Below are 71,382 nucleotides of genomic sequence, written 5' to 3'. Positions count from 1 at the left end.
TAGGCAGAATAACAGCACTCACTGAGCACAAACAAGAGACCACCACACAGAACAATCCCACCCAGACGGCAACAAAGAAAATGCAGTATCCCAGGTGAGCATTAGCTGAACGATAGGGAGAAGGCAAGAATGAAACATACACACATACACACACAAAACAGTGATAAGAAAGGGAGGTGGGAAAACACTCAACTCAAAAAGTATAAGATGACATCACAGAATCCACAGATGGATGTAATGACCCTGCATATCAATGGACTGAACCTCAGCCATTAAAAGGCAGAGGTCAGCAGACTGGCTGAGAAAACATAAGCTGTCAATCTGCTGTATACAGGAGACACACCTAGAGTTACAGACAAAAAGAGGCTGAAAATCAAAGGGTTCAGAAAAATATACCAATGAAATGGCAATTCAGAAAAGGCAGGAGTTGCAATCCTAATCTCAGACAAAATTGATCACAAGGTGCAAGTCATAACAAGAAATAAGCGGGGGCACTATACAATGCCCAAGGCAACAGTAGACCAAGAACCAGTTAGCATAATAAATATATACTCACCAAACGAGAGACCCATGAAAGTCATCAATCAAAGACTCCAAAAGATGAACAAAGAAACTACAGGCTCAACAATTAGAGCAGGTGACTTTAATACACCACTCCCCCAGAAAGTTAGATCACAGGGAAACAAGCTTCACAAGGAGGCAACACATCAAAACATTACAATTAGACCACTGGATCTGATAGATATTTTAAGAGCTCTCCACCCACATGCAAGACAAATCCACATTCTTTTCAAGCCCACATGGCACGTACTCAAAGATAGCCCAGATGTTGGAACACAACTTGAACGTGTGTGAATTCAAGCACGTTGACATCATACAGTCATCTTCCTCTGACGACTATGCCATAAGGCTGGAAATCAACTAAAGGATCATTAAGATAAAATGGGCGAAAAATTGGAAGATTAATAACTCTCTATTGCAAAAGAAGTGGGTACTGGCCCAGGTCAGAGATGAACTTAGGAAGTGTCGAGACACCAACAAGAATGAGAATATGGCATACCAAAACCTTTGGGACACAGAAAAGTCACTTAGTTGTCAGAGGAAGATTGATACGAACACAGGCACACAGGACAAAGGAAGAGAGACTTAGGACTGCTATGCTGACACAAAACTTACAGCAATTAGAGCAGAGTCAACAGCACAATCCTACTAAGAGCAAAAGAAAAGAAATAATAAAGAGCAGGACTGAGATTCATGAGAGGGAAAACAAAAAAATTTGGGGAAAATTAATACAGCTAGGGGGAGGGAGGGATTCATGCAGCTAAAAGCTGGCACACCTACCCAATGAGCGGAAAGGACAAATGTCAATAGCAAGCATGAGCGACAAAACAAAGGCCACTACAGTGGACCCTAATGAAATCAAGAGGATAATTACACAGTACTACAAAGGCCTTGCTCCAATAGATTCAACAACTTGGGACACACGGACAAATACTAGGAAAAACAATCCCTCCCTAGACTACTGCAGGTGGATGTCAAGAATAGAAGAAATAGACAAGTTATCAAGGGATTGCCAACAAAACAATCACCCAGGCCAGATGGCTTCAAGGAGAATTCTACCAAGCATTCAGGAAAGAAGTGACACCAATCCTACACAACTGTTCCAGAACAGAGAAAAACACAGCAAACGCCTGCACCCTTTTAATGCAGCTAGTATAACTCTGACACCGAAACCGGGAAAGAATCCCACAAGAATTCAGAATTACAGACAAATATCCCCAATGAACATAAATTCAAAAATCCTGGGGGGGAAAGCACTGGTCAGGGAGGAGATGAGCCAGTCAGGGTACTGTGTAGCAACGATAAAACGCACAACTTTCCTCTGGTTCTTCAATACTTCCTCACCCCCAACCCCCAATATCATACTCCCAAATCTGCCTTACACATGCGGCTAGACCAGAGGATGTACACTGGTGCAGATAAGAGATGAAATAAAAGGAATCGAGAGCAGATGATCCCTTCAGGACGAGTGGTGAGAGTGGTGATAGCAGGAGGGTAGATGGAAGGTGGGATTTAAAAAGGGTGGGGTGGACGATATCAAGGATCTGTATATAAACTCCACCCTGGGGAATAGACAACAGAAAAGTGGGTGAAGGGACACGTCGCACAGTGTAAGACATGACAAAATAATAATGATTTATCAATTTTCAAGGTTTCATGACGGAGAGGTTTGCGAGGAGGGTTGGAAAAGAGGAGCTGATACCAAGGGCTCAAGTCGACACCAAATATTTTGAGAATGATGAAGGCAACCAATATACAAATGTGCTTGACACAATGGACGTATATATGGATTGTGATAAGAGTTGTACAGAGACCCCAATAAAATGATTTTTTTAAACACAGGCCAATAGATTATAAACGTATATGAAACAAATAATTCATCAGGACAAAGTGGGAGTTATACCAGGGACTCAGGGATAAAAGACTATTAGAATCATTCGCCACACTGACATGAAAATTATAAGAACCACATCATAATATCAATAGATGCGGAAAAGGCATTTGACAACATCCAACACCAATTCCTGTTTAAAACACTCAAGAAGATAGGAATGGAAGGGAAAAAATCTCAATACAATACAAGCTTTATAGGACAAACCAACAGCCAACGTGCTAGTCAATGGAGAAAAGACTAAAACAATCTCACTGAAAAAGGGGGCCAGACAAGGATGCCCTCTGTCCCCATTCTTATCTAACAATGTACTGCAGGTCCTACCTGACAAGATAAGGCAGAAGAAAGACATCAAATATAATTACCTGTGGAAGGGAGAGGTAAAAATATCATTGTTCACAGATGATATGATTTTATATATGGAAAATCCCAAAAGATGCACAAGGGGAGTATTGGAAGCAATAGAAGGATATGGCAGAGTGGCAGGATACAGGATCAACAAACAGAAGTCTACTGGATTCTATACATACCAAAGAAGACCATGGAAGTAAGGATAAAAAAAGGTAGCATCCCTTGCAATAGCCAAGAACAAATTGAAATATCTAGTATATACCTGACTTCAAAAGCAAAATATTTGTACGAGGAAAACTGCAGGACACTATCACAAGAAACCAAGAGTGGCCTCAACAAGTGGAAGAATATCCCATGTTTGTGGATCAGAAGACTGAATATAGTAAAGATGTCAGGTCTGCCAAGATATAAGTTCACTACTATTCCAATACAAATACCATCGTCTTTCTGCAAAGAATTGGAAAAACTGATGACCAACTTCATGTGGAGAGGGAAGAAGCCCAGAATTAGCAGAGAACTTCTGAAGAAGAAAGATACATTGTGACGGCTTGCTTTACCAGACTTTAGCACCTTTTATAGAGCCACAGAGGTCAAAATAGGATGGTATGGCTATAATGACAGATACTCGGAACAATTAGAAAGAACTGAAACACGTTTGTCTTCATTGATCTTATCTGGGAGGGAGACACCCACTGATATGGTTTTTAGCTCTTTGATGTCTGATAACTGGTCCCTTCTGCACCTTGGGGTCAGACAGGCTGGTTTGCTTCTTCCATGTGGGCTTTGATGCTTCTCAGCTAGATGGCAACTTGTTTATCTTTGCCTTTTGCCTTCTTGACTTCTGGGATTCTGCCACTACCCCTGAGAGATGTTGGTGCCCTTCCATGACTCCACTGACCGCCCGTCCATGAGACTCCGTACCCACCAGCCTGGGATCAACATATCTGCATTCTGCATCACCTTCCGGTGCATGGCGGGGCGCTGTGTGAGTCTGAAGATGGACTTAGAGACTAGTATATGACTTACAGATTACTATAGGACTTAGGGGTTAGTATAGGACTGAGGGACTAGTATGGGACTTAGGGGTTAATATAGGACTTACAGACTAGTATTGGACGTAGGGCTCAACAAAGGACTTATGGAATAGTATAGGACATAGGACTAGTACGGGACTTAGGTACTAGGATAGAACTTAGGGACTAGTATAAGATTTAGGACCCAATAGAGGACTGAGGCTCTGGTATAGGATTTAGGGACAAGTATAGGACTTAGGGACTAGTATGGGACTTAGGGACTATTATAGAACTTAAGGACTAGTATAGGACTGGACCCAATATAGCACTTAGGAACTAGTACGGTAATTAGGAACTAGTATGGGACTTATGACTGGTATAGGACTTAGTGACTAGTATGGGATTTAGGGACTATTACAGAACGTAGGGACTAGTATAGGACTTAGGACTCAATATAGGACTTATGGACTAGTATGAGAATTGAGGACAAATATAGGACGTAGGGACTGGTATAGGAATTAGGGACTAGTATATCACTTAAGGACTGCTATAGGATTTTGGGACTAGTATGGGACTTAGGGACTACTAGGACATAGGGCCTAGTATAGCACTTAGAGACATGAATTGGCCTGGCATAGAATACCTTCCTCGTTTATCATTAATTCTCAATAGGAAGTTCTTGCTGATACACAGAAAAGTTTCACTGGATGTGTTTCTCCATTCAACCTGATGTATTACAGGAAGATACATTTGATGAAAGATAGAACAATTGCCCAGAAAACTCAACAATGAGGTGGAAGAATGAAACCACGCAATCCACAATATTTAGCCCAGACACATTTACAGAATATTCACCTGTGAGAGTTGAGTGTTGTATCAACCTGGCTGGGTCAGATGTTTCAGTAGTTTGCCAACTAAGGACTCCCTGAAGACGGGGTGCTTTTTGTTAGTTAGTTAGTTAGTTAGTTAGTTAGTTAGTTAGTTAGTTAGTTAGTTAGTTAGTTAGTTAGTTAGTTTGAAATGAACTTGCTTATCAGAAAAAACTCCAAGTCCATATCAGTTTTACTATTCCCCCTTAAAAACTATTTTTTTAGTCATTCACAACACTATGTAGATGGGTGTAAGGAGTCTGGAGAAAGAGATACATATATTATCTACATTAATACATATTTAATATATTAAAGAAACACATAGTATATATTTACACAACCCATCCCAAGAAATGAAAGCAACAAGATCCTGTTTATCATTCCATATACGTGGGTCTATCCGGGCCCCACCCTTCCTCAATATGCAGCGCCTTCCTCTTCTTGTTCCCACCCACATCCCTATGCCTCTAAGAGACATCAAAGTCGTCTCTTTTGGGGTACAAGCCACATTTCTTTTTCTTGGTCTTGCATGGTAATAATAGTGGTATTAAATGTGAATCTTTGTAAGATGGACTGAGTCTGCTAAGCCTGATTGTCTACTTGTGTCTGTGTCTTGAGGTGTTGAAGACGTGCTGTGGTTTGTAGATGGATGTATAGTATTCCACGGTATGAATACACTAGAGTTCATTCATCCATTCCTCTGTAGGAAGGGTGTTCATGTTATCATGGAAACTGCTGCAAGAAACATACGTGTGCATATGTATGCCAGAGAAGCTAAGTCCGCTGGGTATCAGTTTCCATAAATAGCATAAAAACAAGGTCAAAATTAGCCTTCACAGAAAGGACATGCCACAAACAATGGGAGCCTCTTCAGGAGGACAAGAACCACTCACATGCACCAAGCATGACCCAGGAAGCTCTCAGAAAAGGAAGAAGGAACTCAGCCTGTGGAAGCCAGAGCGCAGGGAGGGGTATAAAGGGCTGCTGGCACAAGAGACCCCATCACTCAACCTCTTCCCTCACTCTCTGATACTCTAAGGAAACCCATCCTCTCTCGACCCACCAGGATCATGGGCTGCTGTGGTTGCTCCGGAGGCTGTGGCTCCGGCAGTGGGGGCTGTGGCTCTGGCTGCGGAGGCTGTGGAGGCTCTGGCAGCTGTGGTGGCTGTGGAAGCTGTGGGGGTTCTGGCTCCAGCTGCTGTGTGCCCGTGTGCTGCTGCAAGCCCGTGTGCTGCTGCAAGCCCGTGTGCTGCTGTGTGCCTGCCTGCTCTTGCTCCAGCTGTGGCTCCTGTGGGGGCTGCAAGGGGGGATGTGGCTCCTGTGGGGGCTGCAAGGGAGGATGTGGCTCCTGTGGGGGCTGCAAAGGGGGCTGTGGCTCCTGTGGGGGCTGCAAGGGGGGCTGTGGCTCCTGTGGGGGCTGCAAAGGGGGCTGTGGCTCCTGTGGGGGCTACAAGGGAGGCTGTGGCTCCTGTGGGGGCTGCAAGGGGGGATGTGGCTCCTGTGGGGGCTGCAAGGGGGGATGTGGCTCCGGTGGGGGCTGCAAGGGGGGATGTGGCTCCAGCTGCTGTGTGCCCGTGTGCTGCTGCAAGCCCGTGTGCTGCTGTGTACCTGCCTGCTCTTGCTCCAGCTGTGACTCCTGTGGGGGCTGCAAGGGGGGATGTGGCTCAAGTGGGGGCTGCAAGGGAGGATGTGGCTCCAGTGACTGCTGCCAGTCTAGTTGCTGTAAGCCCTGCTGCTGCCAGACCAGCTGCTGCAAACCTTGCTGCTGCTCATCGGGCTGTGGGCAGTCCTGCTGCCAGTCCAGCTGTGGCAAGGCCAGCTGCTGTGGCCCCATTTGCTGTCAGTGCAAGATCTAAAGCTCTTGGTTCCATGTGCTCAGGAGCAGTCTGACTAAAGAACCCAGAGCCACATAGCTTGTTGTCTATCCACTGGGCATAGGGCACCTCAGCTCTGGGGTTCAGCGTCCTGAGACACCCACTCTTGAAAGAGACTAAGCGTGTCCTCCTCTGCTGTGACCCATCTTGGAACCAGCTCCTCACTCCCATTACTTCTCTATGGACTCACTTCTGCTGAGACTTAAGAACACTGCCCTTTAAGACGCCCAGAGAACTCACTGGATGAGGATGGTGCTCGGAAGACACCAAGCCTACTGCTCCCCTCCCCCACCTTCCTCTTCCTTCTTCCTCTTTTTCCTTTCTCCTTCCCCTCAGCACCTCTACCACCTGACATGCAGCGCTGTCTGGGCCCTGACACCCCACAGGGCCACCAAGCTCCCCAACACTTCTTCCCTTTCCTGGACCTTCTTCTCGAACAGCAGCTCGCTCTGATGGCCTGGCCTCCAACGTCCACTCTACACCCTGCAAAGCCTCTAAATAAACTTGCTCTAAAGAAACCGACAGCCTTGTTCTCACTCGGATTCTTTCCTCTCTGGGTTTCTGGGTTAAAACGCCGCTGTAGTTGATGTTCATTGGGACCTGATGGGGTTTCACGGTGTTAATACGGGACCATTTATGTAAACTTTTGCCTAAATGCACTTCTCAAGCTGGACTAGGGAAGGAATTCTGCTTCTGTCTAAAACCGTAGGAACAATCCTACGTCAGGCCTCATGGTCTGTAGGAGGGAGAATTGGGCAGTGGCCCTGCAGTAGAACAGTTGCAGACTGCATGCTTCAAAATGGTGTATCCTTAGAGATGACACTCGACCGTGAAAGCAGACATCCCCGTATGCTTTGATGAGCTGAAATGACAGTGTTGGTTTTCCCGACCGCCATGTCTACCACGAATCATCTCCACTTCTCAACACCTACATCGTCACCAACCCTTCCAACGTCTCGAGCTTCCTAACTCTCTATCTGGGAATCTACACTGCTTCTCTTCCTCTGTTCCACCCACACGTCCCTGGGAGAGACTGTGACTAGCCTAGCGCAAGCCTGGTGCCCGTCCCAGATCCACCAGCTGTCGCCAGAGGGCACAGCCACAGGAATACCTCCCTGGGGGCTCCCACGACAACCACCAAGATGTTGGTGATGAGCATTCTCAGAACTGAGAGGACTCTAGGAATTCAAAATCAGGTATATTCTTGCAAGGGTTACTGCAGAGTGCTTTCCCTTTACAAGTCCACGGTAAGACATCGAGCTCTGGGACCCTGAACCCATCATAGTGCTCCACGCAACACAAACATTCAAAGAAGAAAAGCCACCAATGGCAATCAACTCCTGCCAACAATAGTAAGAAGGGGAACACCTCCAACTCACATTAGAGGGAGCCAACGTTGACATCATAAGCTGACAAGGACATTACATGGGAACATTATGTCTGATCAACCTCTCTCTGAAAGAGAGAGGTTAGACCCGCTCCCAGAGTTGGTTGTCAACAGATTCAAGCAATGTATCAAGACCAAGTTTGGTTGATCCAGAAGATCGAAGTTCATCTACCCCTGGAAACCCAACCGGGGCAGTCCCGTCGGGTGGGTCAAGGGCGATGCACTGGCTTGCTAACCAGAAGGTTTGGGATTTCAACCTGCCCCGTGTCCTTGCTCAGGGAGACCGGGGATCAGCTCCGTCAGCATGTCAACCTAGACAATGCCGTGACATCATCCTACTCTGCTCCTGTGACTACAGTTTGCTTTCACAGGAGACAAATGGAGGGAGTTGTACAGTAATCTCAAAACTATTTCATTCTCTGAATAGCAATGAGAGCAGCTATTGCCTAATTTCATTTAACATTGTATGGGAATTCCTAGCGCCCTTCATAGGAAACAGAATAAGAAAATAATTTAAAAGGCTCCAAATAAAGAAACCAAACTACAATTCTTCAAAACTCGTTAACTGCTCATGTAGATGAGTCAAAATAATCTCCCAGTAAATTTGCAGAAGGCAACGATCAGCTCAGAAATATTGCCAGGTTTACCACTGTGGAGGCTGGCTACAACTGGACCTGAACCCTGCCACAGTCGAGGCCAGAGACACAGTCCTTCGGCCAGCCCAAGGGCTTTACTGCAACACAGCTTACCGCCACCTGATGACAGGGTTTAAAGCTCTCCAGCTCCACGGTCAGATCATCAGGCCTCAGCTCTATCCTTACTTTTATTTCCCTCTCTTTTCACATTACTCCACAGTCTCAGTGGGCTCAACTTTTTTTTCCCCTCTATTTATTTTCACATGAAACTGCCGGCTCCCAGCCCACTCCATTTTGCCTTTAGGAAATGATGACATCTCTCTGTGGTATGAATTTGGGGGAGCCAGCGCCACCAAATTAATCATGGGTTGAATAAGTACAATAGTGCGGTTGACATATATATATATATATATAATATATATATCATAGAGAGCATGAAAGATAAAAGAGATATTGCAATAATAGAGTCATATACATTTCATGGTAGCATGTTCACCTGAGCCCCAACTGAGGTCCACGTGGAGAGAGGGGAAGTGATGGAGAAGAAGGGGAAAGGAAACAGGGGAGGAGAGGGAGCTGAGGAGAGGTGAAGGGAAGAGCCGAGAGAGCAAGAGCTCTCTATTGCTAATCCACGCCTATATATATTTGGGAGCGTGCAAGCCCACTAATTACAGGTAAAGACATACCTCACAGGAAGGGGTTGCACTATAAGTTATTCAGCAATGAGAATGGTTGGTTTAGGCATATACACCCAATAGGAAGACGAGGGATTCGGAGTATACATGTGACAAGATGGGCAGATCCTATAGTCAGGATGGCAGCTGGATCTCCATAGGAGCCATTATCAGTAGGGTGTGAACCCCTCTTACAGGAGCGAAATCAATGACTGCAGATCTGTCCATTTCCCTTAACAGCAGGGAGTGGGGCCCACTGCAGTCTGGAAAATGTTCACCCTAAGGGAGGATGTCTGAAAGCATCTGACCTCCCCCACAGCTCTCCACACAGCTTGGGGATCTCCGCCCTCTGTGCAGAAAAACATGGCTGGAGAAATTCCGCCCATGTTCCTCTGCAAGAGAACTCATATCTACCATCCAAGGCCCTTTAATGCAGCCAGTGGAAAACCTACCCGGCATTTGGAGAGTTCCACGTAACATGGGGAACCTCTGCCCACCTTCCACAGTATGCCCACGTGCCTGAGAGGCGCCATCCCTGTTCTCCATGGTCCCATGTGGCTGAAAGAACGTCCTCCCGCCTGATGGAGAGCCTCACATGGCCCAACGCAGCTCGTCAAACAGGCTTCTATAATCCACACTGCTGTGAAAACCAGTGGCCGACTTATGTGGCATCCAGTCACCTAATGCAATTCCGACACCAAAAGGGGCACATGCAACTGCCCTCCATAGAACCCTGGTTGCAGCAGGCACCCCTGAACACCTTCGTAAGCACCATATGCCACCGTGGGCCACTCCAAACCGGCTACTTGTGAAATCATCCTGTGCAGCCCCATCTTCGTGGGTCCACAGATACGCAACCAGCATCCTGGACAGGACCATCCAGCTTGCCCTCCAAATAACAGAATACTCATTGGCTGGGAAAAGACTGAAACTGCGGAAGGATAAAGCAGTACCCAGAAACCACAGTGCTATTAGCTGCAGGCAGTTCAGAGAAGCATTCCTACGAGTCTCCCAAAGAGAAATCCCAGGCTTCTATTACTCAATGGAGAATGGTGCAAGGCTCCTCTAAAACAATACAATGTAAACAGCCTTCAGCCCCAGAAAGCTCCACGTTGTAAAACAAAACAAAAATGCAATGTTGGAAGAAGTCCTGAACCAAACAATGTACACAGAAGAAGCACACATTGACCTGCCACAGAAATAAATCTTCAGAATGCTGCTTGAAGTTATACAGGATAGGACGGAAACAATACAAGAAGAGGGTGATGTGATAGAGGAGATAAAGACTACACACCGAAGAGAAATATGAGACCCAAGGATGAGACAACAAAATGCAGTAGCAAATTCACAGGCTTTGCCCGCAGACTTGAGGAGGCCGAGAATTGCACCAGTGACCTAGAGCATAACCAGACAGACAGATCAACAAACAGCAAAGGAAGTCCAATAAGGTAACCCGAGAAATTCAAGAAAACTTGAGATCCTTGTCTGATGCTGTGAACAGGCACGACATTACAATAATGGGGCTACCGGAACAAGACACAATGAATAAGAAAGTCAGCAGCACAAAATACCATGGAACGTCTCAGAGGAACGCTCCCCCAGCTTAACGAATGAAAGCCAGGCAACCATTCAGGAGGCCAAAAGAATGCCAACTAGGCTCAATTCCAAGAAATCACCAAGGCATATAATAGCAAAATTATCCAACATTGAGCAAGAGGAAAAAATCATGAGAGCTACCAGGGGAAAACAAGCAGTAACCAATAAAGGTACCCAATAAAGAATGCTCAGACCTATCCGCACACGATGAAGAAGAGGAGAGAGTGGAGTTACAGATTCAAACTATTGAAGGAAAACACCACACACCCGAGAATACTCTATCCAGCCAAATAATCTATCGAAAAGAAGAGTCTTCCCAGACAAGGAAAAACTTAAAAAATACATTAAAGCAATCCAGCCCTATAAAGTACAATTAACAACCAGTATAGGCAGAATAACAGCACTCACTGAGCACAAACAAGAGACCACCACACAGAACAATCCCACCCAGACGGCAACAAAGAAAATGCAGTATCCCAGGTGAGCATTAGCTGAACGATAGGGAGAAGGCAAGAATGAAACATACACACATACACACACAAAACAGTGATAAGAAAGGGAGGTGGGAAAACACTCAACTCAAAAAGTATAAGATGACATCACAGAATCCACAGATGGATGTAATGACCCTGCATATCAATGGACTGAACCTCAGCCATTAAAAGGCAGAGGTCAGCAGACTGGCTGAGAAAACATAAGCTGTCAATCTGCTGTATACAGGAGACACACCTAGAGTTACAGACAAAAAGAGGCTGAAAATCAAAGGGTTCAGAAAAATATACCAATGAAATGGCAATTCAGAAAAGGCAGGAGTTGCAATCCTAATCTCAGACAAAATTGATCACAAGGTGCAAGTCATAACAAGAAATAAGCGGGGGCACTATACAATGCCCAAGGCAACAGTAGACCAAGAACCAGTTAGCATAATAAATATATACTCACCCAACGAGAGACCCATGAAAGTCATCAATCAAAGACTCCAAAAGATGAACAAAGAAACTACAGGCTCAACAATTAGAGCGGGTGACTTTAATACACCACTCCCCCAGAAAGTTAGATCACAGGGAAACAAGCTTCACAAGGAGGCAACACATCAAAACATTACAATTAGACCACTGGATCTGATAGATATTTTAAGAGCTCTCCACCCACATGCAAGACAAATCCACATTCTTTTCAAGCCCACATGGCACGTACTCAAAGATAGCCCAGATGTTGGAACACAACTTGAACGTGTGTGAATTCAAGCACGTTGACATCATACAGTCATCTTCCTCTGACGACTATGCCATAAGGCTGGAAATCAACTAAAGGATCATTAAGATAAAATGGGCGAAAAATTGGAAGATTAATAACTCTCTATTGCAAAAGAAGTGGGTACTGGCCCAGGTCAGAGATGAACTTAGGAAGTGTCGAGACACCAACGAGAATGAGAATATGGCATACCAAAACCTTTGGGACACAGAAAAGTCACTTAGTTGTCAGAGGAAGATTGATACGAACACAGGCACACAGGACAAAGGAAGAGAGACTTAGGACTGCTATGCTGACACAAAACTTACAGCAATTAGAGCAGAGTCAACAGCACAATCCTACTAAGAGCAAAAGAAAAGAAATAATAAAGAGCAGGACTGAGATTCATGAGAGGGCAAACAAAAAACTATGGGGGAAATTAATACAGCTAGGGGGAGGAGGGATCCATGCAGCTAAAAGCTGGCACACCTACCCAATGAGCGGAAAGGACAAATGTCAATAGCAAGCATGAGCGACAAAACAAAGGCCACTACAGTGGACCCTAATGAAATCAAGAGGATAATTACACAGTACTACAAAGGCCTTGCTCCAATAGATTCAACAACTTGGGACACACGGACAAATACTAGGAAAAACAATCCCTCCCTAGACTACTGCAGGTGGATGTCAAGAATAGAAGAAATAGACAAGTTATCAAGGGATTGCCAACAAAACAATCACCCAGGCCAGATGGCTTCAAGGAGAATTCTACCAAGCATTCAGGAAAGAAGTGACACCAATCCTACACAACTGTTCCAGAACAGAGAAAAACACAGCAAACGCCTGCACCCTTTTAATGCAGCTAGTATAACTCTGACAGCGAAACCGGGAAAGAATCCCACAAGAATTCAGAATTACAGACAAATATCCCCAATGAACATAAATTCAAAAATCCTGGGGGTGAAAGCACTGGTCAGGGAGGAGATGAGCCAGTCAGGGTACTGTGTAGCAACGATAAAACGCACAACTTTCCTCTGGTTCTTCAATGCTTCCTCCCCCATCCACCCACTATCATACTACCAATTCTGACACACAAATCCGGGTAGACCAGAGGATGTACACTGCTGCAGATAAGAGATGAAATAAAAGGAATCGAGAACACATGATCCCTTCAGGGCCAGTGGTGAGAGTGGTGATAGCAGGAGGGTAGATGGAAGGTGGGATAAGAAGGGGTGGTGGACAATTACAAGGATCTGTATATGACCCCACCCTGGGGAATAGACAACAGAAAAGTGGGTGAAGGGACACGTCGCACAGTGTAAGACATGACAAAATAATAATGATTTATCAATTTTCAAGGGTTCATGATGGAGGGGTTTGTAAAGAGGGAGGGAAAATGAGGACGTGATACCAAGGGCTCAAGTCGACACCAAATATTTTGAGAATGATGAAGGCAACCAATATACAAATGTGCTTGACACAATGCATGTATATACGGTTTGTCATAAGAGTTGTAAAGAGACCCCAATAAAATGATTTTTTTAAACACAGACCAATAGAATATAAACATATATGAAACAAATAATTCACCAGGACAAAGTGGAAGTCACACCTTGGAGGCAGGGATAAAAGACTATTAGGATCATTTGCCCACTTTACCCATTTAATGTATATTGCAATAGTTCCATGATATCAAGAGTTAAGATCTTGACGACAATCTGTTTTAGAACATTTTCTTTTCCCCCATACTCATTGTTATTTGTGTAATTTCTTTAATTTAGACACAAATATGCACAACCAAGCTTTCCCCAGTTCAACAACTCCTCTGTGTATAATCCTTTGCCACTGCGCATGCTCTTCATGTCGAACAAATATGGTTGTTCTCCCTCTCCAAATTGTTCCACCACTGTGGAAATGGACTCAGTGCCCCTAACGGAAACGTTTCCTCCTTCGCGCGTGGTAATCATGAGTCACGTGGGCTTTCTTTCTTTCAGCAGGTTACTCCATGTAATATACATACACGTTGACGTCCACTGTTGAACCGCTTCTAACAAGAGCTGTGTAGACACACTCACAATGCGCTCCAATGCTCCCTCGCCCCTACCACATCCACGGAATGTCCCCTAGTTCCGCGACCCGGATGCTCCTTCCCACCCTCCACCCCCAATGACCCACTGCATTTGTTAGTGTATCTGCACATCCTCTCCTCTGCGCTTCCTAAACTGGGGGCGCAACGGACACATGGAAAACTAAAGCCAAATGGACCTAAAGATGAAAACAACAATAAGATCAGATAAAAATGAGAGAAAAGCACAGCCACGGTCACGGCCATGACCTGGACCCTTCGACAAGAAAAGGAAACGCTGCTGAAATCGCTGCAGGGACTGGGGATGCGGGTGTCACGGCTGCGCACTTCCAACTTCACTGGCTGTGCTGCGTCCAAGCTCCCCAACATCCGAGGTGTCCACAAACCCCCTTCTCGAGCTCTCACCCTCATCCACCAGACCCAGAAGGAAACCCTCAGGAAAGTCGACAAGGGGAAGGAGGTCTAGGCCCTTGGTCAGCGACCCGAGAAACACACGCCAGGCACCGCCAGCTGGACCAGCACGAGGAGAGCAGGAGACCAGGACGCAGTCTCTACACCCACTGAGCAAGCACGCGGCCTAGGCCTGAACTGAGCGCGGAATAGAACACACTCACTGGAAGCATTAAGAGTAAGAAAGAATAAAAACACCAACAAGATTTTAAGCGCCAGACAAGAAAATTCTTCTGTGAATCACTTGAGACATATTTGAGCACAGACCAAATTCATGTTGGGTCAAAAGAGAGGTCTGGCCTAATTTTGATTTAAACTAGTTCAATTGCTCGATCCTATCAAGGACAATCGTACATACAAATGGCCACATCAATTTTAGAGCTTTCCCCGGCTCCCACCCCACATGGTGGAATCACCTTTCAAATGTGTTGTGAAATCACAATCAGTTCTAGTGCTCGCTCCCCACCTGTCTTCATTATCGACTCCCCCAGTCCACTTTCCCTCCCGCTCCCTAACACCCACACCCACCCACACCCCCACCGTGCATTCTCTAAATCCCATGTATCAGTTATTATCATTAGGCATCCACTCCTCCTGCGCTTCACAGCCGGGAGACCTAAAAGGAAACAAACCAGCAAACAAAAAATAACAATAAGATCGCTCGAAGGTGATAAGGATAAACTCATAATTGTCTGAAGACAAAAATCCACGTAATGTGTAAGAAGGAAAAAATCCCCTTCAATATTCCAAAAGCCAGAAAAGACAGTTCGGTCATGGAACCAGGAAGACATATTTGCACCCAGGACAAACTCAGGACGTGTCTGTGGGGGGTCAACTGGACACGTCTGGGTTTGACCCACCATAGCCAGGACGACAATGGTCTCTATCTGCTTCTTAAGAGCTGTGGGGAGAGGGCCAATACGAATTTCTGATGAGACAGACTCTAAGGTAAACTCCGGCATAGGTGACAAGGAAGACCGTTATATGACGATTAAGTATCTATTGCACACAGGACCTGGCCATTCCAAATATCTTTGCACGCAATGAAAGAGTCCCAGATGACAGCCATCCAACTTTCCCCGACCTGGAGAGAGAAACAGACAAGTCTACAATCACAGGAAGTGTGGTGGAAGACTGTATCAAGCCGAGATGTAGGCGAGGGTCGGGGTGGCATCCACCCTGTCAATCCGGTCACAACCTGATGATGCCTCTGAGGGGGTGTGGCCTTCTTATAAGGAGGACCCTGGAGCCCTCCCTCTCCGTCTTCTCTGGGCCTTTTTGCCATCTGGGATTCTGCTACTAATCCTGAGAGAACGTGGTGCCCTTCCATGACTCCACTGACCGTCCATCCATGCGACTTCGGACCCACCAGTTGGGATCAACTTACATGCATTCTGCATCACCTATCGGTGCATGGCAGGGGGCTGTGTGAGTCTGAAGAGGGACTTAGAGACTATTATATGACTTACCGATTACTATAGGACTTAGGGGTTAGTATAGGACTGAGGGACTAGTATAGGACTTAGGGGCTACTATGGGACTTAGGGGCTCGTATGGGACTAAGAGACTAGTATTGAATTTAGGGACTAATATATGACTTAGGGACTAGTATGGGACTTAAGGACTAGTATAGAATTTAGGAACTATAATAGGATTAAGGGACCAGTATGGGACTTAGGGAATATTATAGGACTTACGGACCAGTATGGGACTTAGGGCCCAGTATAAGATTTAGGGACTAGTATAGGACTTAAGGCCCTAAGAAATACTTAGAGACTGCGATAGGACTTAAGGTCTACTATAGCACTTAGGGGCTAGCATGGGACTTAGGGAATAGTATAGAACTTAGGGCCCAACATAGTACTTATACACTAGTATAGGACTTAGGGACTAGTATAGGACATAAGGATTAGTATAGGACTTAGTGACTAGTATGGGATAGGGACCTGTATGGGACTTAGGGACTAGTATAGAATTTAGAGACTAGTATAGGACTTAGGGTGCAATATAGGACTTAGGGTCTAGTATAGGACTTAGGAGTCAATATAGGTTTTATGGAAAAGTATAGGACTCAGGAGCTAGTATACGACTTAGGGACTAGTAGAGCACTTATGAACTAGTATCGGACTTAGGGGATGGTATCGGACTTAGGGGCTAGTATGGGACTTAGGAACTAATATAAATCTTGGGACATGAATAGGCCTGGCACAGAATAGCTTCTTCATCTCTCATTACTTCTAAAGAGGAAGTTCTTTCTGATACACAGAAATGTTTCACTGGATGTGTTTCTCCATTCAACCTGATGTATTACAGTAAGATACATTTGATGAGAGATAGAACAATTGCCCAGAAAACTCAACAATGAGGTCGAAGAATGAAACCACGCAATCCACAATATTTAGCCCAGACACATTTACAGAATATTCACCTGTGAGAGTTGAGTGTTGTATCAACCTGGCTGGGTCAGATGTTTCAGTAGTTTGCCAACTAAGGACTCCCTGAAGATATGGTGTTTTTTGTTTCTTTGTTAGAGGGTTGTTTGTTTGTTCGTTTGTTTGTTTGTTTGAGATGAACTTGCTTGTCAATAGAAACTCCAAGTCCATATCAGTTTTACTATAATTTTTTAGTTGTTCACAACACTACGTAGATGGAGTGCAAGGAGTCTGGAGAGAGAGATATAAATATATTATGTACAGCGATACATATTTATTACATATATGAAAGAAACACATAGTATATATTTACAGAGCCCATCCCAAGGAATGAAATCAACAAAAACCTGTTTATCATTCTATATATGTGGGTCTATACGGGCCCCAGCCTTCCTCAATATGCAGCCCCTTCCTCTTCTTGCTCCCACCCACGTCCCAATGCCTCTAAGAGACATCAAAGTCCTCTCTTTTGGGGTACAAGCCACATTTCTTTTTCTTGGTCTTGCATGGTAATAATAGTGGTATTAAATGTGAATCTGTGTAAGATGGACTGAGTCTGCTAAGCCTGATTGTCTACTTGTGTCTGTGTCTTGAGGTGTTGAAGAGGTGCTGTGGTTTGTAGATGGATGTATAGTATTCCACGGTATGAATACACTAGAGTTCATTCATCCATTCCTCTGTAGGAAGGGTGTTCATGTTATCATGGAAACTGCGACAAGAAACATACGTGTGCATATGCATGCCAGAGAAGCTAGATCCGCTGGATATAAGATTCCATGGATAGCATGCAAACAGGTTAAAATTAGCCCCACAGAAAGGACATGCCACAACCAATGGGAGCCTCTTCAGGAGGACAAGAACCACTCACATGCACCAAGCATGACCCAGGAAGCTCTCAGAACAGGAAGAAGGAACTCAGCCTGTGGAAGCCAGAGCGCAGGGAGGGGTATAAAGGGCTGCTGGCACAAGAGACCCCATCACTCATCCTCTTCCCTCACTCTCTGATACTCTAAGGAAACCCATCCTCTCTCGACACACCAGGATCATGGGCTGCTGTGGTTGCTCCGGAGGCTGTGGGGGCTGTGGCTCCGGCTGTGGCTCTGGCTGTGGAAGCTGTGGGGGCTGTGGCTCTGCCTGTGGTGGCTGTGGAGGCTGTGGGGGCTGTGGATCGAGCTGCTGTGTGCCCGTGTGCTGCTGCAAGCCCGTGTGCTGCTGCAAGCCCGTGTGCTGCTGTGTGCCTGGCTGCTCTTGCTCCAGCTGTGGCTCCTGTGGGGGCTGCAAGGGGGGATGTGGCTCCTGTGGGGGTTGCAAGGGAGGCTGTGGCTCCTGTGGGGCCTGCAAGGGAGGATGTGGCTCGTGTGGGGGCTGCAAGGGAGGATGTGGCTCATGTGGGGGCTGCAAGGGAGGCTGTGGCTCCTGTGGATGCTGCCAGTCTACTTGCTGTAAGCCCTGCTGCTGCCAGACCAGCTGCTGCAAACCTTGCTGCAGCTCCTCGGGCTGTGGGCAGTCGTGCTGCCAGTCCACTTGCTGTAAGCCCTGCTGCTGCCAGACCAGCTGCTGCAAACCTTGCTGCAGCTCCTCGGGCTGTGGGCAGTCGTGCTGCCAGTCCACTTGCTGTAAGCCCTGCTGCTGCCAGACCAGCTGCTGCAAACCTTGCTGCAGCTCCTCGGGCTGTGGGCAGTCGTGCTGCCCGTCCACTTGCTGTAAGCCCTGCTGCTGCCAGACCAGCTGCTGCAAACCTTGCTGCTGCTCTTCGGGCTGTGGGCAGTCCTGCTGCCAGTCCAGCTGTGGCAAGGCCAGCTGCTGTGGCCCCATTTGCTGTCAGTGCAAGATCTAAAGCTCTTGGTTCCATGTGCTCAGGAGCAGTCTGACTAAAGAACCCAGAGCCACATAGCTTGTTGTCTATCCACTGGGCATAGGGCACCTCAGCTCTGATACTCAGCAGCTTAAGGCACCCACTCCTGAGAGAGACTAAGTGTCTCCGCCTCTGCTGTGACCCATCTTGGAACCAGCTCCTCACTCCCATTACTCCTCTATGGACTCACTTCTGCTGAGACTTAAGAACCCTGCCCTTAAAGACGCCCAGAGAACTCACTGGATGAGGATGGTGCTCGGAAGACACCAAGCCTACTGCTCCCCTCCCCCACCTTCCTCTTCCTTCTTCCTCTTTTTCCTTTCTCCTTCCCCTCAGCACCTCTCCCACCTGACATGCAGCGCTGTCAGGGCCCTGACACCCTACAGGGCCACCAAGCTCCCCAAACCCTTCTTCCCTTTCCTGGACATTCTTCTCGAACAGCAGCTCGCTCTGATGACCTGGCCTCCAACGTCCACTCTAGACCCTGCAAAGCTTCTAAATAAACTTGCTCTAAAGAAACCGACAGCCTTGTTCTCACTCGGATTCTTTCCTCTCTGGGTTTCTGGGTTAAAACGTCGCTGTAGTTGATGTTCATTGGGACCTGATGGGGTTTCACGGTGTTCATACGGGATCATTTATGTAAACGTTTGCCTAAATGCACTTCTCAAGCTGGACTAGGGAAGGAATTCTGCTTCTGTCTAAAACCGTAGGAACAATCCTAGTTCAGCCCTCATGGTCTGTAGGAGGGAGAATTGGGCAGTGGCCCTGCAGTAGAACAGTTGCAGACTGCTTGCTTGAAAATGATGTATCCTTAGAGATGACACTCGACCGTGAAAGCAGACATCCCCGTATGCTTTGATGAGCTGAAATGACAGTGTTGGTGTTCCCGACGGCCATGTCTACCACGAATCATCTCCACTTCTCAACACCTACAGCGTCACCAACCCTTCCAACGTCTCGAGCTTCCTAACTCTCTATCCGGGAATCTACTCTGCTTCTCTTCCTCTGTTCCACCCACACGTCCCTGGGAGAGACTGTGACTAGCCAAGCACAAGCCTGGTGTCCGTCCCAGATCCACCAGCTGTCGCCAGAGGGCACAGCCACAGGAATACCTCCCTGGGGGCTCCCACGACAACCAACATGTTGGTGATGAGCATTCTCAGAACTGAGAGGACTCTAGGAATCCAAAATCAGGTATATTCTTGAAAGGGTTACTGCAGAGGGCTTTCCCTTTACAAGTCCACAGTAAGACATCGGGCTCTGGGACCCTGAACCCATCATAGTGCTCCACTCAACACAAACATTCAAAGAAGAAAAGCCACCAATGTCAATCAACTCCTGCCAACAATAGTAAGAGGGGGAACACCTCCTACTCACATTAGAGGGAGCCAATGTTGACATCAAAAGTTTACCAGGACTGTGTTAGTCTGAGTTGACTAGAGAAGCAAATTCACACTTATATGTGTATAAGAAAGAGCTTAATATGAAAGAGTAATTATATATTAAGAAAACATCCAGTCCAGATCAAGTCCATATTCCGATATTAGCTCATATATCCAAGACCTGTCTAGAAATTCCTCTTCAGACTCGCGCAGCACAGGCAATGGTCCTGAATGCAGCAAGATCTCAGGCCAGTGGGTGGAAAGTCTAGTGGATCCAATGGTGGTGGAAGCATCCCAGCACTGGTGTGGGTCTCCACGTGCCTCCTCAAGCTACAGAGCTTTGAGTCCATCAACATAGCTCCACGTGGCTTTTCAGCAGGGAGATCAATCACAGAGAGTGTGGGTCTGGCCTCCAGTGAGCTATTTCTCTCCATAGCGCCTCCAATGTGGTCATCAAGCTGTGACCTGATTGACGGGCTAAACGCCACCCCTACACTCTTCGGAGTCTAAAGTTGACAACAGATTGTGTAATTGCGATGAGGGCATTACAAGGAAATGATTTGTAGGGCCACTCACTCTCTGAAACATAGATGAACCCCCACCACAAATTGCTAGCAAATCATTTCTTGCAATATATCAAGGAAAAGTTAGGTTAATTCAGAAGATGGAGGTTAGTCTACCATCAAAGCCCAATCTAGGCAGTTCACCATGGAGAAGTCCTGGTGGGTCATTGGTGACTCATTGGGCTGCTAGCCAGAAGGTCCGGATTTGAACCTGCCACGTGGCTTTCCTTGGGAGAGACCTGGGCATCAGCTCCCGGCAGCATGGTAGCCTAAAGAACGCCGTGCATCATTCCGCTCTCACACTGGGCTGTTCTGAGTCAAAAATAAGGGGCGCACTCCCTACTGTTTCCTGTGACAGGAGGAAAGGGGGCTGGGGAATTATCCAACAATATCAAGAACATTTCCATCTGACAAAAGGAATGTGAATGGCGATTGCCTCTGTCCATTTAACAATGTACGGGGCCTCCTCAGCAGGACAAAGCAGAACAAAAAAAGGAATAACAAGAAGGCTCAGAAAAAGAAACCACACTGCTATCCTTCAAAATGTAACCGTGCATGTCGAAGGGCAGCATAATCTGTGAGTAAATTTCCAGAAGTCAACAATGAGTTTAGAAATGTTGCCAGTCTTGCAGGCCAGGCTGATATACGTGTATGCCTACTTGTCTAAGAGAATTAAAAAATTTTTAAATAATATCAAATAATAAATTCTAATTTCTAAATAAAAATAAAAGCGAACACCTTTCCATCAAGAAACTTATGAAATACTGAGAAAAGTTAAAGACCTAAGTAAATGAAGATATATACTATATTCATGGATTGAAGAACCCAATTTTTATATAAAGATGGTACTTCTCTTCAAATTGATGTATATATTCTAAACATTGCCAGATAGATTCCAACAAGTCTTTCTGGTAATATTGACTAGCTGATTCTACAATTTATTTAGAAATACAAGGGAGGGCTTCAAAAATTTCATGGAAATGGAATTAAAATACAATGGACTTTTGTCCCATGAATTTCTTGAGCCCATCACACAAAGAGATAAGAAAACCAAGATTCTGTTGAGGAAGAAAAGGCTAACGAGAACCTTGTGTGTACCTGATTAATAGAAAAACAAAATAAAAGGCTGTTAATGAGTCGTTCTGATTCACAATGAGCCTACAGGACAGAGTAGAACTGCCCATTCTGAGGTTCCAGGTCTTCCAAGACCATAGACCCGCATGGGGCAGCCAGCCTCCTGGTTGACGGAATGACTGATCCATTTGAACTGCTGACCCTGAGCCAAGTAGCCCCACTGTGGCCCATGATACCGCCAGGTCTCTCATATATAGTCACACTGATTAAGACTATTGAGGATTAACACAGAGATACAGATCCACCTGCATAGAACGGAACAGATATGTGAGAAAACTGACCCGTAATACCTGGTCACTTTGCTGCAAAAGTGTCAATGGAAACCTTGGGCAACAATCCAGCAAACAACCCATTTTGTTGAAAACCCGGGGTGTTGGAGCAGCGACCCAAATCCCATCTGTACACAATGGGCCATCCCTCACAGAAGGGTCACAGGAGGGACATGTCCACCAGGGCACAGTATAGCTCTGATGAAACACACAATATTCCTCTGGTTCCTCGTCATGTGCACCCCCCAATATCATGAACTAATGTTGCCTTTCACTGTGGGCTAACAGGGAGCATGTGCACAGGTACAGATAAGAGATAAGAGCTCACCTCACCTGGAATACAGGAACAGGAATGAGAATAGCGATACCAGAAGGGTAGGGCGAAGGTGGGGAGAGAAGGGCGGGAAGGGAGAACGGATCGCAGTGATGGGCACAGAACCACACAGCCTCCCTCCAGGGAGACAAACCACAGAAACTGTGGGGAAGGGAGACAGTAGTTGGTGTAAGATATGAAGATGTTTATAATTTATCGAGGGATCATGGGGTTGGGCGGAGGGAAACAGGAGGAGCTGATACCAAGAGCTCAATAGAACGTAAATGTGTAGAAAATAATGATGGCAACATATGTACAAATACGCTTGATACACTGTTTCTGAATTGTTACAAGAGCTGTAAGAGTCCCCAATAAAATGATCTTTTAAGTAAAAAAAGAAAGAAAAAAAGAAAACCACGGGATATCACAATAAAAACACTTCTAATTTATATAGAACACCTGAACCTAGACTTCTCATTATACACAACCATCTCCTCCAAGTGGAGTGTACATCCGAACACAAAATGTTCTACGTAACAATCGAGCTGCTGGATGGTAAAATGAGAATAGGACCATGATTCTGGAATAAAAGTCAGACTTCTTATACAGAATGCAGTGTAACTCTCACCCTAAATGAAAAGACTCATAAATTAAATCTAATGAAACTAAGAATATCCATCAAAAGATACCACTGAGAGAATTAACAGACAAGTTACAGCATGGGTGACATTTGTAATGTATTTAACCAGCAAAAGACTCTTTAAATCAAGTCAGAAAAAGCACACTCAATGGAAAACTCAAACGCAACAAAAGGTGATCTATAAAGACCCATAATAAACATATAAAAGGTACTCAACCCCATTAGTCATCAGGGAAATGCAAGGCAGAGCCGTGACCCAGCCGCCTGTGTAACTGAAATCAAAATACCAAGTGTTTGGTCAAGAGGGGGTGCCACTGGAGGGAAGGTTCTTCAGGCAGGAGATACATTCTTGTGACCATCTCAGAGAACCTTGTGACCAAGACCCCATGTGCACTCTGTAATCCAGCCATCTATCTTCTGCATACAGCTTACAGAAACGTATGCACATGTGCACCCAAAGACAAATGTGACGATTGCAAGACTACTTATAAAGAGACTAGTAAGAAACCCGAAACTGGCGGGGAAGAGAGTGGAAGGCATAGTGGCACTGTGGATTAGGCAGCGGGTGCTAACCGAAAGGCCATTGGTTCCAAAACACCACACCGGCCACCTGCAGGGGAAAGAGGAGGCTGTGTGCATCAGAAAGACGTTCGGTCTGATCTGCTGTTGAAATCCCTTGTTATGAAAATACCTTGTTCAAATTCGCATCGTGTTTTACCAATGACTGTTGGGTGTGTGTGTGTGTGTGTGTGTGTGTGTGTGTGTGTTGCTATTAAATGCTTTATCTGAAGAAAGAAAAATAAAAGCTTGACAGTCTTAGAAACCTTCCAGTTGGGTCACCTGGGTGGCAGTGGGCTTGGTTTATATTGATACGCGTGTGTGTGTGTGTGTGTGTGTGTGTGTGTGTGTGTGTGTGTGTGAAGAGTAACTGGATGATCATTTCCATTGCTGTATAGTATCCAATTCTATGAATATACAAAGATGTATTGTTCTGTCACCGGTATGCAGTCAATGGTCTCTTCATCTATTTGAGGTAGGAAACCGTGAATTACCCATCACAGGATGAGCCCCTCTGTGTTGGGTGGCCCAGGTAAAGGGTTAGAAGCTTTCCAGCATTGCAGAGGCCCCTCCACCACCACTCAGCACTTTCCTTCACACCACTCTCCGGACTTTAATGCCTAAGGCTTGCTTTATCTGCTCTCTGTCTTTAGAGTAAAGGTCTGCGTTGTGTGTGCACACATGCAATTGGCAACGGTGCATCTGGATGAACGAGACTGCACAATGGCTACTCTCGACAGGACAAATAAATATCCACCTATTTATGCAATTGGATACGACACGACACAAAAGGGGGAAATTGCTGCTACACCACAGACAAGCCGCAAGAGCACAGCATCCAGCAAGAAGAGTCAAACACTTACTGTTCCGATAGCCCATGCTTTTTTGGTTTGGGTTATGTTTGTGTGTAACTTTTCCATCTTGCATTCCCTTCTCTACCCCGGTGGTAAATGTGGGTGTGTTTGCTTGGTGAAGGGTAGCCCACTGAGATGTGCATATAAGAACTGAGCCCAGAGCCAACGTGTGTAAGGAAAATCCACCCCTATTCTACCAACCTCAGGGACAACCATACCCCCACCCCCACCCCCGGGTAGCCAGTTAGTAAACGGGTGGTCTGGGGCCACCACCCCCCCACTCCCATCTGTTGCTCATACAATGCACTTGTGTGTACAAATATTCAGGAAAGGGAGATTTTCGTCTATTAGAACTATGCTATCCACAAAGATGCCGCTTTGAGGAGTGAAGTGCACCTGGCCCAGCCTTGGTATTTTCAGACTTCTCATCTGCCTGTGGAAGTTGAACCTTGATTGAAGAAGACTGAAGAAGAATCGATGCACTTAACCTGAGTGCTGGTAGGGAATGGTGAAAGTACCACGAGCTGCCAACAGAACAAACAGACCTCTCTTGGAAGAAGCACGGCCAGAATGCGCCTGACCACCGAGAGTGGGATGGGAGCTTGCCCTCACGAAGGAAGCACACAGGATCTGGGTGCTAGCGCAAAGCATGGGGGAGAAAGGAGATGGTGCCTGGCTATCAGATAAAACAGCGTCGGGGGTCTTAACAGCTTGTTTCCAACGAGCAGCTATCTAAGCGAGGTGTCAGTTCAGTCCACGTGGGAGGAGCGCGCCAACAGCAGTGCCCGAAGGGCTGTAAATCACATCATCTCAGGCCAAAGGAGGGAAGCGTATCCGCGTCCAGTGAGCACCTGATTTGCAAAAGGCTGTGGGTAACAAACTTGACTCGTGCAATGAGCCTCTAGGGAGATCCCTCGAGCCATAACAGAGGGCGGGGAAGAAACCGGTCACCAAACCGAGTGCACCGGGGAGATGAGGAGAGGAGATCAAAGGAATTAGCCTGGCTTGAACGGTTGAAACCTTGTCAGTTGATCCCCCCTCTGACGCACATCAGCCCTGACGTCTTTTTCAACATTTTCTGTGTTTGTTTGCTTGTTTCAAGAGGGGGTAGCCCTCTTGAATTTTTGTTATGTTTTTCAGTATATGAAACCTAGGATTTATGCACCTATAAAGACAGAACGTAGACTAAAGTTTCAGTGGGGGAGGGTACAGTAGAGGAGGGGGATCGAGGAGAGCTGATATCAAGGAGTTCAAGAAGGAACAGAATCTTTTTGAAACCGATAATGGTTAGCAACTGTACAACACTGCTTGATGTGATCCGATCCCTGTATTAGCTCCCAATAAAATGGTTTTGAAGAAAGTAAGAAGAACTGAGGACGGAGAGAGTACCGCGTGTCACCGGAAGGATGGCCGCAGCGGCGGCATCTAGGGGCTCCAACATCGCAACCATGAGTGCGAGATGGCACAGGACCAGGCATTGTGGGTGCGTTTGTGCGTGTGTGTGCGCGCGCGCGTCTCTGTTTAATATTGAGAATGGCTATGCGGCAGAACCAACTCGACAGCACTTAACAACAGTCACATCCCCTCGCAACATGAGCTATTGACTGGACTCCGCTCTAAGGAAGTGAACGCACAGGTGCCGATTTCCATGCTGATCCGTGCGCATGTGCGCCGACCTCACTTTTTATCAATAGGGTCTCAGAGAGGAGGTCCGGGGTGCAGTGTGAACCACCAGGCGCCGTGTGGCGGGAAAGGTGTGGCATCCTGCTTCTGTAAAGATCACATCCTTGGACACACTCTGAAGCCACACTCCCCTGTCCACAGGTCGCTCGGAGGGGAAATCTACTGGATGGCAATGGAGTGAGCCACTGGCAGAATCCATTCATTTTTAGCACCGCCATTGTGAATTGGACAATCACGCGGTCTGTTTCACCAGGCCACAGCTCTCCGGTCAGTTTGCTGTCCTCGGCAGCTTGCATGGCGGTGTGCGGCTAGAAACCATGGGACAGGTATGTCCAAAGCCAGCAGGGTCAGATCTCAGCGGAGCTTCCAGGCTAAGGCAAACTGGGAAGAACTTGGTGATCTTCTGAAAGCTGGACAGCCGAAACTGTAAGTAGCAGCAGAACAGTGTCTGACACAGCGCCAGAACATGAGCCCCTGGGGCGAGAAGGCTCTCCCAACACGCCCAGGAAGAGCTGCCGCCTGAACGCAGGGTAGATTTTCCTGCCATGGAAGAGGCATGAGAAGCTTTGAGAACTCACATTTGCTGGTGGGCGGCAACAAGCCCTCTGCGAATGGGGCTCCAGGAACATCCACCAACACCCAGCACCTGGAATGCACGCACTCTAACCCTAGGGGAAGTGGATCTAGCAGAACGTGACGTGGAACACAGAAAGATCGTGATCGCAGGCATTGTGGGTGCAGGTGACGTCGAGTTGACCCCGGGCAGTGACCCTCTTGACAACAGAGCAAAAAGTTGCCCAGGCCTGTGCCCCCCTCGGTGTTGCTCTTTGAGCCCACTGCCGTCTACTCGTGGGGGGGTCTTCCTCTTCTGGGATGACCTTCCACTTCACCACATCCAGCCTCCCTTTGTGGGGCTGGTGCCTCCCGATGACGTGTCCCCAGGAGAGGAGACAAGTCTCACCGTTCTCGCTCCTAAAGAGCGTTCTGCTTGCCCCAGTCCTGGGCATTAGTGAGCCGAAGTGAACTGATAGTAGCCATTTTGAAATGAAAGATCACATGATTTGTAATGCCAGGGATGACAAATTTAAGAGGAATAGTGTCACAGGGTCATTAAAAATTGACCTTCAGTCCCTCACTGAACCATGATGCTGCAGGGGACAGCCGTGGAGACACAGGGCAGGAATAGTGCGCCGTCTGGTCCCATCACGCTGGGGCGAGGCATGGAGGACGTGCAGCAGACCAGCAAGGGGAGCAGAGTGATGAAACCCCTGGGGGGATACCAAAAATAGACTTGGGAGACAGAGTGTGGCACCCCATCAGACTCGACTGGAAAACACTCATTAAGGCCAACAAACAGACCTTGAACTATTTATAGGCTCTTCCATTTTTGTCAGTGGCTTTCTTTTTGTTATTGTTATTTTGTTCTTGTTGTCTGCTGTTGTTATTGTTTTGTTGGTTTTGACTTCCTTTGTTGTTTTATTTGGCTTTACCTGGTTTTTGCACTTATCAATGTATCTGCATGTCTATCTAGATGAGATAGGCGGGATAAATAATTCAGAGATGAAAAGAATGGGACCAATGGTTCTGGGGGACATGGGAGAAGGGGAGGTGGGAGAAAGGAAGGGGGCGAGAACCAACCCAGGGGCAAGGGAACAACAAGTGAACTGAAATAGTGAATTAAAATCAATGGAGAGAATGGCATAGGATGCCGAGTAGGGCTTGATCAAGGGCAATGTAGCAGTGAGGAATTATTAAACCTGAATGAAGGCCGAACATGATAGTGGGACAAGAGGGAAGTTGAAAGGAAATAGAGGAAAGAACCAGGAGGCAAAGGACACGTAAAGAGGTCTAAATACAGGCATGTACATATGTAAACACATATATAATGAGAGGACAATAGAAATATGTACTCATATCTATATGTTAAGAATTAAGGTTGTAGATGGACATTGGGCCTCAACGCAAGTACTCCCTCAACACAAGAACACTTTGTCCTAATAATCCAGCATTCTCTGATGCTCACCTTCCTGACTTAATCGCTGAAGACAAAATGGGTATACAAGCAAATGTGGTGAAGAAATGTGATGATTCCCAGCTATCAAAAAAAGTTTAGGCTTGAAGATAAACAAGCGGCCATCTAGCTGAGAAGCAACAACACCCACATGGAAGAAGCACACCAGCCTGTGTCACCATGCAGTGTCGATGGGATCGAGTATCAGGCATCTAAGACCCAGAACAAAATCACACCCAAGGTGAATGGGAGTGTGTGCATAGACAGCCAATGCCCATCTGTAGACAGTTGGACATCCCTTCACAGAGGGGCCACAGGGAAGAGATGAGCCAGTCAGGGTGCAGTATCATACCGATGAAACACACAACTTTCCCCTAGTTCTTTGGTGCTTCCTTCCTCCCACTATCATGACCTCAATTCTACCTTACAAATCCAATTAGACCAGAGTGTGCACGGTGCTACAGATAAGAGCCCGCAACATAGGGAATCCAGGCTAGATAAACCCCTCAGGGCCAACAAGGAGAGTAGAGATACCAGGAGGACTAGGGGAGGGGAGGGTAGAAAGGGGGAATTGATCACAAGCGTCAGTCTAGAACCCCCTCCCAGGGGGATGAATAACCGAAAAGTTGGTGAGGGGCGATGGAGGATGATATAAGATATGGGAAAATAATCTATAACTTATCAAGGGGTTCATGAGCGAGGGTGGGTAGGGGAGGGGAGGGGAAGAAATGGGGAGCGGATACCAAGGGTTCAAGTGGGAAGACAATGCTTTGAAAATGATGATGGTGGCATATGTGCAAATGTGCTTGACACATTGGAGGAATGGATGGATTGTGATAAGAGATGTAAGAGCCCCCAACAAACGTATTTGTTTAATGATCTTCAAAAGCACATCAGCCTGTGTGATCATAAGGTATCGATAGAATCAGGTATCAGGCATGAAGGACCCAGAACAAAAAATCCTATCAATGTGAATGAGGGGGAGTGCAGAATGGAGACTCAAAGCCCATCTGTAGACAATTGGGCATCCCCTTACAGAAGGGTCACAAGGAAGAGATGAGCCAGTCAGGGTGCAGTATAGCACTGATGAAACATACAACTTTCCTCTAGTTCTTTAATGCTTCCCCACTATCATGATCCCAATTCTACCTTACAAATCCGGCTAGACCATAGCATGTACATGGTACAGGTAAGAGCTGGAAACACAGGGAATCCAGGACAGATAAACTCCTCAGGAACAATATTGAGAGTAGCCATCACAGGAGGGGAAGGGAAAGGGGAAGGTGGGAGGAGAAAGGGGACGTGATCACGGTGATCCACATATAACTCCCTCCCAGAGGGAGTGACAAGAGAAAAGTGGGTGAAGGGAGACATCGGTCAGTGTAAGACATGAAAAAAATAATAATTAGTTATAAATCATCAAGGGTTCGTGAGGGAGGAAGGGTTGGGAAGGGAGGGGAAAAAATGAGGAGCTGATACCAAGGGCTCAAGTAGAAAGAAAATGTTTTGAAAATGATGAGGACAACAAATGTGCTTGACACATGGATGTATATATGGATTGTATAAGAACCATACAAGTCGCCAATAAAATGATTTTTTAATTAAAATAATAAAACCCCAATACTTTTTTAAAAAGAAGTGAAAAGAGCCAATTGAGATGTTTCAACAAACATACTCAATGCTGGAGGAGCGTGTTCATCTACGCCAGGAATTTTGGAAGACAAACTACTTCGCCATTTATCTAGAAGAGATGCGAGTGTGTGCTCAGTGCAAAGAAGGGGGGCCAATGGGCTGCAGAAACGACTGACCGTGTCATGAGCATCCCATGCGGGGAGAATTCAAACGAGATTCAGTAGAGTGCTTGGAGTGAGGGTGTCATTGCTGATGTCAGTCAGGCGGCTCCCGGTTGAAAAGCCAAATATGCAAGGAAGCTGTGTCCCTGTCGCCATTGACTGTGCGAAAGCATTTGACTGGGTGGGTCATAAGTGAAAGCATGGAAAACATCCCCAAGAATGAGAATTCCAGGATACTTAGCTGTGCGCACGCAGCACCCATCTGTCAGTTTGTCTTACTGTGGTGGCTTACGTGTTGCTGCGATGCGGGAAGCCACGTCACTGTGATTTCAAAAACCAGCAGTGTCACCCACCCAAGGTGAACCGGTTTCAGCAGAGCTTCCAGACTAAGAGGGGCCTGTGGAGAAGGAACGGGCTGACACGTCTGAGGAATTCTCGACTGAAGGCTCTATGGGTGACAGCAGAGCATTGTGCTAGAAGAGGAGGCGCTCAGCTTGGGAGACACCCGGAATAAGACCGAAAAAGAGCTGTCTCCTCAAGGGAGAGGCCGCCATAATGGGGTACACGGAGTGAAGCCATAAGCACTTCCACTTGCTCAAGGAGTGTGAGGCCAGGTGAGAAGACGCAGGGGTCAACATCGATGGCTAGTTGGGACTTGGAATGCACAAAGTATAAATCTAGGAAAATTGGAAGTCATCCAAAATGAAATGGAACCCATACAGATCGATGTTCTAGGCATTAGTGAGCTGAAATGGACTGGTGTTGGCCATTTGGAATCAGACCGTTACATGGTTTACTCTGCCGGTACGAGGGATGGTGTCACATCCAGCATCCATGAAGGACATTTGGATCCCAGCCTTGAAGGAAAATGCTGTCTGTGGCAAGATAATATCTATTCGCACACAAGGAAATCCATTCAATATAACTATTAGTCAACTTTATGCACCAACCACTAACTCAGCGATAAAGAAACTGAATAATTTGACCAATGTCTTCAGTCTGGATGGAGCAAACACGTACTCGAGATGCACTGATCATATTGGTGACTGCAATGGAGAAGTTGGAAACAGAGAGGGAGCAACGAGGATTAGAAAATGCAGGGCTGGGAAGGGTTTGCCGCAGTGGCTGCCACAATGAGCTCAGACAAGAACATCGTGAGACTAGCGATGGATCTGGCAGTGTTTTCGTTCCGTTGTCCGTAGATAGGGTCTCTGTGAGTCAGAAGCCGCCTGACGACACCTCACAACAACAACAACACCTGTACGTAGACCAAGAGGCAGTCATTAAGACAGAATGAGGGGATGCTGCATTGTTCCCAATCAGGAAATGCACGTGTCAGGGCCGTGTCCTTTGACCTTCCTTCTTCAATGTGCACGATGAACAAGTACGGTCAGAAACGGAACTACACGAAGCAGAACGTGGCCTCAGGATCGGAGGGAGACTCATTCCCAACCTGCGAGATGCAGAGCAAACAACTGCTCACTGAGAGAGAATTGAAAGCATAAAGCTCTCAATAGATAAAGTATTTGATCTCGATAAAGATGAACGACTCCGGCCTTCAGTAGAGCTTACACCTCATCGTTAAAGAAAACGAAAATCCTCAAAACTGTAGCAACAGGCAATATCCTGACCCTTGTAGAAACCTTGTCTGGAGATCCCGCTTGCTTGGATCGACAATGCAGACGTCCACAGAAACGGCAGCCAAAAGCCCACTCCGTGAAAGACCGCAGGCAAACTACACAGACCCTCGACATAGAACCGAGGCACCAGAGACCCCCTGGAACGGCTAGCAGAGGATCCAGGACCCAGAGCCTCAGCAGCAAGGACAGAGTGGCCGCAAACACCAACTAGGATAAGAAGCTGAACAAAAGCCGCCAAAGAGGCAGATGGTTTGCTGGCCTGGTGCGGTGCCCCGACCTTGGACTTTTACAAGGAGACAGCAACCCGACAGGACCCACCTGAAGGGGTGGGTGGCCAGGAGAAAAGTGGCGCCATCCCACAATGACCGAGGGAGGAGAGGCAGAGAGCACTGTAAAGGTGCTGATGGCTGCCGGGGTCAGGGGGAAATGTAGCAGTCTATCATGTCAAGGCCCTCTGACCCATCGTCATGTCGTTTCCGTGTTTCATCTTTTCCGTTTTCTCCTTGATTGAGGTTTGTTTAGGTTTCATCTAGTCTTTTTGTTGTTGTTGTTGATATGTTGTTGTTTTCCCCCTGTTTGTATTTTGCCTGATTTTCTGTTTCTGGAATCCAGGCTCCAGATCTATGGAGCTGGGAACTGGACGGGGGACGGCAGGGGAGAGAAGGGGAAGTGGGGAGCTAACAACACGGACTCTGAGAATGAAATGTTCTGAAATTCATTTGGGCGATGATTGCTCAAATCTTCTTTAAAATGATGGAATGGTTCAATTGTATGATAGGTGAAGTACAGGCACTGGGAGCAGGGTGAGAGTTACGGGCCGCCGACGTAAAACCTGTTGCTTACGCAATCCTGTGACCGTGGGGACCTCCGATAGATGCCCGAATGGAGGGGCACAGGCTGCAGGGGAGCTATGGGAGAGAGAGCGGGACAAACATGTATTTGAGCAAGCAGGGACAGAATGATGAAAGCGTCTGACACCTAGCCAACCACCGAGAGAAGGAGCTGCTGGCCTGCAGATTCGGGTCCATGCTCTTGAGCAACTTCAAGGTCAACTGGCAGGACAGCCCACGAAGACCATGTCCTACTTTGGTAAGTAGTTTGCGAGGCCTGAAGAAGCTCCTGAGTGACCCTCTGGACCGTGCCAACGGGCCACTCCAAGGGGGACAGAAGAACTCAATGTGCCCCCACACCACTCCCCACTGCTCTGATGGGATTGCCTGAGAAGCTCCTGCATAGAATGGGGGGGGACGTGTAGAACAAAACTCAAAAGTATTACACACACACATAAAAAGACCTACCTTGCTGGTCAGATAGAGGCTGGGGTAAGACTCTGGCCCTTGGTCATCCCCCAATGCTGAAAGCGAACTCACCTTCCTACCTCCACTTTCAGCCAAATAATAGACAGATCTAACAATGGAGTATGTATGGATTGTGATAAGAGTTGTACAGGCCCCCAATACAATTATTTTTAAAGTATTAATAATAGACAGATCTCCAGAGCGGGACAATCCCACAGGAGGGGTAAACACCTTAGAATGGCCAGCCATTTAACATCACCATGACACCACTACCCAAGGGCAAAGGGCAAAGAAGAAGCAATGTGAGCAGGAAACAGAGAGGAAGCGGGACAAGTGAAGGGGCCCCCAGGAATGCAGTGAGCCCCAGTGCAAGATTGGATGAAGGTGAAACTCGTGGCCTGCTCTGTAAACCTTCGCCAATTCACAATAAAAACAAGCCATTTTTAAGAATAAAAAGAGACATCAAACCATATACTGCAGTGGCAAATCAGCTGTAAAAGATTTCTTCCCCCATTCCCACCCCCAACTAATTATTTAGGAGCAAATCCAGATGTCATATCATTCCATAGTTCAATCCCATCAAGAGTTGGGACCACAATTCGTTTCACAGTATTTCCCTCCTTCCTGGAACTCCTTGAGGTCAGCTCCCCGCTGCCCCACCCCTCCTCCCCGCCGGGTCCCATGGGAACCCTTGTCCTCATGTCTGTCTTTATAGGTTCACCACTGCTGGGTCTCATGTACCGCGAAACAGACAAAAACTCATGACAAAGATTCCCGAAGGCTGCCCGCAACGACAAAACACATCAGAGGTAAGTGTTTCACAACAAACATGCCCCTCTGAGTCCGACCCAACCCATGGGGTTTCCCGCCGGACCGTGAAGATGGCAGACGCGAGGGGGATGGGTGCATTCGGACAACGACCAGGTGGCTGGCAAGGAATGCTGAGAGGACCGGGAGCGCCGAAGATGGGCAGATCTGGTGGGGAGACGTCCAGTCAGAAGGCTCCTCAACGAGCTGGATTGGCACCCCAGCTGCAGCAACGGGGCACAGAGCAGGCCAGGATTGAGGGGTGGCCTCAGTGGGACCCTCAACAGTACCTGGCCGGGAACCTTCACTGCTAGATTTTCACAGGCCAGCCTGGTCTTTTCGGAAAACAATGTAGCTAACGCGAAAGAATGAGAGCCAAATCTCCCCCCAAGGCTGTGGTGGCGATGACACCGTGGTCCGTCCCAGGAAGCACCCGCATGGCCTGTCTTCACAACATTGCCCTTCAAACGGGTCCCCGCCTTTCCTCTCTGGTCCCTTGTCCAGCGAGGCGTGCAACAGCAATGGAAAGACCACAGGCGGTCAGCAGTACCGAAGCCGGCGTTGCTTCTGCAGAACTTTCAAGAACTCTTGTGGCAGGCTCGCCCGAGGCAGGGTGTCACTTGCTTCCCTGACTGTTGCTTCGGGAATGTCGTCAGCTGATCCAAGCGGAATGACACCGTTGAGGTCGCCGGTGTCCTCCCTGGTGCTATGCCGCTATGCCACACTGGTGCTTGTAGAAATCCACCCCAGTGTCATGGCGACACAGCAAACGGGGGCGGGGGGGGGGTTCTCTCTTTCTTTGGTGTTAGCTACATTGTTTCCAGCAAAGAGCAAGCTTTCCTGTGAAAAGCCAGCAGTGGAGGGTCCTGGGTGGCAGGAGGTCTAAGGGCCCGGCAGTAGGGAAAGGGGAAATGCTGTCACCTGTAGGTCACCTGTAGCCGCAAGAGCAGGTGAGCAGCTGTCTTAGACTCCTGAGGGGACACACGGCAGCCTGGCCCTGAGGGGCTAATGACCCAGGACGAAGCCAAAGAGGAAGAGGATACATTTAGCAAGCAAAGAAATAGCATACTCTGAGCCATGGAGGGTCCCTAGGGAGAGGAAATTTACGGAAAAAGACTATCAGGGAAGTCACAAGAAGGCGTCATGTGCCCCAAATGTACTACTGCAGGGATATAAGGGTGCTTGACATAGAAGACTCCGCACTTGAACTCCTTCCTCTCCACCTGCTCCTCTGACCAAACTCGTCCTCCACCCACCAGGATCATGGGCTGCTGTGGCTGCTCCGGAGGCTGTGGGGGCTGTGGCTCCGGCTGTGGCTCTGGATGTGGGGGCTGTGGGGGCTGTGGCTCCTGTGGGGGCTGTGGGGGCTGTGGCTCCGGCTGTGGCTCTGGCTGTGGAAGCTGTGGGGGCTGTGGCTCTGCCTGTGGTGGCTGTGGAGGCTGTGGGGGCTGTGGCTCGAGCTGCTGTGTGCCCGTGTGCTGCTGCAAGCCCGTGTGCTGCTGCAAACCCGTGTGCTGCTGTGTGCCTGCCTGCTCTTGCTCCAGCTGTGACTCCTGTGGGGGCTGCAAGGGGGGATGTGGCTCCTGTGGGGGCTGCAAGGGGGGATGTGGCTCCTGTGGGGGCTGCAAGGGGGGATGTGGCTCCTGTGGGGGCTGCAAGGGGGGCTGTGGCTCCTGTGGGGGAAGCAAGGGGGGATGTGGCTCCTGCGGGGGAAGCAAGGGGGGATGTGGCTCCTGTGGGGGCTGCAAGGGGGGTTGTGGCTCCTGTGGGGGCTGCAAGGGGGGCTGTGGCTCCTGTGGGGGAAGCAAGGGGGGATGTGGCTCCTGCGGGGGAAGCAAGGGGGGATGTGGCTCCTGTGGGGGCTGCAAGGGGGGATGTAGCTCCTGTGGGGGCTGCCAGTCTAGCTGCTGCAAACCTTGCTGCTGCTCCTCAGGCTGTGGGCAGTCCTGCTGCCAGTCTAACTGTTGTAAGCCCTGCTGCTGCCAGTCTAACTGCTGCAAACCTTGCTGCTCCTCTTCAGGATGTGGACAGTCCTGCTGCCAGTCCGGCTGCTGCAAACCTTGCTGCTGCTCCTCAGGCTGTGGGCAGTCCTGCTGCCAGTCTAGCTGCTGTGCCCCCATCTGCTGCCAGTGCAAGATCTGAGATGGGCCCTCAAGTGCTGAGATTCCTCAGTTTTCTAAAACCCAAGTCCTCGTGGTCTTCCTGAGTCAGCTCCTTCCACACAACCTTCTACAACTTTCTTCTACTTTGGTGGGTGCTCAGGCATCCCTCTGTGGCTCAGTTCTAGACCTACCCCTACCTGGCCTCCCCAGCTATTTTTCCCAGCTCAATCTGGAGAAGGTCATTTCCTAGACTTTGGAGGTGCACTGCTGAGAAGCAACCCCTGCCGACCATCACCATAGCCCTTCCAAGTCACACCTGGCTAGTTCTCTGCCTCTTCCCGGGGTGACCGGGATGTGAGGTCTGACCCGGACACACCAGGCCTGCATTGCTGAGCAACTGGACAAGCTCTTTCCATGTGACTTCTCAACTCCTGAGCCCTGGCCCTGCAACCAGACCCTCTGACCTCCCCACAGCCTGCCGACATGATACATGCTTCCCCCCTCTTGTCCTTTCAATAAAGCGTTCCCTCTCTCTGCAAACCCACCCTGGGCTTGGTGCAGTTCTGTCTCCCAACATCTTTCCTGGGTAGTGGGTGGCTGGTCAGTGCCTTCTCTGGGCCAGGTGGCCTGTCCATGCTGAGAAGTCCACTCAGACAGTCTAGGACATTCACCCAGGACCGTGCCATTGACTCTGCAGGATATCCGGGGAAGGAACTGTGGAAAGCTGAGTCTCGTTGCTTATTTGCTTTGAAAACGTCCAGTGAGTAGGGGCTCTTCTCCCGGCAAAGCTCAGAGGTGCTCCCCTGAGCAAAAGCAAGCAGGTGTGGTCGCAACGAATACATCGCCCAATACAAGAAAGACACACAAGAGGGGACAGAACCGCCCGTGGACATTTCCCTTCACTCATGGATCTCCGGCCTCATGGAGAAGATGCACCACAAGGCGCCCACTCCCTCCCTCACCAGCGTCTCCGTTTCACCGCCCAGTGGTTCTGACGGCTTCCTCTCAGCGGGATGGCCATTCTCACTCTCTTTTTGCAGTGGGAGCTGCAGGGAGGCTGTGGCTCCTGCGAGGGCTGCAAGAGGGCGGACCCCCCCCCCCATTGACATACAGCCACTGTCCCTTAAACTTCCCAGCGGACCTCTCTCTCCTCCAGTCTCTGCTACCCCATCAGGCCCCCAAGACAGTTCTCATAAGAGCACAGAGCTCCTGTGGCCCCTCACTCCTGTCGAATAAAACCTATGTTGCCCTCAGAAAAGACCTGGTGGGGGTGGGGGATGTTCTTTGTTTACGGTTTAACGATTATCCTAAAAGAACAGCGCTGGGGCATCGCTCACACCTGAAGTCCTGTCGTAATAAAGTTTGGTGGCGGTGGTTGGTGTTGATTTCGTTTCTCGAGAGGAGATGTGTAACAATGATAAGACGAACCTTCCAGATTCCTCATTCCTCAGCCCTAAAGAGATCACTAACAGAGAGATGAGCAGCCCATGTCTCAAGAGCACTTCACAGAGGAGATGAGGAAACCAAAGCCCCTGCCAGGGGGAGACCAAGTCACTCCCGGATGCAAAGCAGGGCCACCAGGAGGGGCTGTCTCCCCCAGGCCAGCATGGCGCTGGGCTCAAGGCTGGGCTCTGACGTGGGGAGCCTGGAGCCCTTGCTCGTGGCTGGTGGAGATGTCGCACAAAGATAACAGACAGGCTGGAAAATGACAGGTGTTCTCTCCAAAACCTAGAAATAGGTGGGAGTCTCAGAAACCCCAAGGGAAGTGCTAACCTGTCCTGGAAGGCCGCATGAAGTCAGGATGGACCCCAGGGCCAAGGGCTTGTGTGCTTGGAGGTGGATGGCTGGGTCCTCAGCAATAGGCTTCTAATTCTAGGTTTGGGATGAAATGCCAGATACCATTGTCATAATGATTGCATTGTTTTACAGTCCCACAGACAGACACGTGCACACTAGTACAGACTGAATTATATATGCATACATGCACACGAGTATGGACTGAAATTATATATATATAATTTATATATATATAGTGTGTATGTGTGTGTATGCCCACTAGTATGGACTGAATTATCTACACACACACAGAGACTGAATTGTGTGTGTGTGTGTGTGTGTGTGTGTGTGTCTGCCAACTTGGCTAGGTCAGGATTCTTAGTAGTATGTAATCATCCCCCACGTTACACTCTGGCACCATCATTCCATGTGAGGTTAATGAGGTAGCTGAGTGCCAGTTGGGTTAATAGGTCGGTGTGGCCCAACTTGGGCTGTTTTTTAAGTCAATCGTGTGAGGTATGAGGTGTGAGGTGCTTCAGCAATCCGGGAGAAAGCTGAGGGGCCTGACTTCCTCCAAGAGACAAGAAAGAACTAGTCCTTGGGACTCAAGGCCCCTGAACTGAGAAGCTGCTAGACCCGAGGAAGACTGACGTCAAACATGTGTGGTTCTCCCAGAAAGGGGACAAGGACCTTCCCCCACAGAGCCCAGAGAGAGAGAGATGGGTAGACTCCTAAACCATGAGGGAGTAGATTTCTGTCTGTCTACACCACCACTGCTGGTCTCTGTTCCGGCAGCTCTGGAGAAATCAGACACACACCCGTGTTCGTTGCCTCATTATTCACAATGGTGATAAGAAAGGGAGATGACACACATGCCCATCAACAGATGAACACACACACACACACACACACACACACACACTGCCATCGCGTTGGTCCCGACTCATCGTGACCCTGCCGGACAGAGCAGAACTCCCAAGAGGTGAATGGGTAAGGGAAACAGGATGGCACAGATTCCAGTAGAACGTTACAGACCCTGAACGAACCGTGGTGAGTCCCTGAGGCAAGCATAACATGAGACCTGGAGGACAGAATTACACGGAGACCTATGTTTGCTGGTGGTTCCAAGAAGTGGGGTGAACCACCTTCTAGATCAAGCAGAACCACTCCCACTGCCACTGAGTCTACCCAGCTCGCAGGGACCATACCAGGCTGACAGGACTGTTCCAGGGCCTTCCTGAGGCTGTAGATCTCTCTACAGAAGCAGATCGCCTCCTCTCCCCGCCCCCTGGGGTGGCTGCTAGGTTCAAACCACCGCCCTGCAGTCAGCAGCCCCATGGTTCACTCACTGGCCCTCGGGGACTCCAGAGCACAGAGGCCTATTGTTCCTGGGGACAGGCAAAAGTGGGTGTACTGAGCACAGCGCGACCTAGGCACACAATGTCCCGTGCAGGTCTCAGAAAAAAGGGTGAAAAGATCATGGAGTTTTCCATACAAGCCTTTGGTGGCCCACCATGTATACATGAATGGAGACAGGCGTGCACAGATAGAGCTATCTATTCGCATGTGGATGCGCGGGTGTACGTGTTGTTGTTGTTAGGGGCCATCGAGCCGGTTCCAGCCCGTAGGGACCATCCTCACAGCTGTCCCCATGTCTGAGCCCGAAGTTGCAGCCACTGTGTCCGTCCATCTCATTGAGGCTCTCCCTCTTGCTTCACTGCCCCTCGACTTCACCAAGCATGGGGTCCTTCTCCAAGGACTGGCATTGCCTGATAGCATGTCCAACGCATATGTGGCAGCTACGTCATCTCCTGTCAACTTAAGAAGAGGTGGAGTCTAGCCTGTCAATCAGGTGGCAGCTTGATGACCTCATTTGGAGGCGTGGAGGAGGTAAACCGCTCGCTGGAGGCAGGGCACGGACACTCTGCTTCGTCTTCCTGTTGACAAGACACAAGTAGCTGTGCTGATGGAGCCAGAGCCCTGGAGCTGGAGGCGCCACGTGGAGCTCCTCACCAGCGCTGAGATGCTTCCACCACCACTGGATCCACAAGACTTTCCACCCACTGCCTGTGATCTTTCATTGCATATGTTGTGTGAGTCTGAAGAGAAACTTATAGACTGGTATCGGACATATGGACTAATATCAGACTTATGGACTTGCTCTGGACTGGGCTGGGATGTTTTCTTAATGTACAAGTACTTTTTGACCTAAAGTGCTCTCTTACACACATATGAGTGTCCTGGATCTGTTTCTCTAGTCCGCCTCAACAAACAGAGCACCATGAGGTGAAGTCCCTCCATCGTCGCCTTTAAGGAACATTCTGGATGTCCAATTCCAGGACTGGTCTGTTTTCACACACCTGTGCCCTCAGAGGACACCATTATGGAACATCTCAGACCAAACACGTTGAGAGGACTTCTCTGGGTTTGCTGGCTCGGGATCTTCATCACACGGAGTGACCCAGTCAGTCGCCATCATCCAGGTCCCAAAGGTCAGGTTCTGCACTCTGGGGACTCTTCAAAGCTTGCAAGCAGCCATCTAAGATGCAACTATTTGTAAGGCGACCAGATTGTAACACTGGCAAAGTAGGACACCATTGATAAAACTCATGTCCTGGCGAAATAGCCACATGGCAGCCGAAAACCGTCTACCCTAGCTTGTTGTTCATTCTTTCCAAAAATCGGGACTTTTTAAAATGCTGCAGGATGTGGGACAAATTGCTAAAAACCAGGATTGTCCCACCCAAAGCGAGATGTCTGGTCACCTTAATATTGGCTTCTATCGGCCAGACGCAAAAGAGAAAGAAGAAAACCGCAGTGTCAGAGAAGCCCCTTATCTACAGAGCTATGCTAGACAAGCCACGGCCATGTCAGCCAGAGACCAGAAGCACTAGATAGTGCCCGAGCACCGCCCAAGACCGTTCTGAGCCGGGCTCCTGTAAAGAGTGACAGGAAACCCCCAGGGGCGGTCCCGTCTGCCCTACAGGGTCGCTGTGAGTCGGCGTGGACTCAGGGCAGCGAGTTGCTGCTATAGTTATGTGTGAGTGGGAGGGGGCTGCGCAGGGTTAATTATGATCCCAGTGAACCCTGTTTCCTTATTTCATCCTACCGACCCCCCCACCCCCAGGGACCAACGAGACCTACGCAGCCCACACCCGTCTGAATCCACCACACCTGACAAACACGTGGAGCTGGTTCTCTGAGCAAAAAAAAAAGAAGTACAAAATCTGAAAAGCAAAACCTCGGTGGCAAAAGGATTAAGGGGCTTTAGAAACATGCAAAGCATCCCCCACAGATTTTAAATGTGGGGTGTGATGACAGCGAGGGGTGAGAGAACATAAGCACATTGTGTCAGTCGACTGACAATGACGGGGCCATGGTCCCTCGTCAAATCCGTAAACCCAACTCCTCGGGAAAAGGTCTCACTGCTCCACACCCACGCCTGCTGATGCAGACATTGAAAGACAGCTCACCGGCCCAGAAAACAACAAATTAGAAAACGCATAAATAATTATCACCCCAGAAGGCTGCATGCAGCCCAAAGGCCATTTTTAACTGGAAGCAAATGAACGCTGTTTTCAGGGAAGGGAACCAACGAGAGCCCCCAGCTATCAGGTGCTCTGGAAAAGACCTTCTGAAGGAAACGGCACCGCCAAGGGCCCAGGTGGGCAGCGAGCAAGGGGCAGGGGTGTTGGTCAGCACGTGGGGACGGCAGCAGGTGCTGGCTGTCCACGGAAACAAGCATGAGTCAGGTGGGGGGAGGCAAGCAGGGTGGGGCCCAGGTGCTGGAGCCCCTGCCATGGCCGCGGGAAACTCGGAGTGAGAGTCTGGGAGGGACAGGTGGGGCACTAATGACACTGAAGCGTCTGTGATTAGAAATGCATGTGGCGTGCATGGAGCGGCCACTGGTGTTAGGAACACAGTGTGTGCTGTCTGTTATGGATTCATTGTGCGCCCCCCCCCCCACCCGAGAAAACCCAAACTGGAATTGGAGCCCGAGCCCCCAGACCTGAGGCTGTGAGCCTGTCTGAAAGTACTTTTCTGTGTGGGCTGGAGGCTGTGCTGGGGGCCCAGAGACAGGAGAAGCCAGCGAGACATGACTCCCTGGGGACCAGGACAGGGGCAAGTGGTTCTCCAAGCGCCGCAGGCCACTAGGAGCGGAAACGAGGTGGTCCCCGTGAGCGGCAGTGGCTGAAACGCTGAACTGCTAATGGAGAGGTCAGCAGTTTGAACCCAGCCGCTGCTCCAAGGGAGAAAGACGAGGCGGCCGGCTTCTCCAAGGATTAGTCTCGGAAACCCTTTGGAGCACGTCTCCTCTGCCCGAGTCACTCGGAGTTGAAATCGTTTGGAAAGCAGAAATAGACAAAGAACAACTTCCCCGATGGGAAATCCAGCCGCCCCCAAACTGTGGACAAACCCTGTCTGCAGCTTTCTCTCCCGTCTGAGATGGCAAAGCAAAACAACTGGGGCCAAGAAAGGCCACGGCCCCATTCGCTGCACGCCCGGCGCCTTCTGCGACCCGAAGACACCGCCCTGAAGCAGCTCCTTCAGAAGCAGTGGAGGCCACAGCCGACGCAGACACATTTCCGAGGGGAGGGTCTTCGACGCACGCATGCTTCCCAAGCCATCCATGAAGCCACATGATCGTGGGAATTGTACCACGCACAAGGGGGGGATGGTCGGGAGCCGGTCACAGGGAACCCCGAAGGACTGAACAAACACACATCCCCACCGCCACCCCGATTTAGACCTGCAGGTGCTGCCCCCGACCTCCTCCAAAGCCTGTGTGAAGAGAAGAGGCTGAAAGCAGCAAAATGGAAATTGCTCTTTAAGAAAAAGGAAAAAAATCCTGTCTCCAGGTTAAAGCCAACACCTGTGTGTTTCCACTACAGTAGCACCTGGAGACTCAGACTAGAGCCACACAAGGGATTGGGGGGTGGGGGGCGCGCCATCTAAAAGAACTCCCCGCCGTGGCAGCAAGGCACAATCGGGGTGAAATATGTACAGACCAACAAACTCACGGCCATCAGTCAACACCGGCTCACAGTGAGTCCTGTGGGTTTCTGAGATCATGACTGTTGACAGGAGTAGAAAGCCCAGTCTTTCTCCCTCGGAGCCGCCATGGTTTCGAACTGCCGACCACTCAGATCGCAGTCCCACGTGTCACCTCTCCACGGGACTAAGACACAAAGTTCACCGCCCTAGGTTGTGGAACTATGCCCTAAAGCAGCGGTTCTCAACCTGTGGGTTGCGACCCCTTTGGGGGTCAAATGACCTTTTCACAGGGGTTGCCTGATTCATAACAGCAGCAAAATGACAGTGATGAAGTAGCACCGAGAATAATGTTATGGCTGGGGGTCACCACCACAAGAGGAACTGTATGAAAGGGTCGTGGCATGAGGAAGGTTGAGAACCACTGCCTTAAAGCATCTAAACGCAATAACTACAGTACATTAAATAGTGGGGGGCAGAGGGGAGAACCAACACCGTAAATTAAATTGATTTATTTTTTATTATGCTCTGTTGCTTAAAACCCGTGGGTTTTCGAAATGGTCCCTGAGCACGGGCTTCACTGCAAGCCCTGCACAACATGCACCTGCATCCGTGTACTTTGCACACGTTGGCAGAGAGACAAGTGAGCCTGTCTTTCCTTTCATTGGCTGGTGGCCCAGCAACACCTTTTCCTGTTTAGTAAGGAAGGTCCTACTGGGCCATTTTCCCCCAAAAAAACTCTGGTTTCATCACAGTTTAACACTTCCTGGGGAAGAAGACCCGCAGCCCCCCTGTCTTCAGCAAATCCGGCCAGGAGTTTATTGGCTCCACCTGGACTGGCACCCATGCCTCAGGCGCTGTACACAGCACCCTGGCACTTCACCGTCTCGGCTACACTATCACAGCAGCTCTCCACCTTCCTCGTGCCACGACCCTTTCATACAGCGCCTCGTGTGGTGGGGACCCCCAACCATGACATTAGTTTCGTTGCTACTTCAACACTGTAATTTTGCTACTGTTATGAATCGTCTTATAAATATCTGATATGCGGGATGTGTTTTCTCGGTTACAAACTGAGCATCATGAAAGCATCGTGATGACCCGCAAAAACAATATGCATGTGGGCGCGCCTGGGATGGATAGAGGATCACTGCACTATCGCCAGAGAGCTGCTTCTTTTTTTTTCTCTCTCTCTTTTTTTGTGCAGTGGTCCCTTAGCTCAAGTGCACAGAGAAAGGTCAGTGGTTCCCTGGGCGGCAGGTTTTGAAAACCGACAGGGTTATCAAGCTGGAAGAGTCCGACCCACCCCCACGACCCCCGCCACACTCCACTGGGCGGTGCCAAGGCGTTTCCCAGGTGGGTTCACATCACCACCCTTTTAGCAGGCAACGCCCAAGAGCTGGCACCGCCCAGGGACCCGGGAAAGGCCCACGGGAGGCCCTGTCCTGTCCCTCTCTATGGTCTGCCAACGCTGACCACCTCCCCCAAATCCGGCCCTCCCACAGCAGCCATCAGCCAAGGGTGATAGATGACGGTCATCAGGGCACGAAGCGCTCATTCTCCGACGGAAACATCATGTGGCGAGAGCTGCTTCTGACTTCCCCAAAGCTACAGTAACTTTGGGGCCTGGGTCCTTTGCTTCCTGGTTCATGGGTCACGCCTTTCCCTGGGCTAGCGGCTTTCCACACGTTTTTCCATAAACGTGGACCAATTGCTCCTGTTGACTTAGCCACGTTGTAGTCAGCCGACAAATCAGACACGCGGCGGCGCAATTCCACATCGGTTTCTCTCTTTCACACTATAGTAAGGTGACCAGATTTTAACATTGGTGAAACTGATAAAACTCATACCCTGGCGAAATAGCGTATACCCTAGCTTGTCGTGCATTCTTCCAAAAAATCAGGACTTTTTAAAAACGCCGCGGGACGCAGGAAAAAGTGTTAAAAATCGGGACTGTCCCACCAAAAGCGGCATGTCTGGTCACCTTACCTATAGTCGTTCCCCCAGCTCCTCTGAGCTTTAATCCGGCACCACTGGCATCCCAGGGAGCCGCGGATTCGATACTTTACAAAACCCAGTGCTGACCAGCCACGAAAGATTGAACGCACCAATGCAAGCACCGATGCTGGCTGAGCAGGAGCGTCACCAAGACGGGGTGTCCCCTTGAACGTCCTCAGCATGGCTCACTCCCAGCCCGGACAGGGTTTTCTCCAAATCAGATTTTCAGTTCGATTTGTGCGAAGTTACCACCAACACTAAGCAGGGTTTGTTTGTTTGTTTGTTTGTTTGTTTGTTTCAAATGTTGCTGTTACAGCTGTGGAAAGTTCAAGCTGGGGCCATTCCACAGCTGGGCTATTCCAACTGCATGTGTGCATGCGTGCGTGTGTGCGTGCGTGCGTGCGTGACTGTGCGTGCGTGACTGTGCGTGCGTGCGTGCCTGTGTGCGTGCGTGTGTGCGTGCGTGCATGCGTGCGTGTGTGTAAGAGAGGGAGGGAGAGCAGGACTCTCTATGCCTGTGGAAACTGGCCAGTGAGGAAGGGAGCCAGAAGAATCGGTACATGTGAAATATGATGACGTTGGGGACAGATATGGAAGGGAGAACCAACTCTATCTTGGCAGAAGTGCAGCCAGAATGCTCTTGAAATGCAAGGATGGCGGGACGTCACCGTGTGTGCTTTGGGCATGTTGTCAGGAGAGACGCGTCCCTGGAGAAGGACATCTGTCGCACTCGGTGAAGTGTGGGGTCAGCTGAACCGAGGAAGGCCCTGGAGGAGGTGGGTGGACACAGTGGCTACAACCGTGGGCTCAGAGACATAACGTCTGTGAGGACGGCGTTTCGTGCTGTTGTGCAGAGTCCCTGTCCACCAGCACCAAACAGTGACAGCGACTCGGCTCCAGATTAGTTCCGCTCATTGGTGAGAGAACCAAACACGCTACAAATTGGAATCTTCCCAGCGGCTCTGCCGCAGCCGAAGGAGTCGAACAAAAAGCCCAAGGGCATGGGCTGAGAGGGTCAGAAGGGAGCCAGGCACACCAGCCAGCCATCAACAAAAGACGCTAGCTGGCATTGTCACTGTTGTTGCTGCTGCGAGGTGCCCCTGACTCGTCATGACCCTGTGGACAACAGGGTGAGACACCGGGGTCCCCCTGGGTCATCTTCGCAATTGTGACTATGTCTGGGCCCATGGCCACCGCTACTGTGTCAACCATCTCAAGGAAGGCTTTCCTCTTGTTGCTGACCCTCCACTGGACCAAGCACGATGTCCTCCCCTAGGGACTGACCCCTCTGGATGAAGTGTCCCAAGTACATGCGGTCAACTTGAGGAAGGGGTAGAGTCTAGCCTATCAATCAGGTCACAGCTTGATGCCCCCGTTTGGAGACTTATCAGAGATAAATAGCTCACTAGAGGCCAGCTACACACTCACCCTGGAAGCCATTCCTGTTGACAAATCGCATGGAGCTATGCTGATGGAGCCAGAACCCTGGAGCTGGAGGAGCCACGTGCACAGCCACGCCAGCACCAAGATGCTTCCACCTCCACTGGATCCACAAGACTTTCCACCCACTGGCCTGCGATCTTCCAGCATTCAGCGTCATTGCATGGCTGCATGAATCTAAAGAGGAATGTATGGACTAGTATCGACCTATGGGGTAATATCAGACACATAGACTTGATCTGGACAGGGTTGGGGTGTTTTCTCAATGTACAATTGCTCTTTGATATAAAGCTCCTTATCCACAGCTGAGTGTCTATGAATTTGTTTCTCTGGTCTACCCGGAGTAAGACAGAGTCTCCCATCCTTACTTCGAAGGAGCCTTCTGGCTGTACTTCCTCCAGACAGACTGGTTTGCTCTGACAGTCCATGGTACCTTCAGTCATCTTCGTCAACTCCAACACAAATGCACACAGTCTTCTCCTGTCTTCTTTATTCATTGTCCGTCTTTCACAGGCACACGCAGATACTGAAAATGCCATGACTGTGGGCCAGTCCCCAACGTGAGATCCTGGGCAGCAGATGTGCCCCACACGAGACATCGCTTGAGCTCTTGACTGCTGCACCTAGGAACACTGGTTGTACGGCCCAAGCACAAAGAAATCCGGGACACCTCCAATAATCCCTCCGGGTCACCTCCAATAATCCCTCCGCCGATCATGATGTTGTCTGTTGGTCCGACTGTGAGGATTTTTGCTTTCTTCACATGGAGACATACTCCATCTCGAAGTTTTTTCTCGTTGACATTCATCAGTAGGTGCTTCAAGTCTTCTTCACTTGCAGCAAGCGAGGCTGTGCATCTGCTCACCGCAGATTGCTACTGAGCTTCTCTGCAGTCCGAGTACTTCATTCTTCTTCACAGCATCCCGCTCTCCGATTATAACATCGGACAGGGCATCCTTGGGCCGAACAGCCTGGCTAGACCGTCACAGCGGTGCGCTTGGGTTAAAATGCAGCACCTTATCGATTGATCTGCGACCCAGTTTTTAATATTTTCTGCTTTCTTTTCCATTGAGGTTTCTCTGTTCTATTTTGTCATTGGTGTTGTGTGTGTGTGTGTTTCTGTCTATGACGTCCAGGACAGTAAAGCTTTAGAGAGAGTCACAGGCTTCATCATTACCAGGGGACACGGCAGGGGAGGCTGGGGGGAAACTGGGAGCTATGGCAACAATAACCACAAGAAAGAAGAAAAAGTTCTGAAGCCGCCTGGGATGATGGTTGCACCGTTCAACATGACTTAGCGATTGAACGGTATGATATGTGAATTAACTGCCAATAAAGTATTTTTTTTAATCCTGACAAGAAGGAGAGGCATTTACTGTGCTGAAAGTTGGAATCTGACAGGAGACGAGACCAATTCCAAATCCCTAGGCCCCTTTTAACAGAGCGCTCACCTCTTGCTGTTGAGAAGCGGGAGGAATGACCCGCAGTGTGGAACTCCAGGACTGGGGCCAGGGAAGGGCTGGGGCGTTGACCAAGGAAGGGGCAAGGTGAGTGAGGTGATCGATGTGTCCACGGCACCGAGGGGCTGCTGTGCAGGGCAGGTTGAGACTGCAGGACATACTGGGTCCTCGGACACCACGCAGGCCACTCACAAAACACTCCGCCTCACCAGCCACCCCAGCAAACCTCAACGGAGAGCCAAGAAGACAGCACCGGCTGAGCACGCACATTTCAGCTGGACCCCCATGCAGAAGGGCCGTCTACCACACCCTCATCATTTAGAAAGTTACCACCACGTCTAGAGAACTCACAGGTCACCATGACATCAAGACGGGGAGCAGAAATAAAAATATGATGTATCAAGGCTGGGGCTCAGCTACAACCCTTCAAAGGCAGTTCACCCTATCCATAGTCTCAGGTCCCCAGGACTCTTCCCTCGCTGACCGGTGAGCCTCCTGCCCCCTGCATCCCCATCTGCATCCCCAGCACGTGGCTGCATGAGTCTGGAGAGGACTTCAGGACTAGCAGCAGACTGATGGACTCCAGGGGGCTGGGCTAGGCTGCCTTCTGGGTAGACAGTTACTTCCAGAGACAGTTACTTCTCTAGTCCATCAGAGAGAGAGTGTTAGTTCCCCCTAAATGCTTGTTGATGAAGAAAGCAGCCACATGAACAAAGTAAAAAACTAGAATCAGGGAAAACCATATGGAAAAGTGGAAGGAAATAAAGAACAGAAAGCTAAGAAAATGAACAAAACCCACCGAGACAAAGAAAGAGCTCTGGGGGAGCAATGGAGTCTGGGAAATCTGTAGCCTGGGCAAGGTGGACACCTGTCAGAGAAAGAACATTCAGAGACCTCCCACTTAAAGGAGTGAGACAAGGGCGGTCAGAGACAGCATTTTCCGGACCTGGGGTGGGGAGGTGGGGGGAAGCAAGGCCAATCACGAAGTGGGTGGTTCACACCCACCAGCTCCTCTGAGGAAGAAAGATGAGGCTGTCTGCCCCCATGAAAGCTGGTCTCAGAGACCCTAGTGCACACTCCTCCTCTGTCCTCTGGGGCAGCTGTGAGTCAGGTTGGGCTCAGGGGGTGGGGGGGGCGGCTGGGGAGTCCCTGGGTGGTACAAATGGTTAAGTACTCACTCTGCAATTAGCAGTGAGGTTGGTAGTTCAAAGTCAGCCAGAGGTACCCCAGAGGAAAGGCCTGGTACTCTGCTCCTGAAAGTGGACCCTGTAGAGCACGGCTCTGCCTGAAGTGGACCTGAGGACACCAGGCTTTGGGGCCAGGGCAGGGGGCAAATCCAGGGCCACAGAGATGAGGAGTGGATGGGTCCGGCCACCTGGATCCATGGACCCTGCGGAGCATCAGACTTGTGGCTGCAGGCATGTGTGGAAGAGGACCACATGCTCCAGGTCGCTGCCAGGCTGTGTGGCACAGGAGTGCCTCCGCTGGCCTGCCCCTGTGGGTCCTGTTTCTGTGACCACGTCCTGTGAATGGGAGGACCACCCTAAGGCTGATGAAGCTGCTGGAAGCCGAGGGGACGGAGGCGAGCTGGGGGCTGCTCAGCGAGCGGAATCACTGATGTGCTGAGGCTGGTACAGTGAAGACGCCCCTGCCCACCTTCCTATTATCACCCACAATCATCAGAAACCAAAGTGTGTTCCCCACCGCTGCCCCTAAACCCGGCATAATCTGCACCCTGAGAGCCCACTAAGGACAGGAATGAGGCTCCCTCTCCAGAGACCCACCCACAGTTCGCCAGCAGCTACAGCAAGGTCCCCAAAGCTACGGTGATGGCAGAGGGTGCTGGGGGAACCACCACAGCTGGAGCCACGAGGACCCCAGGCAGGCACAGGGGCAGAGCCTAGTGCAAATCGGGCATCTCTGCTGGAGGAACTGAGTGCCCTGCAACTCTCTCACTTGGCAGCCCCATCACCCGCTGAGGATCCCTGGTGGCGTAGCGGTTACACAGTGGGCTGCTAGCCACATGGTCGACAGTTCGAAACCACCAGGCACTCCACCAGACAAAGATGAGGCTTCCCCTCCCATCAAGAATGACCATCTCAGGAGCCCACGGGGACAGTTCTGCTCAGTCCTAGAGGCTTGCTATGAGTCAGAACAGCAGTGAGAAAAGACACTCCCCCCGCCCTGCCTCAACCACAGCGGGATAAACGGCGAGGAAATGGAGCAGTCAAGGATTTCAGACTTCCCGGATCCACAGTCAGTGCTCGCGGAAGCAGCCGTCAAGCAATCGAACGACGTATTGCTGGGCAGACAACGCGAGCAAAAGAAGCTCCGTAGAGATCAACACTCAGTCACGTTGTCTGTGCGCGTGAACTAGCTCCAGGTGCCCAAAAACTGACCAACGCCACCCGCAGAGCCTCCGCCGGTCAGGGGAGCCACCTGGGATGCACTGCCTGGTGTGGGACTGTGTACGCTTTGACGTAAATGGAGTACAGTGGGTATAAGACGTGTTACCTCTTTGGCGAACAAAGGTGCGGATTCGGCCTCATCAAACGGCTCTAGATGTTGTCCTTTGGGCGTGCTCGACCTCCTGAGCGCGCTGAAGAGCAAGATGTCACTTGGAAACCGTTACACCAGCTCAACAAGGAGTGAAGAAGGCTGTAGAAGAACGAATGCCTTTGAGTCAGGCGGTTGGCGGAGAGGGCTGAAAGTGCCGTGGACTCCCAGAAAACAGTCCACGGTACTGGGAGCAGTCCAGCCAGAAGGCCCCTTAGATGGGAGCATGATGAGCCTTCCTCCCACGTATTTGGGACGCGTTGTCAGGAGGGACCAGCCCCGCCCGCTGGGTCAAGAAGGTCGATGCCAAAGAGGAGTCCCTTAAGGAGACGGACAAACACGACGGCAACAACAACGGATGCAGGCAGAGCAGAGCATGAAGAGGGCTGGAGTGCAGGCGAGGGAGTGGGCCTAGAAGGTGGGGGGCGAGGGGCCTGCAGACACGAGGCCAACCCTCCAGACTGGCCTGCCAAGCAGTCACTCCTCACGGAGTTGGTTGGTGCAGACAGGCAGCCAGAGGGTCGGGGAGGGGGAGTCCCCCACCGACATCCACCTCCGTCTGTCCTGGCTCATGGCCCATCTCCCTCACCTCTGCCTCCGCAAGCCTCCCCTGACCCCCGTTCCTCCCCCGCCCCACCCCATGCCCCAGAGTGGTGGTTCCATGATTTGATGTCAACTTGAAGATGTATGAGAGTGTAGGGGTGGAATCCCACCTGTCAGTCCAGGTACAGCCTGGTGATGCCTCCTGGAGGGGAAGCTTTCTCATTACAGGAGGACTGGGAGCCTCCCAGGCTCTCTCCGCCCCTTCAGCTTCCTGCTGGCCAGGACTCGGTCACTGACCCTGAAAGCTACCGGAGCCTTGCTGTAGTTCCACGGACCCTGGATCCACCGGACTCTGCACCCGCGGCTGGTCCGCAGCATCATGGCATGTGGCTGTTGAGTCTGAAGAAGGGCCTGGGGAACTAGTAAGGGATTTTGGGGCCTCAGTTGGACTGGATGGGGATGCCTTCATGATATATAGCCACATCTGGACATTGAGCAGTTTCTTACACAGAGATGGGGGTCACTCAGCCTAACAAGACCCCAGGTACCTTGGAGTGCACACCGGCTCAGATGCACATCATCTAGCGATGGAAAGTTAGTACACCAGTGTATACACCTGTTGACTGGATAGCAGGGAGTTTGGGGAGGGGTTGTTTGGTTGGTTGGTTGGTTTACACAGCGGACCTTCACCCCTGAGAAGTGACTTTGTGCTAACTCTGATGGCGACGTGGGTTAAGCATTGGCTTTTAACTGAAAGATCGCAGGTCCGTGGGCAGGAGGTGAGGCTGTCTCTTTGCCGACAGCTCTGCTCTGTCCTATAATAAAGTCACTATGAATTGGAATCTACCAGGGAGTTTGTTCGAGGTTGGACGTGCGCTGCATCCTGTGGGCGGCAGAGGGCGCGAGCGGACCTCGGCGTCCGCCCGCGCGGACCTCCAATGGATGCGCCCCTCCCCTCTGGCCCTGCATCCCTGGACCTCAGACGGCCCTGCGCAGGTCTTGGGGCGACTCTTGCCCTGAGCACCAGTGAGCCCGAGAAGGCGCGCGCACCCACAGGCAGTGCCCAGCGGGACCCCGAGTTTGCAGAGCAGTCCCCACCCCGCTGGCGACCCCTGCTCCCCAGAAGTCCATGAGCTCAGCCTCACCCAGGTCCATCAGCAGTGCTGAGCCGACCTGGATCTGTGGGTGCGAACCGCAGGACCTTGCGCCCCCAGAGATGGCTACTGGCATTCCCAAAGAAGCCCTGAATTAGGGGGGCGGTGTAGAACTTCAGACACCCCCTCTTAAAGATAACTGGGCTAGAGACAGTGGCTGCCTCCAGGGTAGGGACCCCCTCACACTCCCACCTCCCACCCTGTGGTTGGCAGAATCCACAGTTTTCAGCGACCACATTACAATAAGAAGTGACCCCAGGGGGGTACAAAACAAAAACAATCATGCCCACTCACCCACCAGGCGCTCCCAGAGAGGGCAGGAGGGCACCACGGGGCTTGCCTGTACTGATACCAGCTCTGAACAGGCAAGAAGCCACCCAAGCGATAGGGATATGGGCATTCCCAGGCCACTTGCTAGCTACACGCCCCACGGACCCATCCCTGCTGGACAGAGGAGGGACACAGGAAAGGAATCCAACTGGACCTGCCATCCCTCCAGTCCCTGGGTTCATCCTGGGCCCTTCAGGGGAACCAGCTGACATCCAACCCCCAAGGGACCATCCTACTACCCAGCCACCAACAGTAGCCCTCCTCTGGTCCCAGCCCCTGCTCCCACCTACACCCCAAGCTGAAGCTATATCTCACAGCCACCACCACCCCCAGCTCTACCTGGATCCCCCAGCCTCCCCAATTGTACAGCAGCAGGACCCTCCTCCCCAGCCCCCTGCTAACCTGGCCACACCGGGGTCCACCTCCGACAGGGCCCTTCTCCTCCACAGAGTCCACTGGAACCTCCTGGTCCAGCCAATGAGGAAAGGCCTGGCCAAGACCCAGCCCCAAACAGCCCCTGGGCTCCTGGCTTCCTTCCGGGACAGCTGAACCACCCCCTCCCAGAGTGTTTGTTTCTGAAGCTGGCCCTGAGCCAGGAACACCCCCACCCACATAGCAGGGTGCCCGGCCTCCTACCAAGCTGAGGAGGCCAGCCAGGGTCATTTGTCAGTTTTCTGGTTCCTCTTCTCCAAGCAGAACGGACTGGGGTCCATCGCCCAGGACCTTAATCCCTCCCCAAGGAGGGTGACTACTGGACTGGGGGCTCTGCTGGAGGAAGCCCACCCCTTCTCCATAGGGCAGGCCCAACGCATACAACCTACACCCCAGAGCAATTGCCTCCATAGGACTGGGGGTCTCTGTCCTTTTGTTTAGGGCTGGGTCCTCTGTACCCTGTAGGAGACCTGCCCTGAGAGGAGGTCCCATGGATGGTGGAGCTGCGAGGCCATCCCGACCCCCAGCCCCACCCCACCTTAGGGGCCCTCCATCTCCATGCCGATCCTGGCCGGTCACCCCCCACCCACAGCCACGCGAGTCTCTGGGCCCTGTTAGCTTCCGGGGAACGCACCCCAAGGTGTAATTACATGTGCTGGGTTCCTGCTGCTGACCACCAGCTTCCAGCCAGCCACGTGCCTTCTTTTCCCAGGCTCTGGGCCGACACTGACAGCCTGAGGGCAAGGGATGCAAGCAGGAGGAGCCAGAGGCCTGGGTAGGGAAGGTTTTCACAGCAGTCAAGGGCTGGTTGGCAGTCGGTGGGGCTTGAGGCATAGCACGCGGAAGCGCGTGGGTTTGGGGGACCCCGAGCCCACATAGTTTGTAAGAACGTGGCTTCCCGTTTCCTTTCAAATATAGTGGGAGATAGGGTCCTGGTTCTCACTCCCAAGGGTCGCGGAAAGGGTGGACCGCGGTAAGGCTGGAGCGCTCATGATGGGGGCCTAAGAGCACGGGGTGGGGGTTGGGGTGTGGTCACTGGAACAAAAGCGGACCCTCCTGGGAGAGCTAGCAACCTGGCACCCTCTTGGTGGGCCACTCGGTGAGGCCAGGCCAAGGGGCCAGTGAAGTCGAGTCCAGGCCGGAAGGCTTCCTGGAAGCGGGGGCCCGAGCAAGTCCGCCCTTGACTTGAGACGCGCCGCGCGGGCCCTTTAAGAGCCGCCGCGAGGTGAGGGCGCCAGGCGGAGGGCGAAGGTGGCAGGGCCCGCCCCGCTGGCACCCCAGGCCCCCGGCCACGGCCTCTGCTCGGCCCTGGGAGCCCGGCTCCGCTGACGTCACCTGCCCCCGAGCCGCGAGCGCTGATTGGCTGCAGGTGACGTCAGGGCCCTTTTCGCTCGGCATGACCTCATCCCGGCCGGCGCCCGCCCTCCGCCCCGGGCCTGTCACCGGCGTCCGAGCGCGGCGGCCCAAGCCCGGCCCAAGCCCCGGACCCCGAACCGGACCGGACCGGCCGCGCCCGCCGAGCCCGGGCTGGGATGCGCGCCGCGAGCGCGCGTGCCCGCCCGCAGTGCGCGCGCCCCGGCCCGAGCGAGCGCTCCCCGCGGCGGCGGCGGCGGCGGCGGCGGCGACGGCGACGCGGCCTGCGCGCCCCCCTACGGCCCCTGTCCCGGCTGCACAGGCCCCCGCCGGGCCCATGGGCGGTGCGGCCGAGCGGGCGACCTGAGCGTGTTGCTGCACCCAGGGGCGCCCCGGAGCGGTTAGCGCGGCGCCAGGTGAGCAGCCGGCGGGGAAGGGGTTAACCGGCGGGTTCGGGAGTCGAGGCGCAGCTCCGGGGTCAGCGGTGCAGGGTGGCTGCTCTTGGAGGTGCCTGAGGGCTCGGCGCCCGCAGCCGGAGCACACTTGCTGGGACGGCCGGAGCGTGTCCAGCCCGCCCCCATCCCCCTTTCCCCAGCGACAGCAGCTCCAGGCCATCCAGGCCACCTTCGCCTTTCTCTTGGCAAGTATTTTGGGGGTGGGGGTGGCATCCATCAAAGACGAAAGGGGCCTTTTGGATCCTTTGGGATCTGGCTTCAGACGCCCACCTACAGCCCGGGCTGTGACCCAGAATCGGAGTGGGACCTCCTTTCTGCGCGATGAGGGTGGCTATAGAAAGGCCTTTGACCCGTGAGGGGGTTGGGGGTGTGGGAGGGATGCGGAGGACCGCTGTCCCCCGCTCTGGGCTGTGCACTCGACCTCTGCAGGATAAAGACCAGCCGCGGCTGCAGAGGCCGCGCAGGCGGGGGGGAGGGGCTGGCAGTGCCAGGCTGAACGCCCTAGCCTCCCCAGCTTATCTGCCCACCTGGGGAGCGGGTCCAAGTGGGGTGCCTGCGACCAGAGCATTGGATGACAACAACGGGCTCAACCCCCCACGCAGCGGCCCTTCGCCTCTGGCTCCCCAGCTGCCCGCTGGCTTCTGCAGAAGGCATGGCTTTTGCCTCTGCAGGGAGGTGAGGGATGGAAGGAGACAAGTGGCCCTGGCTTGTTGGCAGGCAGGCTCGGGGTCAGCCGGGTCCCTGCCTTAGGTGCTGGCCCCTGGAGCTTTTGTGGATACCCCAGGGTCCCCCCTCTCCTCCCATCCCTCCCCTCCCCAGGGCTGCCTGTAGCATCCAGTGCCCAAGCCCTGCACAGGCAGATCATGTGACATGGAGCTGGGAGTTCACCCTGGAATCTGGTTGAAATACGTCCTGCTGCAGTTGGCCTAGGGCAGGTTCTGTGGCCCTCGTCGGGAGGAGTGGGTTGTGCGTACAGAGATGGGGGAGATACGGGGTGCCCAAGCCCTGCTGCAGTCACCCTTCGCTGCATGGTGGGGGCAAAGGTAGGGACTCAGGAGGTGTAGCTGGATGCAGGGCTGGATGCAGGGCTGGATCCAGGGGACAGGGGTTCTGGACACGCCTCCCACAGGTGGAGCCACAAGGAAAACAGAGAGGGGAGTCTGATGGGGCAGGAGAGAGGCGAGCCAGCCTGTGACTGTGAGGGCCAAGGCCACCTCAAGCTTGTGACAAGGGGACAGTGGCTGGTAAAAGGCCTGGGCTGTCTGGGTCTATAATGGGAGGCGAGGCAGATGGGCTACAGAAGCAGGTCCCAAATGGTCAGGATCTTGCGCCTCCCCCACCATTCCATCCCATGCTCCAGCCTGAACCCCACTCCCAGAAGCTGAGGGTGGCCAGTCCCCAGCCCGCTGGGTCCCCTTGCAGCCTAACCCTGCTTGGCCTCTCACCATCCAAGCCTGGAACAAAGTGGAGGCCAGCCTGGGCCCTGTCCCAGCGCAGCCCAGGGACAAAGGGGTGTGAGAGGCACGGAGTGGTGGGAAGCCTGGTAGTGCTGTGGCTTCAGCATTGAACCACCAAGGAAGCTAGCAATGCCAATGCCCGGAGCACATATTGGAGCTGGCCGCAGGAAAATGTGGAGGCGGGAAGCCCCTGTCTGTGACTCTCCTGTCCTGGTGGAGGCTATGGATTTGGTTTGGGAGAGTGCATGAGAAGGCAAGTGGTGGGGGCACCCCTCCCTCTCCCCCAGTCCCCTCAGACTCTCTTCCCCAGAGATGGCTGGGCAATGAGGAGGTCTGGGGGCTCCCCACGGTGGGGGGGGGCGCTTTTCCAGGCGCTGGAGTGCAAACAATGCAGAACTATAATGCCCACCCGAAAGTGGGAGCGTCAAGCCTATCAGGAGGGGGCCCTGAAGAAAGGCCTAGCCATCTACTTTCGGGAGCCCCCGCCCCATTCCCCTGCAGAATCCAGTTCTCGGACACACGTGGGGCCGTGAATGGACGTGGACCTTGCCCGCGGGTTTTGTTTTGCCCACGCATGCCAGTCCCCCTGCAGGGTGCTGATCCCGGAGTGTGGGGTGCGCCCAGGTCTCTGGCTGTGACCGGTCACGTGCATGCATGCGTGCTCTGGGGGCCTTGAGTACGCCTCCTGAGGTGAGGCGCCCCTGTGTGCAGAGCGGCGGGGTGAAGAGGTGCGCGCGCAGTCAGCACTTGAGGTCGCAGGTCGTGGAGGTGTGAGCGTGTCTGTGCGTGTGGGCTTGCGGCCATGACCACATGTAAGTGCACACATTCCCCGTGTGTGCTGTGCTGTGGGAACGGCATGCCCACCAGGGCCGGTGTGCCTGCGCAGTGCTCGCCAGGGAGTGTTCCTTTTCCGGCGGGCTCCTGGGGACTGGGCCACTTCAGCCGTTGGGGGGCACCCGGGAGAGGGAGCGGGGAGGCCCTGCTGCTGCCTGGGAGGGGCCTCCTTCTGGCTTTGGGTGGGGAGCAGCTGCCCCCTGGGCTCGCCCAAAGTCCTTTGATAAGAGCAGGTGGGGCTGACCCTGGGGAGCCACTCCCCTCTGCTCCTGGGTGTTGTGTGGCTGAGGGGGTGGGAGTGGAGGGACCTGGTTTGGGAGGGTCTGGGTACAAGGTCCCTGACAGTGCAGTCTCAAGTCCTACCTATAGCGACCTTCATCCGCGCATGCTGCCAGGAGCGCAAGCGAGCGCTCCCTGCAGCTCTCTGCCCTGTAGTAAGCTCCAGGGCAGGCAGGCCAGGACAAGAGGGCATGCGTGCCGGGCCGGTGGGCTGGGTCCCTGGCGGGCACCTGCTCCGGGTGGGCCAGAGCGAGGGGGAGGGGCCTTGGTGACTCCGCAGCCGGAGCCTGCTCGGTGGCTGCTGCGGCAGGAGCAGCGGTTGCCTGGCACCTCTGCTGTTGCCATGGCGACGGCGGAGGCGCTAACTTACTAATGAGTCCCCCTCGGCTGCAAAGAGCAGTGCTGCAGTGGCTAATAGGGCCGAGCTGGGAGGATGCCTTGGGAGTCAGCACGGGCCAGGTAGCAGGCAGAGGGGCCCATCTGCCCACCCTCTAGCCTTGCCCACTGGCCCCCACCTCTGGACTCCCCTCCCAGGACTATGCCCCCCCTCCAGCACACCCATCCTCCAGCCTTGATTTCTGGGGCATTGCTCCTCCTAGGACCCCAACTGCTCTGTACCCCCAGAGGGTGGGCACTGGGCTCCCATGGGCTAAGACCGGCAATGACTGCAGTATCAGCTGTAGGGCCCCCTCCACAGGGTCCCAGGCCTGGGTCTCATGCAGCCCCTGGGTCTCAGAGCCTGCCTCATGGTCCCAAGTTCCCAGGGAAGGAGAACTCTGCCCCTCACCTTGACAGCCTGTCACCAGGGGGGTGGGGGGTGCCCAGAAGTATTTGCGAAATCAGACAGCAGTGGGATGGTGATACCCCTCACTGGATGGGGCCCTTCTTCAGGCCAGCAGATGCCCCTTGGAGGGATAGGCAGAGACCCCTCAGCAGGCAGAGATATCCACCCTCCCTATCATCTTTGCCTCGTGTGGTCCAGGTGCCCCCACAGCGGAAAAGACCCAGAGGATACTGGGGCTGTGGGGGTGGGTGGGTCTGTCCACCAACCCCCATGTCTCTGACACTGACCAGGCACATGGCCACCCAGATCTTGGGTCCGCAGCCTCTAGCTGCCTGTCCAGCCAGGACGACATTAGGTCCAAGTGGGAGGGGACAGCCAAGCTGGAGTCAGGGAGGGCCAGATGGGGGGAATAAAGTGGAGTGAGAATCTTGGGGCCGCCCACCTTGTTCTGGAGCTTGGCCAAGTGGTGTGTAGCCCACACCTGCTACTATGAGACCCCTGCCCCCCACCTCCTCTCCCGTGGCTCTGGGGCCCCCAAAATTGTTAAGGGTCAAGGATGATGGATGGAACTCCAGCCTGGGGGCCACTGATGTTACATAATTGTGATGAGTCTGAGAACTAGGGGCCTCTCTGGGGATCCCTCTGTCTGCCTGTATTCTTGGATCCCATACTGGGGGTAGGGGGGGGAAGGGTCCTCTGGGAAGGAGGCCTCCAGGGGGGCTAGGAGGTCCTGGTTCCATGGGCCCCCTTTACATGTGACCTTCCACTGACAACACTCTAACACTGAGCCTCAGTTTCCCCCATATTTAAAGCAAGCTCATCATACTGGGGTGTGGGGGTTATGATACCTGGGGTGGGCTAGAGAAGGTCCCATCCTAGTAGGAGTGGGGACTCAGGGACTAACAGTGTAGGGTAAGGCAGAGACTGGACCCCAAGAGGAGGGTCTGGAGCCCACAGGTCCCCAGGATCTGCCCCCCTCTTTCCTCCGTACACTCCTTAGCCTAAGGTTGGGAGGTCCGGCTGGGAGGGACCCAACATTCAGAGGGGCTCAAGTGTGCAGATGTTCATCCTCTGATGCCCTCGCCCCAGATCACCCTGATGTCCCCAGCGCTACAACCCTTGTGGGGCACCTGCTCCTCACTATTCCTGCAAGTGTGTGGGACACCAGTGGGGACAGTGGTGGTGGCTGGGGACCCCCACCCAATTCCCCTCCGAGCCCCACCTGTGGAGTGCAAACCACTGTCCACCTCCATGAGCCTCCCCACTGCCCCTGGCTTGTTGGGGCTCCAGGATCGTGGGCTCAGAGCTGCTGTCCACAGGGTTGTGGGAGGCTAGAAGGGTGCTGAGGAAGGGTGGAGTGGGTGACGGTTGGCACAGGATGGGAACATCTTTGGGTCTGTGACTTCCTGCTGAGGAGGGCAGTACAGTGGCCCCCACAACCCAGAGGGGACAAGCTTTCCCAGAAGGGCGTGCCATTTTGTGGACACCAGTCTGACTCCCTCCCCCATAAAGCTGGTCGGACTTGGTCTTCCTAAAGCAGCCAGAGGAACCACACTGGGTGTCCCAGCCCACCCCCCAGCCCCTCTGAGTCTGGGCTTACCCTGCTGACCTCCCTTTCACCCCCACAGGTCTGACACCATGCCCAGTCATTCCAAACTCTAGGCCAGAACCTGGGCCATTGGACAGCCCCTCCTCGCTTCAGGGGTCCCTCCCTTCTCCCACCCCAACTGCCCACTATGGCTGGGGACCGGCTCCCACGGAAGGTGATGGATGCCAAGAAGCTAGCCAGCCTGCTGCGGGGCGGGCCCGGGGGGCCACTGGTCATCGACAGCCGCTCCTTCGTGGAGTACAACAGCTGGCACGTGCTCAGCTCCATCAACATTTGCTGCTCCAAGCTGGTGAGGCGCCGGCTACTGCAGGGCAAGGTCACCATCGCCGAGCTCGTCCAGCCCGCCTCTCGAAGTCAGGTACCAGCCAGGCCACGCAGGACCCCACCTAGGGTCCTCACGTCCCTGAGACCCCCGCCTCCTCCAGGGGTTCCCACCTCCTCTGGGGCCCCCACCTCCTCTAGGAGCTCCCCACTACCTACAGACCCCTCACCCCTGAGCCATCTGCCAGTCCCTCAGCACTGCACAGATGCCCCCCTGTGGGATACCCCTCCCCCAGCACTGGCTCTTTCTGGTTTGTGTTCAGCCCCACAGGGGTGACCTCATTTGTGCCCCACATCCCTGGCCCATTTGGGACACAGAGTAACTGGGGGTGAAGTGGGTGTGCAGACTGCCGTGGGGCTTGGGCAGTGCAGATGCACATGGGGGACAGGATTGCGGGGTCTGCAGGCCTGGGGGGTGGCCCAGAGGTCCGTGGAGAGCTGTGTAGTCACCACCCAGCTAATGCTCACGCTTGAACTTCCGTAGGCTTTTCGAGGGAAGCCACAGCACTGCCCTCCACCCAGCGCAGACCCCATCCAGGCTCGCCCATCTTGCACGTGGCCCCTTTGCTTCTTCCTCTGGGAAAGCTGGCCTGGGGGCTGGGGGGCTGGGGTGCGGGTTTCTAGGGTCCTCTCTCTGCATGCTGCAGAGCAAGGTCACACGGCCTGCCTTGACCTTGGCCATGTAGTGTTTCGGAGAGGACTGTGCTGCGTGAAAGTGCTACACCGTGATCCCTCAGCTGGTGGAGCAGACTCGGTTCATAGACCAGCTCAATGGCCTACTTAGCCACCCCTCTGCCTTCCCGCCTGGGGGCCTCCGTGGCTCCCAGAAACACTGGAGGTTAACCGGTGGGCTGCAATGTCAACTGTTCAAAGCCAGTAGTCCCTCCTTAGGAGAAAGAGGCGGCTTTCTGCACCAGCGTCTGGAAACCCTGTGGAGCAGTTTACTCTGTCCTCTGGGGTCAGTGGGAGTCGGCCGCCACTCTACCACAGTAGTGGACGCTGAGCTGGCTGAGTGGTGGTCTCTGACCCCTCCACCAGGCGAGCACCTGGAGAATCCCCAGAGACAGCAAATTCTGTTTCTGGGAAGAAACCACCAAGACAGTGGGTTTGGAAGGGGAGCGCCCCCCTTCTTCACTGCCTCCCCAGCCTCAGGAATGCCACCTCTGTGGCCTGGGGGGCGGGAGGTGGCACCGGGTGGCTTAGAGGGAGAGCTGAGGTCTGCGCGCACACGCAGACCCAGGTGGGGCAGCCCTGTATGGGGCGCCCCACCCCCCCACCCATCCAGCAGAGCCGCTCCAGAGGCCCCCAGGCAGGGAATCCGTCAGTGATTAAAGGCCCAGCGAGGACGCGGCCAGAGCGCGTTCCCATTGGCTGCCGGTGACATCATCCGCGGCTGGCAGCAGGACTGCGCGTGCTGGGGGCGGGGCCACGGCGCTCCTGAGTAGTCTCTACTCCGCATCCGCGCCTGGTGGCCCACACAGATCCCAGGAGAGGGGAGTCCCTCTTCCACGCTGTCTTCTGAGCAGCAGCCTCCGGGGTTCCCCTGCAGCTTCAGCTTAGGGGCGCTGGGGGCGGGGCTAGCTCAGTTGCTGCTGTCCAGGTGTGGGGGTACCGGGCAGGGAGGCTAGTGCCTGCTCTGGCCCTGCCCACAGGCAGCAAGGTGACAGCTCCTTACCCTGGGCTGGTGGACATGGGCAGCAGCAGCACGGGGTGGCCGAGCCCCTGACCTCTGTCCGCATGCCCACCAGGTGGAGTCGGCAGAGCCCCAGGACGTGGTGGTCTATGACCAGAGCACACACGACGCCAGCGTGCTGGCCGCGGACAGCTTCCTCTCGCTGCTGCTCAGCAAACTGGACGGCTGCTTCGACAGCGTCGCCATCCTTACTGGTGAGTCCCAGGTCCCTGGCATGGTCTGGGGAAGGGGGGGCACAGTCCGTACCACTCTCCACCACCCTGCCCCCACAGCACCCCAGATCCTTCTCCCCCCCCACCCCCTGGCCTCCACCCCCCCTCCCCTGGGCCCTCTGGTGGAACCAGAAGAGGGGAATTAGACGGAGGTGTGCACCCCTCCCAGACTCCAGGCCTGGTGGCGGTGTCCCTCTTCCATCTGGAAAGCTCCAGCTGACACAGAGTTCAGCTGGTACAGGGAAATCCCCAGAAAGATTGACTCAGTCCCTGCCGTTCGCCTAGCAACAACCTAGCCAATCACAGCTGCTACCAGAGGATAAGCAGAGACCGCCACCTCCCCACCCCCAACTGACCCATTCTCCAAAAGCACCTGGCCAACCAGCCCTGCACAGACACATGCACATGCTCGCACATGACACGCTCACGTGCACACGCCCCCCTCGAACACTTATGCATATGCAACACCCTCCACACACGCACACACACACATGCACACTCCCCACAAACACGCACATGTATGCACATGTGTGCACCCACACTCGCACATGCACACTCTACACAGACACATGCACATGAACACACTCTACACTCACACACACAAACATACACACACTGCCCACACAAGCACACGGGTTCAGTGAGGGTTCTAGATGGTCCTATCCTAGGAGAGCCACATGGGGAAAGCTTCCGTGACCCCACCCCACCAGAGGGTAGGAGCCTAGTGGGGCTGGTCTGTGTTGGGGCTAGCAGGGGTACATGCCAGGTGAGGGTGGGCATGGGGGACGTGGAGGTGCTGTCCCAAGCCCCCTCCCTCATGGCAATCAAGTGCTGACCTAAGTCTCAGAGGGTCCTGGTCAGACGTCAGGGGCTAGGGGTCACTTTATAAGGTGATACCCCCACCAGGCAGACCCAGGTGAGCCCAGTCTACCACGAGAGAGAATGCAGAGGGGAAGATGTGGAGGTAGGGCAGGGGTGAGGCTGGAGTAGGTGGCAGATTTCAGACAGGTGTCAGTGCCAGGGCAAGCTGGCAGAGAGCCTAGAGACGGGGCTGGGAGGGTCAGCAGACCTGGCAGAGCAGCAGAGTGGGTTTGCTTCAGGGGACAGGGAACCTGCCATCGGTTGCAGTAGCTGGCACCACTGTCAGTCTTCTCCCTCCATCTGGGGCCAGAGCTCTGCATGCAGGGCCACCCAGCCCCTACCAGCTCTCATATTCCTTGGCTGATGGCCCCATCATCCCCAATTCTGTGTCCTCCCCTCCTGTCTCTGTGTCACTTCTAGAGGCACCACTCATGGAGGGAGCATTTGTGCCCCCCTGTGTCCCCTCCACCTGAACTTAACTGCTTCCCCCTACAGGGTCCTAGTTCCAAACAAGGTCACTGCCACGGGGGCCAGGGCCAGGACTCAGGTGTGTCTTTTGGGGACCATTCACACCATGACACTGACTCTGTCTGAGACTGTCTGCCCACAGTGAGGGTGGTGACGTCACTGTAGCCCTCTCCCCAGGCCACATAGGTGGGAAGCAGCCCCAGCCTGGGGAAGGGACTTGCCCATGGTTTCTGGTGAGAGTGGAGACAGAGGCCACCCTAAGCCAGCACTAGTCCTTTCCCTTGGCACACAGGTCAGTGGGGTGGCCAGATGGGAGTCTGTACCTCTCCCTTGGGCACAATGTGTAACACCCCAATAGAGGTATGTGAGCATCTGGGCTCCCTCCACCAAGTCCCCAAGGCTACCACATTCTCCTCAGCAACCACAGGCTGCTCTCAGCCAGGGCACACCTGGGCCCTCTGCAAGCCTGCTTTGCCCAGTCGCATGCACACAGACATGCACAGGACCACCTCATGCTCATGTGCACACACAGACATGCACGGGACCAGCATGCACATAGTCAGGGCCACTGTGTGCACACAGATATGCACAGGACCGGCGTGAATATACACAGGTTCACCACATGCACACACAGAGACAGACATGTACACAACCACCACACACACATGTACCAGACCACTGTGCATAACATGCACACACAACACAGATGGGGAGGCACAGACATGACCGGGAGCAGTAGGCTCACAGAGCCATGCCCAGGGCCTCCGGCCTATGCCCTGAGACCAGACCCACCAAGGGCTGGCCACCCACTCAGATGGCAGCTCAGCGGGCACTGTGCGCACAGGCCACCCATTTCTGCCCTCTCCCTCCTCCAGAGGGAGCCCCACCATGGCTGTCACTTGAGGGAGGGTGCTCAGAAGCCTTGAGGCGCCCCACCACCATTCCGCTCCCCTCCTGGCCTCCCTGTCCCTGGTGAAATTCAACTGCACTAGCCAAGCAGCTCAGAGGATGGGGCACAAGCAAGGGAGGCTGGAGGGGTGTGTCTGGGTCTCGGCTGGCCCCACGCTCCCCAGCCCTGAACACCCAGCTCATGCTCAACCCCTGCTGGCAGGACCAGGAAATTCTGGAAGGGACACCTCCTCCATGCCTCCCCGGCCCCCATCACTGCCCCCACCCCCACAGCTGCTGCCTCCACTCCCCTCAGGGTCCAGCTCCCATGGGGCTCAGGGTGCCCCTTCAGACGTTCTGATGGGAGGTACCTACAGTTTGGCCCCTGGAGTGTGGTCAAGAATAAAGGTGGGGCCCCAGGTTTCTCCGTCCTTGGGGTCATTGGGCCCCTGGTCACTGACTGCCTCGGAGGGACAGGGTGGAAACTACTTTTGGGGCCTGGGGTCCGAGCACCACCCTTCCCACCCCCTCCCTCTGGTGGGTGGCTTTGTGGCCTCTGTGTGATACATGAGATCGGCTGTGCTTGTGGCCAGCGGCACATCACACGCAGAAGGACCACCTGCGCCCAGCAGTGTGGTCAGCTTGCGGCACCGACTCCCTCCCGCTGCCAGGTACTGGGGTGTGCTCAGTGCTGCCAATCAGCTGATTGGAGCCACAGGTCACTCCCAGCACCAGGACCAGCCCTCCGAGTCTGGCTGGCTGTGCCAGCCCTGTGACAAGACCACCCACAAGCCCCTTGCAGTCAGAGGAGTGCTGTGCTCCTTGGGGACACACACTGGCTCTGGGACATGCCTGGGACTAGGAACCAACGGATAGGTTCCTTCTGCCTCACCCGTGGGCTAGGACACCTGCACGAGTCGGGAGCAGCAAGGACGGAGCTGGCCCCACTGTACGCTTTGCAGTCCCTGTCCCCAGGGTGGACTGTAGCCAGAGCCACAGCACAGATGTCCCTGCAGGCAATGCCAACCCGGGGGGTGGGGGGGAGGTGATGTCATGCAGGGGGAGGGGCCCTCAGAAGCCCAGGCCTCCTGGTCCTGGCACGTCAGTCCGGCCAGGGGCCCCTGCCAGCTTAAGGCCAGGATTGCATCAGCGCAGGTGCAGGAAGCATGGCCTGGCCACTGGCCATGGTGTTGGGAGCTGGGAGACAAGCTCCCATCGGGGTTACATGAGCCAGATTCCCACTCAGGACCCTGGTGGTTGGGGCCCCACGCCTGGCTGCCCTTCCACCACAGTCACTTTTATGGGCATTGCCCATGGCATCCTCAGCCAGCCCCTAATTAGTCAGTGGAGTCGCCTGTGGGTAGGCAGCAGCCTGTAGCCACTGTGGTCAGAGTCAGCGTCCACATGTGAACAGTGGCAGGCTGCCTCTACTGCAGGTGCCGTGGCTGGAAACAGGCTCTGGGGGGAGGGGGCCACACTGGGTCACCTGTCATAATGGCCTCCTGCTGACCACATGCTCCATGGCCCCCTCCTCTGCAGGTGGCTTTGCCACCTTCTCTTCCTGCTTCCCCGGCCTCTGCGAGGGCAAACCGGCCACCCTGCTGCCCATGAGCCTCTCCCAGCCCTGCCTGCCGGTGCCCAGCGTGGGCCTGACCCGCATCCTGCCTCACCTCTACCTGGGCTCTCAGAAAGATGTCCTGAACAAGGTGTGTGGCCATCAGGGGCTCTGGTGGGAGGCAGGGAGCTGGGGGCTGAGGTGGGCCGTGGACAGGAGTAGACTGGGCTGGGGGGGGGAGGGGTGGAACCCACAGGGTCTGGGAGACCTGGAGGGGGTTGGGCTGAGTTACAATGGCGTAGGAATGCCCCACTGCTGATGTCACCTGGCCCCTGGCCAGCCCTGAAATGATCTGTAATAAAAATGGTGAGGAGGGAGAAGGCATTCGGAGGGTTCCCTCTGGCTGCCCCGAAGACCTCCCGGCCACCCTCCCCCCACCCAGGACTGTGGGTGGGGACATAGCCAGAGACCTTGGCAAGGAGGGGGTCTGTGCGTGTCAGCAGGGGCAGAGCTGGACTCCTGACCAAGCCCCCACACATGTCATGCCTGACCCAAGCTCACCTAGCATGCTTCTCAGGTGACTCACGGCACCCTACACAGGGAGCAGTCAGCCCAAGCGTCAAATTCCTGGGTCTTGCGCAGCTCCACAGAAGGTTTCTCTCCTTCTTATGATACTCCCCCGTTCCCTTCCTCCTCCTGCCTCCGACCCCAGGATTTGATGACCCAAAACGGAATAAGCTACGTCCTCAACGCCAGCAACTCCTGCCCCAAGCCGGACTTCATCTGTGAGAGCCGCTTTATGCGCGTCCCCGTCAATGACAGCTACTGTGAGAAGCTGCTGCCCTGGCTGGACAAGTCGGTGGAGTTCATCGGTGAGCAAGGGGGGGTGGCCACAGCGGTGGGCGCACTCATCCATTCGGGGAGCCAGCAGGGCAGTCTGCGGTGTGCATGAGTATGCAGGAGTAGGAGGGGCCTGCATGGGCACATGTATTCATGTCAGTACAGTAACTAGTGTGGGCGCACACTGTAAAGTCTGGTGTGCAGATATGCTGTATATGTGCGTGTGGCTGGGCTGTGTGTGTCTGTGAGTATCCATGTGTGTGTGGCAAGGATGTACGTGCATGTGTCACAGCTATGTCTGTGTGGTCCATGCACACGTGTCCATGTACTGAGCTTGTGCATGCATGTGTAGGAGTGGCCAGCATCAGCGCATGTAGTCATGTGCACACAGTAGCTCCTTTGTGCATACACTGTGTATCAGCTGGTGTGCATACATGCTGTATATCCATGGAGGCGGCTGAGATGCCTGCGTGTGAGTGTGCACATGTGTATGTGTATCAAGCTTGTGTGTACATGTGTAGGAGTGGCTAGCATCAGCACGTGTTTGTATTTGTGTGTGTGCCATACTTCGTTTATGTACGTGCCGTGTAGCCTAATGTGGGTGCATGCTGTACATACTGGGATGTACGCATGTACATGTTCTGAGCTGGTACATGCATGTGTAGGAGCAGCCCGCATCAGCACATCTATTTGTGGGTGCACATGTAGCGGGTAGCTGTGCACGCACTGTGTGTGTCTGGTGCGTGTGCACACTGTGTGTGTGTGTGCAGCTGGGGTGTGTGTGTGTGTGCCTGCATACTCGTGAGTGTGCTTGTGTGTGTGCTGCCACGCACGCAGTGTCCCCCAGAGGGCAGCCACTCCTGCCCGAAGGAGGGCACCGCAATCTGAGAAGCAGCTGGTGACTTGGCAGGAAGGGGGCGGGTCCCCTAAGGCTACTGCCTTGGTGAGGAGGGGCATTGGAACCCCAGGCCTCCCCCACACCACTGCCAACCTGCCCCTAGATAAAGCCAAGCTGTCCAGCTGCCAAGTCATCGTCCACTGTCTAGCCGGCATCTCCCGCTCCGCCACCATCGCCATCGCCTACATCATGAAGACCATGGGCTTATCCTCAGATGAGGCCTACAGGTAGCCACCCATCCCGGGCCCTTCCCCGGGGCCACCTCATTCCCCCCCCCTGCACACACACACACACACACACACACACACACACACACACACACCCGCCCCAGGGCTGGCCGCTGGGTGTGGGGCTCACTCAGGGGCAGAGACAGGCGGTCAGGGCCCTGCCTCATCCTGCCCACCCTGCCCCCAGGTTCGTGAAGGACCGGCGCCCCACCATCTCTCCCAACTTCAACTTCCTTGGCCAGCTGCTGGAGTATGAACGCAGTCTGAAGCTGCTGGCTGCCTTGCAGGCCGACGGGACGCCCCTCCCGGGCCCCTCAGCCCCTCTGCCGCCGCTGCCACCACCTACCTCAGAGAGCGCCCCCGCCGCCGCCCCCGGAGCCTGGGAGAGCTCGCCCGCCACAGTCGGGGAGCCCCTGGCACAGGCCTCCGCCCCGGCCACCAGCGCCCTGCAGCAGGGCCTGCGAGGCCTGCACCTCTCCTCCGACCGCCTGCAGGACGCCAACCGCCTCAAGCGCTCCTTCTCGCTGGACATCAAGTCGGCCTACACACCCAGCCGGCGGCCCGACGGCCCCGAACCCCCGGACCCAGGAGAGGTCCCCAAGCTCTACAAGCTGGACGGCCCGGGGGGCGCGCTGGGCCTGCCCTCACCGAGCGCAGAGAGCCCGGACCTGGCGCCCGAGGCCCGCCCGCGGCCCCGCCGGCGCGCGCGGCCCCCCGCCGGCTCCCCTGCACGCTCGCCCGCCCACGGCCTGGCCCTGAACTTCAGCGACGCGGCCCGGCAGACTCCGCGGCACGGCCTGTCGGCGCTCTCGGCACCCGGACTGCCCGGCCCCGGACAGCCGGCCGGCCCTGGGGGCTGGACGCCGCCGCTGGACTCGCCCGGCACGCCGTCGCCCGATGGGCCCTGGTGCTTCAGCCCCGAGGGGGCGGGCGGCGTGGGCGGCGCGCGCTTCGGGCCCTTCGGCCTGCCGGGTGCGCAGAACGCGGGCGGCGGGGGCAGCGACCTGCGGCGGCGGGAGGCGGCGCGGGCCGAGCCCCGGGACGCTCGGACCGGCTGGCCGGAGGAGCCGGCCCCCGAGACGCAGTTCAAGCGCCGCAGCTGCCAGATGGAGTTCGAGGAGGGCATGGTGGAGGGGCGCGCGCGCGGCGAGGAGCTGGCCGCCCTGGGCAAGCAGGCCAGTTTCTCAGGCAGCGTGGAGGTCATCGAAGTGTCCTGACGGCAGGCCGGGACCGACCAGCGGGGCCCCAGGGCTCCGGCGGCGCGACCGAGATGCGGATTCTTTCTGGGACCCAGCAAGAAGGAGGGGTCCTCGCGGTTTTTATGGAGAAGCAAATATTTCGGTTTTTTATTTATTGAAGTTGTTCGTCTGGCAGTGAGAAGCACCGAAGCAGGTGGCCCTCGGTTTTTACTGTCTGGTATTTGAACTGAAACGCTGGTTTCTAAGCAATATGAGGCCATCTGCGGCCAGAGCTGGGTGCCAGGCCTGGGCCCCTCCCCGGCCCCCACCCCACAGGAAGCCCTTGCGTGCACTTTTTACATAAGAAAAAGGGAGGAAAGGGAAGAAAAGAAAACAAAAAAACACAACCTTCTTTGCCACAAACTGAGCCACAGAACCTCCTGCCCCCCACCCCCTCCTCTCCCCTCCAGCCCCCTCCTCTCTGCTCCTTTCTCCCGCTCTGCACCAAAGCCATAGGATTTGGGGGCGGGAGGAGGGGGCAGGGAGGCTGGCCCCAAGAGCCAGGGGGTGACCAAGGATGCCTGGCCAGACCCCTTGACGGTTTAGTGGCCATCCCCACCTCCCACCCACCTCAGACCAGGTCCCTGTTAGTCTTCTGGGCATTGGCTGGACAGGGTCAGGGTTTAGGGGGGTGGTGAATGGACCAGTGGGGATCTCCATAGAGGGGCCTCTTGTGGGTGGTCCAGTGATGCAAGCCCCCAGGGTGGGTGGGATGGGACTCCTGGACTTCCTGGAGACTGACCCCCTTGTAGCTCCTGGACTGTCGCCCACCCTCCTAGCCCCTGCCCTGGGGGAAAAACAGCAGGGGGAGTGGTGCCTATCTCAAGGCCAGAGGAGTGGAGTGAGCAGTGCCCAGAGCCGTGTCATGCCCCCGCCAGCTCCAGGCCCCTGGGAAGCAGGTGGATGCAGGGGTATACCTGTGGGCAGAGGTGCCAGAGCAAACCGGTCTTGCTTTGGGAGGTGGGGACCTAGCACCACTCAGACCCTTATCCTTGGGTGGCGGTGGACAGTCCTTGCGTTGAGAGAGCTGTCTCTGGGCACATAGAGGTAATAGGTGCCCCATGTCTGCCCCACATCTTGGAGGGCGAGGCGGTAGGGTGGGTAGCCTCCCAGGGTAGAAAGCCCTCTGCACAGCCCCCTCCCAGAGCTGCTCCCCTCAGAAGGCTCCCATGGTATCTGCAGGCCACAGGCCTGCCCCCCATCCCACCCCCAGCCAGGAGCTGAGGACAGGAGAAAAGCCCCAGAGATCCCCTGGGGCCCCAAGGCTTTGGGGGCACTGATCTCTGGGTTTGGTGATGGGGATGGGTGGCCCCAGGCAGGACAGGGTCCCCATGCCCCCGGAGCTGCACCCCTCCCCCGTTCCCTCTCTGTACTTCTTTTGCCCCCAGTCCTCCTCAAAGCGAAAGTCCTTTTCCTGTCCTCGTCCCACCTCCCCCATCCCCGCTCCCCAAGAAAATAAGCTATCATTGTTGTATTTGCAATCTACGGATTAGAGGTTTAAGTATTTATTATCATTGGTTAATTATTATTATTATTATTAATTATGTAAATGTGCCCCCATCTGTCTGTCTGTCGCATCGGGTGACCCTGGGTGTGGAGGACGCACTGAACCCCTTCTCGACACCCCCCACCCCTCCCTGTGCTGTCCGGGAGACAGTGGTCTGGGGCTCATGGTTGGGCCCTGAAACCCAGGAGGCAGGTCCCCCGGCCCCACTTTCTCCCACCCCTTCCTATCCCCAGGCCACCTCCTTCGCGGTGGCTTCCCCTGAGATGTGGGGGCCTCAGGGCCTTAATCTGTCCTGGTTCTTGCTCTTAAGGCATTGATCACCCCCAAGTAAACAGCCCAGGGCAGGAGATAGGCCTATCTGCCCCCACTGTTCAGTGTGGGAAGGGCCGGACCACAGAATCCTTGCCAAACCTCTGCCCACCCTGCCCCAGCTCAGTGGTTGGCATGGGGGCTCCCCCCCTAGAATGTACCTGCCCCTTCTGCGGCTTTCTGGGAACAGCAGCTGCAGGGAGGAGGCAGGTCCCCCTCAGGCCCTCTGGGGGGGGGCTGGCCACCCCCAACCCCTCCTGCCTCAGACATGAACTGAGAGAGGCCAAACCTTCCGCTCTGTCCGTCCATCTGTCCTGTCCCTCCTTTTGTATTTGGAAACAATGTGTTGTAATAAATCCGGACATGGATGTTTCTCCGGACTCCAGCGGCCTCTTTCTTGGGCTGGTGAAGGGCAGAGGGGGCACAGGGATGAGAGACTTAGGGGTCCCAGGGACAGTGCTGAAGAGCAGCGCCTGTGGAGCTGGGGGCTTCTGTGTTGGGTCTGAGTAGCCTTTGTGGACCCACAGCCACGCACAGAACTCCAAGGCGGGGCAGGGTGGGAGGCAGGGGCGGGAATCTGGGAGGGGCACCTCCATGCTCATCTGGTCAACAAGTGTCACAGCCCCCAGCCGCACCCCTCAGGAGAAGTACCAACACACCAAACCAAAAACCCATGCTGTCCCGTCGGTTCTGACTCCATGTGACGCGTTCTGTGGTGTCAGGACTGTCCATCTGAATGGGGGCACTCATCTTTCTCCCTCAGAGTAGCTAGTGGGCTCGAACCACTGACCTTGGGGTTATCAACCCAATGCCAGGCTCACAGTGCCACCAGGGCTTCTGTGTGGTTTTTACGTAATAGGCAACGTTTAAACCACCCACTGAGCAGGGAAGTGAGAACTCAGCAAAGCGGACACGGACAGGGAGAGGCTGGTGGAGATGGGAGACTGCAACTCCGTGTC

The 71,382-nt window shown here is 53.2% G+C and overlaps 1 protein-coding gene and 1 non-coding gene across 2 annotated transcripts; one reads left to right on the top strand and one right to left on the bottom strand.

Moving 5' to 3' along the window:
* Positions 1-44,228: 44,228 nt before the first annotated feature.
* On the bottom strand, positions 44,229-44,304 carry LOC142447593 (small nucleolar RNA SNORD83). The gene has a single exon (XR_012784266.1). It is a non-coding gene; the product is annotated as a small nucleolar RNA SNORD83 (small nucleolar RNA).
* A 9,988-nt stretch (positions 44,305-54,292) lies between these two features.
* DUSP8 (dual specificity phosphatase 8) lies at positions 54,293-70,949 on the top strand. Its single transcript, XM_075545186.1, has 7 exons — positions 54,293-54,404; positions 59,426-59,764; positions 61,476-61,614; positions 65,389-65,555; positions 66,117-66,276; positions 67,246-67,369; positions 67,557-70,949. Exons 2-7 carry the CDS (start codon positions 59,534-59,536, stop codon positions 68,584-68,586), a joined length of 1,851 nt encoding a protein of 616 aa, XP_075401301.1. The 5' UTR covers positions 54,293-54,404; positions 59,426-59,533; the 3' UTR covers positions 68,587-70,949.
* Positions 70,950-71,382: the final 433 nt, after the last annotated feature.

The sequence above is a fragment of the Tenrec ecaudatus genome, chromosome 4 (assembly GCF_050624435.1).
Source record: "Tenrec ecaudatus isolate mTenEca1 chromosome 4, mTenEca1.hap1, whole genome shotgun sequence".
Classification (NCBI taxonomy): Eukaryota; Metazoa; Chordata; class Mammalia; order Afrosoricida; family Tenrecidae; genus Tenrec; species Tenrec ecaudatus.
This window is presented reverse-complemented; position numbering and strand designations above follow the sequence as displayed.

Bases quoted from the DNA above. Each gene is read 5' to 3' on its own strand.
- DUSP8 (XM_075545186.1), top strand. From the start codon at position 59,534: ATGGCTGGGGACCGGCTCCCACGGAAGGTGATGGATGCCAAGAAGCTA. The intron at 65,556-66,116 runs GTGTGTGGCCAT...CTCCGACCCCAG, and splicing joins AGAAAGATGTCCTGAACAAG to GATTTGATGACCCAAAACGG. The intron at 67,370-67,556 runs GTAGCCACCCAT...CCCTGCCCCCAG, and splicing joins TCCTCAGATGAGGCCTACAG to GTTCGTGAAGGACCGGCGCC.